At 41.5% G+C, this 72,089-nt stretch overlaps 1 pseudogene; it reads left to right on the top strand.

The window, feature by feature from the left end:
• Positions 1–24,386: 24,386 nt before the first annotated feature.
• LOC142046262 (uncharacterized) lies at positions 24,387–62,956 on the top strand (annotated as a pseudogene).
• Positions 62,957–72,089: the final 9,133 nt, after the last annotated feature.

The following is a 72,089-nucleotide window of genomic DNA, read 5'->3' as shown; positions in this document are numbered from 1 at the left end:
AGGACAATAATGCAGCTGCAGATAATTTTTATATCAACTGCAGACAATCCTTAATGAAGTCCCAAGAAAATATATTATCATCATCCTTGGCATCTATAATGTGCAGGTAGGAAAGGATAATAATACCTGAGCAAGCAAACTCGGGAAATTTGGTATCAGAAAGACGAACAGGAATGGACAGCTACTACTGAAATTTGCAACAGTCAATGACATAGTGATTGCTGATTCATTCTTCCATCAGCCGTAGATTCACAAGCAGCCCTGGTACAACACAGAATGTTTCATTAAATTTGTTATTGGATCATGTTCTCATTAACAATCATTGGCAATCAACAGTCATGGATGTACAAGTTTTCAGAGGTGCTGAAAACTACCATCAGCTTCTATTGACAGGTGCCTCACAATCTGACGATAACCAGTTAATGGGTCCAAATTAGTCCAATTCAACCAAAACCTCTTATTACAATCAATCTAGCCAACTACTTTTCTGTTCTTCAAACTTCAACGCTGGATCAGTGAGGAGATGCTGCATCCCACTCCCTCTTACAACTAGCTTATTATTAACCTACTTGAATAGGACACTGAGCAGATGGCAACAGTCAAATACTTGGTAAGTGTCATAGACAGTGCTGGATGACACTCAGAAGATGTGGACATTCATATAGCAGCAGTTACTGCCATGTTTCAAGCCTTTCAGAAACCTCTGTGGGGATGTTGTGACAACAGCCTTGCTATGAAGCTGCAGATCTATAAAACCACGGTTATAACAACACTGTTGTATGGCTGTGACATTATCCAGGATACAATCTGGACAATTGAACAGCTATGTCCTCTTGACTCTCCAATCTAGGGATGCCTTTTACACTGTTTCTTTGTGAGAACAATCTTTCTGGCCTGTTCATGCATAGTTTCTAGCATGCAAAACTACTCTCCATTGAATTATGTCTGTACTCTAGCAGTCACTCCTGAATTATATTGCAGAATGACACCACAAATGCTCAGTCCCAGATTTGTCCTCAGAAATGTGCATCTTATACCACCCAGCAGCCTTCTGGACAATACAAGCTATAGAAAGTCAGTAATTTCACTAATAGAAAATGATATGCACAAACCTGTTATCTCAAATGCAGATTCCCAAGTACTTTAACCTAACACACTGGTTTCGTTAAAACAATAAAACAAGTTTATTAGCTACAGAAAGATAGATTTTACATGATTACAAGAAATGAGATATAAAAGTCAAAATTGGTTACAAAAAAATAAAAGGTAAAATGCAAAATAACACCTAATTTTATAAGTGAATTTAAATCAAAAAAGGTTTTTCTCACCAAATGTTTACAGCAATCCGGCTTGACTTTACAATCTTAATAATGTTTTTATGTAATACATATATTTCTGTTCCTTGCTTGGATGAGTGCTAGTTTTAGAATCAGGTTTCTCATGATAATACATGTTTAAAATTTGCTTTGTGTGGATATGGCAGACACTCCCCTCATTCGCTGTGTCTGTGATCATTTTTGCCAGTATACACATTATCCTGAATATTCATTGAGAGCAAGTACAAGCAGAGAGATAGACAGAGATGAAGTTGATTCCTTAAACAGTCAAATGAATATTTGAAGAAATATTTTGCAGTATTCACTCATATCTAGTTGGTAAGAAATTGTGACTGACAGTCAAAAACCCAAGTCAGACCCTTGCACCATCTGCAGTGGTGATTCATTTCTGGGACTGGCCAGACCCCAGGGCTCCAATAAGTATTGAGGAGAGGAGTGTAGCTAGTTCCCATACTAGAGAGCAACTTCATATCTTGAGCCTATGCTGCTAGAAGTAGTAGCATGATTGGTATGAAAGGCAGGATAGGAGATACAGCACAGTTGCTTTTCAACCTAGTCAGTGGATACATACAAAGATATAGGTATAGGAAATATTGATGTAGCACTTGCCTGGTTTTGGTTATATTTTTTTCCTGTTTTATTAGAACTAACAAAGCATTGTTTTCCTGTATACCATGTTGAAACTCAAGACAACCTTGGTCCCCATTGCCAGGATCCAAAACAACCTGCATAAGTTCACATAACATGGATTATACTGTGTGCACCTGGAATATACATTTAACCTCTCAAAACCCAGTCACAGATCAGGGGGTCAGCCTGCAACTCTTTCAGAGCATTAGAAACCCTGTCATCTAGCATAGCCAAATGTTTCATCTGTGGGAGAGCCTGTTTCTTCAGCAACGATTTGAAGAAGATACATACTGCACATGCTTTGTATCTCACATACCCTGGGAAATGGAAGTTGTGGAGAACATGGAGGCCTGCAATGCTTTGGCTCTTGGTAATTTTTTTCTATCCTAATGTGGGCGTGAAGCAATTACATTTATGAATGATGTTAAAATTAGAGATTCCAGTGGAACAGGCTGTAATTGTTTGCTCAGCAGCTAAACGAACTACATTGTAATCAATAACTTTTTTTGCATGACATAATTTCAATACATGCTGATAAACAGGATTTCTGATGCTAGATATATTAGCACAATGTGATGATCCCCACAGATGTTAAAAGGCCAAGGTAAGCACTTAGTTAAGTTAATTCAAAATGACCTTGGTCAAACATGTCTTTGGCAATGGTCAATATGTTATTTTCATTTATTGTACATTGCCGTTAAAATGACAAATGGCATGCAAGCTAGGAAATAGCAAATCATGCTTGATTCTAATGGTAGAAAGTGACAAATTAACTTTTTCTTCTCAATCATTCATCAGTACATTTAGTCAAGTGTATGAATGAACTCAAACTTTGAGTCATGAATCTTTCAACGTTTATGGCTATCAAGTTTGTAAGTGTTGGAACTACAACATGGTTGAATAAGCACTATTTAAGGTAATCTGATTATCCTCATCCTGTGTGAGAAACTTTTCCTAATTATATGGAGTAAGTTTGGTGAAGATGCAAAGTCAGACTGTAATAAATAGTACCATTTACTTCAACAAAGGTTACTGTCATCACAGATGATAACATTTCTGATGCTAATTTCCATTCAAATGAATAAGGAACTTAAAGCACTCTGGAAAGCCTAGCAAGACAGTTTGTTTCCTTTGTGACCCTTTTAGAACCCCAAAAAGTCCTTCTCTTCCCATCTCTGTGGAGTGGCTTTTGCACCCAAAGTTGCAGCCCCACATAACAATCAATTTGCATACAGGCTGCTGGTGATCGAAGTGAAACTTTCTCTCAATTTCCAAGAGGCAGAATATTCTCATCCCCAGAGAACAGAAATTGAATGTTCTGTAACATCGCTATAAGGGGACCAGCCCATTCTATTCTAATGATTAGCTCCTCTATAGAGACAATTGCCTGCTTTTAAGCTCAGACTTTTCAATAACAAAACATGAAATTAGATCTTGCATGTGTTTCTTCTTCCTTAGCTTGCCTGTTTCAAAATAAGTGAGGTAAATTCTATTCTGTCTCACCAGTTTAAATATTAAATAATTACTTTGAATTAAAGAATAATATTCCAGCTTTACAGCTGTGTAAAGAAGAGCAGAAATTGGTCCATAGCATCTTCCACTGTAACTCAAAGTAACATAGTCACTAGCCAGCAGTGGCAGATCTCATATCCTCTTTTAGATGACATCCATACAGAACAGGGTTACATGTAGGAATACAAATTAGACCTCTGCTAAGCTTTGGACTTCTTTTATTCAAAGACGTGACAATATTTGACTTCTATTTTCTAGTTTTTCACTTTGAGCTATGAACTGTTTACCATATTAGCCCTCATACTGTTAAACAACAAATATAAAATAAGCTTGCAAAATATCATTCTCAATATTCAAAAACATCAATTGCCTAGTAGCTTATAGGCTGGCTCCCTCCTGCAGCAAGTTCAGGGGTAGCAGCAATGTCTTAGCATTGTGCTCAACGAATAGAACATCACAGGTGAACTAAATTCAAAGGCAGCGATTTTGAAAAAAAGGGGGAGGAAGAGTTAAGTTGAAATCAATGTAAGAGCTTAATATTCTCATTATGCTTGGTCTTTAACATATTTAGCATATAACGTGTGCATCTGTTGAACGCAGTGTATGTCTAAGGGCTACAACAGGGTGTGCCTGTGTGGATCCCATTTGCAGAATCTAATCCTATGTGACTTTTAAATGCCCCAACTGATTAATAGTTTATATAATTAAACTGATGGATTTACTTCTTTATGTATATACCTCTCCACATACACACAGCTCCATTAAAGATAGACATTTAACTCTTGATAAAGCTATTTCAACTACCCTTCTAAAATTGAAAGAGCTAATCATTTTTAGAAAATGTTTTACTGCTTTGTCATCCATCTCATTTCGAGGTATTCCAATATGTGCTGGAATCCATGCTGTTGTTACACAGATACCAGCTTGCACTATTTTCATAGTTAGGAACATTATTTCACTTATGTCATTTCTGCGTTCCAAAGTCCCTGTTCTGATCGTCATTATCCCTGACAAGGAATCAGATAAAATTACAGCTACAGCCACTCATACATCTCTAATCCAGGTTAATGTTAACATTATCCCCATTAGATCAGCTGTCAGAACAGTCATATAATTCAACAACCTCTTAGATTTCTGGAATCGAATACTAGGGACACAGAAGGCTGTTCCCCTATCTGCCCATGATGTCATCTTTTGATCCGTCTGTATAGATTTGATGAAGCTGTTCTCATTTTTCATAAATAAATTCAGAAATGTCATTGATCACAATGTGCATTTTTTTCCTGTAATTCAAAATCCACAAATGGGGCGACAACTGTCTAGCTGTTATTTGATTTCCCATGACTGTTAATTTTTCTTTTTCATCTATCTCCTTTGCCACTTTTTTGACTCTGATAATGTGAGGAAGTGTGTTGCAATGGTTGCCATGCTCCTAAGGGCAGCTAATCATCAATAGGAGCCCTTATTAATTGTCACTCTCTGTGGCCACAGCGGGTTTCAGTGGCTTGGGTTCTTAGCTAGTAACTGTTGGTACCTCCACTTGACTGTTTAGGGTAGTCAGGAACCTTACCTTACTTCTCTATGTGGTTTTGACTGTCCCCCTTTGACTGGTAATCATAAGAACCAACAATCAAGGTACACTTTATTTGTAAGGGGAAATACAGAGGAAGCATATAAAGGGAAGGGGAAGATTAATTTGGAGTGGGTATATCAGTAACACCATGTGGCCGACATGCCTAGAGTAGCCCACACTGAAAATGCCAAGGTCAGGGCATGCTGCAAAAAGGAGAGTAGATTCTACCCAAACTGGTGGTTAACACTGTAGTTAATTTCACCAACCAGTCACAAACTGTGCTGCTGATTCCCCACACTGGTTATCAATAAAATAAAAAAAAAAACTATACAGCTCCCGTTATTGCATCCCAGTCTTTGGCTTCCAATGAGCATATAGGCCCAGTAAAGTGAGAAGTTATTTAAATCTGTTTACTATACAAAATACTTCTGCTTGGGGTGCCATGTTCACATGGTGGAGAAGCTTGCGTATACTTAAAACCCTAAGAGCAATGCCTCTGGAGTCCTGGAGTCCTGTACTCCTAGTAGGGTCATCCATGGTGGTAAGGTCAAAGGTGAGGTACTAGACAAATTGAAGGTATGCCCACATCTTGAATACTGCATACAGATGTGGTCTCCTCATCTCCAAAAAGATATACTGGCATTAGAAAAGGTTCAGAGAAGGGCAACTAAAATGATTAGGGGGTTGGAATGGGTCCCATCTGAGGAGAGATTAAAGAGGCTAGGACTTTTCAGCTTGGAAAAGAGGAGACTAAGGGGGGATATGATAGAGGTATATAAAATCATGAGTGATGTGGAGAAAGAGAATAAGGAAAAGTTATTTACTTGTTCCCATAATATAAGAACTAGGGGCCACCAAATGAAATTAATGGGCAGCAGGTATAAATACAAATACAAGGAAGTTCTTCTCACAACAGCGCAACAGTCAACTTGTGGAACTCCTTGCCTGAGGAGTTTGTGAAGGGTTAGGACTATATAAACAGCATTTTATAAATGAAACTTGGATTAAATTTATGGTTGGTTAGTCCATTAATGATTATTAGTCCAGATGGCGTAAGACATGGTATCCCTAGCTCTGTTTGTCGAGGTGGGATGGATGGCATTGAGAGAGATCAACTTGATCATTACCTATGTTAGGTTCACTCCCTCTGGGGCACCTGGCATTGGCCACTGTTGGTAGACAGGATACTGGGCTAGACGGACCTTTGGACTCACCCAGTACAGTTGTTCTTATGTTCTTATGAAGGCTGCAAAGGAGGCGAAACACCCAGTCATCTTGGATCTCCTTGCTACTGAAAACAGGTACCTCTTCCGCCAAGTTTTGTGTGGCTGCTGGGGCGCAACAGCTCCCCCACATGAGACTACTCACATGCAGGTTTCTTTCACATGAAGAACTTTTCCCCCACCCCTACTCATAAGAGTCCTGCGACAATGGGCAAGTGATGATGGGGATAGGTGAAATAATCACCAGCAGTCCGTAGTCACAGACCCATATGCAGGTGGTGACCACAAGATGATCATCATGTTTCCATAGACCAGGATGAGGGGCATTTCAGCAGCAGCACTCACGACTGAGCAGGCCTTTTTAGGAACCCCTCTACTCAGCAAATACGGGGAAGGAACTAGAAAAGTGCCCCAAACATAAGCTATCCCACCATACCTGATTGGATGACTGTGTCCAGAGAAATCACTCCCAATGCGGTCGAAAAACCAAAATGTTTCTTGCATCTTGGAATGTCTGTATCCTACTAGACTAATCAAAAAGTGAAAGACACAAATACAGAACAGCAATTGTTGCCAGAGAACTCTCAAAGTACAAGATTGTCATTGCTGCTCTCAGCGAAACAAGACATGCAGATGAAGGCCACTTGAGGGAAAGGAAAACCAGCAAGCAATAGGTGAATACATAGTTTGGCTTTGCAATCAAAAACCTTCTAGTCAACTGCCTGACTGAGCTCCCTTTCAGCATCAACGAGTGCCTTATGACCCTCCATATCCAATTGGTCAATAAGACATTTGTCACTGTCATCAATGCATATGAACCAACTCTTGATGCTGAACAAGAACAGAAAGGATCCTTCTACACTGACCTTTATAAAATTTTGTCATCCATTCCAAAATCAGATAAAATAATACTCTTAGGGGACTTTAACGCAAGAGTTGGCCGAGATTCTAACATATGGAGTAGCACCACTGGGAAGGAAGGAGTGGGCAAGACCAATTCCAATGGCATCCTTCTACTCAGCAAATGTGCAGAGCGTGACCTTGTGATCACAAACACAATCTTCACCCAAAGCAACAAGTACAAAATAACTTGGTAACAGCCCCACTCAAAACAGTGGCACCTCCTCAACTATGGCATAGTAAGAACACAGGATCTAAGAGATGTCCAAATCACCCATGTCATGAGAGGATTCAATGATTGCTGGACTGACCATCACCCGGGGAGGTCAGTCATGTCCATGAGAATTACGCCGAAACATATAAAGTAATCCAAATTACACAGATGACAATACAATATCCACAGCCTTCACTCCTCAGTGCACCACAAGAACTTCCAAACACTCCTCAGTGAAAAACTGGCCGTATACACACCTGGAAATGATAACACAAGTGTTGAAGAAGACTAAAACATGATTGGTTTGACAATAACAATGAGATCACAGCCCTTTTGGATCAGAAGAGAAAAGCTTTCTGTGACTGGCAAAACTAACCACTATCCAGTCAGAAACAGAGTTCCTTCCATCAGCTCAAAGCTGAAGTTCAAACGAGGATCCAAGAAATCAAACACAAATGGTGGGAGGACAAAGTAAAACAAATCAAAACATTCACTGACAGACATGATATGTGGAGCTTTTATTGTGAGACAAAGACCCTGTACAGACCAAGCTCATGTGGCCTCACACCTCTGAGATCCAAAGATGGCAGTATCATTCTAAAAGATAATAAATCCGTCAAAGAGTGCTGGAAGTAACACTATCAAAAGCTTTTAAATCGAGAATCAACTGTGACTGACAACACCATCAACTGCGTCCCTCAAAACCCAATCTGGAAAACTCTTGTCAACCTACCAACACCTCAGGAGGTCTGCAATGCAATTAAACAAATGAAGAATAATAAAACACCAGGTCCTGATGGCATACCAGCTGAAATACTGAAAGTGGGTGGAGAAACACTGGCTAACAAGCTTCACTTCCTGCTCTTCAAAATCTGTTGCACCACAGAAATCCCTGCTGATTTATGTAATGCTAACTTTGTCACCATTTTCAAAAAGAGGGACTGGGCCAACAGTGGCAACTATCGAGGCATTGCCCTCATCTCCATCGTTTGGAAGATTCTTGCTAGAATCTTACTGAATCGCCTGCTCCCTCTTGAAGAGGAAGTACTTCCAGAGTCCCAGTGCAGCTTCAGACCATCACGAGGCACAACCAACATGATTTTCAGAGCCAGGCAGATCCAGGAAAAATGTCAAGAACAACACCAGGAGCTGTATATGGCCTTTATCAATCTGACCCTGACCAATGCCTTCAACTCTGTCAACTGTGAGGCTCTGCAGAAAATCATGAAAAAATTTGGCTGCCTAAGCAAATTTATCACCATTGTAAGACTCCTCCATGACCAGACGACTGCCTCCATCCTGTGAAGTGGCTCTACCTCTGTGCCCTTTGTCATCCAAAGTGGCGTAAAATAAGGTTGTGTACTGGCACCCACCCTTTTCTGCAATTTCATAGCAGATATGAAAATATTAACCCAAGACCATCTACCACAGGGCATTGGGATCCAATATCGGATTGACAGCAACCTCTTCAAACTTTCTCTTCTCCATGCCAGACCTAAAGTAATATCGGCAACAATCTTAGGCCAGAGGGCATATTTACCCAACACACCACGCTGTCAGCAATCCTTTAGTATCTAAAACTAAAGGTTTACTATAAAAGAAAGGAAAAGGAAGAGAGTTGTTAAATGGTCAAAGCAATCAAATACATGCACATGACTTCAGAGTCCATATATCAGATTCTTAGTAGCACTGGTGAGTTTGCTGGCTTTTAAAGTCCCTCTGGAACACATCTGCAGCTTGGATGGATCTATCAATCCTCTGTTCAAAGCTTCAGTTTGTAGAGAAGATACTCCAGAGGTGAGAAACAGTATTGAAGACAAAATGGAAAAGATGCAGCTGCCTTTTTATATCCTTTGCCATGTAGCTTGTACATCCTTTGTCCCAAACACAAGCTCACAGCACATGGGCATGGAAAAGCTCTTGGAGTCCCCTATCCACAGGCATGCACCTATATGTCCTGCTGACTCATAGGTGTAGCCCTTTTATGCTTTTGTTTGATATTGTCTATGTTACCTTTCCAAGTTAATTTATTATCCAACACTACTCTTAGGAAAATAAACTTGTGAAGTATCTGAATTTTTTCATCATAAAAAAATAAGTCCCACTCTTTCCTAATTTTCTTCCTGGTTAAAAGCATTCCCTTAATTTTTGCAAGTGAGAATTTAAATCCCCACTCATTTTCCCATGTGGCAAGTCTCTGGAGTGCCTCAATTGTCTTTTCCATAGCTACTTCAAAGTCTTTTATCCTTAGACCATATAGTACAGTCATCAAAGAAAAGGGAAATACCTATTCTCAGCTGCACACTTTCTCCAAGGTCATCTATCATAATAGAAAACAGTAGGGATAATAATACTCCCTTATGGAATTCCATTTGTTAGTTTGTAGTTTTTTGATAAAGTTGTTCCCACTTTGACTTTTATAGTTCTGTCACTTAAAAAGTCCCTCAGCCTTCTCCCTTTTATTCCAGTTTTGGCTAGTTTATATAGGAGGCCCTCCCTGCATAGCATGTCATATCCTTTTTCAATGTCCAGGAAGACTATTATCATAAAGTTCTGAGTCCTTATGCTTTTTTGGACCTCTGTTTCTAGTCTCACAATATAGTCAACTTTTCTAAAATCACTTTTTACCTCAATTACAATATTTTTCTCCAACTATTCCACTAGTCGTATATTTATCATTTTTCCATGATTTTCCTCACACCAGATGTGAGGACAACAGTAGGTTTGTGAGCATCAGGTCCCGTACATACCTTGCCTGATCTCCTAACTGGTATCACTAATGCTTGTTTCCATTCTATTGGCAACAGACAGTTTTCCCCATTATCATTATATAACTGAAATAGACTCTTTATACTCCCTTCTGACAAGTGTTGCAGCATTTTGTTACTTCTATTATCTTTACCTGGGCCTCTATTTGCCTTTCTTCTAATGGCTCCATTAAGCTCCTGCATACTAAAACTTTGGTTGGCACATTATCAGTATATTTTCTCTAGCCATTTAATACTTCACAGTTATCCTCAATAAATCTCCTATGTTTCCTCACAAAACTCATTGTTTTGATTCAAATCACTACTGACCTTTTGGAATTCTTTCATTTGTTGCCCAGTTCTTTAAGTGGTTACTGATTCTATGACTGATTTTCAATTAATTACTAATTTAAAGAGCAGGGGATTGCAGGGTTCTAGTCCCAGAATCAGGCACAATTGCATCATGGTTATCAAGATCAGTGTCTGGCTGGGAACCCCAATGTGCACAATGATGTCACTCGCACCAAGGACAAAGCAAAACTTTAAGAAATTTTGTTAGCACAATTAGTAAAGATACAAATGCTCCAAATCACACAAAAAATAGCAATAACATAAAATTAAATTGATATTTTGTACCATTCCTTACATAAACTCACACCCTTTCTTGCAGATCTGCTGGTAAGAGACAAGTGGTAATTTACTCCTTCCCTGGCATACCTAATAAGTATGATTCAGCTCTCACCCTTACATGGTGGTCAAGCCTATTATAGGGCCTGATAGTTGCCACGAATAGTCATACAAATGTCCATTCTTTTTTGTCCACATTTATTTTCCTCACCCTAATAATGTAAGGGTGTTCTTATAATATAGGTTAGTATAATAATGATTTTAACTTATCATTATGGACATCTATTTGTTGCCAAGCCAAGTTTTTGATTACCTGGTATTACTTTGCACAAACCTCCCTACCAGCACAATGTTCCCAGTTCCACATAGCTCTGTTTCATTGTTGGGTCGCTTACTTATGCTAAGGCTCATAGGTGTCAAAGCCTTATACTAACTGCTTAAGTTAAAGCCATACGGCAGTGGTTTTCAACCTTTTTTCATTTGTGCACCTCTAAAAAATTTCTAATGGAGATGCAGACCCCTTTGAAAATCTTAGACATAGTCAGCATACCCCTAGGGGTCCATGGATCACAGGATAGGCCTGTAGGTTTCTTGCCTTAGAATTACTTACTGAAATGTCTGCCTTCCTAAGTTGGAGAGCTAAATTTCATTGTTTGCAATAAGACCAGATACAGATTTACTTTTACTCTGAATTACATTCATTCTTTGAATTTGCTTATATATTTCTGAAAACTTTGAATTTTTGTTTAATTTCCCACAGAAGTTTCTCCCGCTTCCTTTTTGGTAATCCTTTATTCCACCATCCTACATCTTTTATAATTCATTAAACCTTTACTATTCATTGTCTGTTTTGCTGGTTTGTATGATTTCTTTCTTTCCTTGATTGCTAATTTACAATCCTCAATCCACAGGGAACCAGATTTCTAAGTCAAGGCAATTTGATGTTTTGTAGATGGCCAGATCAGTTGCTGCTGTAATTCCTTTTATTACATTATAGAATCTGTCGAGCTTGTCACTTGTACAGTAACTGCACAAATATTCATCACATTTAATCTTAAAAAGGCCCCAGGCAGCTTTCTGAAAATTCCAGCTAGAAACTCTTTTTGTGTTTTCGACAGTTCCTCATCTGTTGTACTGTATTGTGTTCCCATTTGATCTTCTTTATGAATTTCCCAGCTCCATTTACTAGCTATATTATTATTTTTTGCAATTCCTAGATCCAAAGCAGAAAAGAATCCATCCACTGAATTAAATCTAGAAAGTGCTTCTGTATTCAATATTACCAGGTTATGGCACATCAATAAATTGTTCTAAACATTTACTAATTTAGGTCAGTTTACTTACTTCCCCATAGCTCATTATGACTATTAAATTTGACTTTTATCCTGGTTTTGTTTTTCATTTGTATTCATTCCTTCTTCTTCAAATCCTGATATATCTAGTCCTTTTTTATTTCTCCTGATCTGAGACCATTCCTCATCCCGTTTCTTCTCCTTCGTAGTCCAAAGCAACTTTCTCTTCCCCTCCCCCAATCTATTGTCAGTTTCAACATTCAGCCTTCTTTCAACTGGGGACCAGTCACAGCCAGCCAGCCTGTTTCTACAGCCCACCTTCACTGTCTTCAGCCAGAAACCAGTACTCCAGTCTGGTCCAACCTCCAGCCAGCAACCTGCCAAACAACCTCTTGCCACTTCAATCCCAGCCTCCAGTCAAGCCCCTCTCCAGCCAGCCTCTTCAACTCTCTCAGCCAAACTCCCAGCCCAGCTTTCAGTTCCAGTTCTCCTATGTCAGAAGAGAGGCTCCCATTTGGCTAATTAAGAGGGCAGGGCAGCACCTGGGGGAGACAAAAGGCTGTGAAGAATCTGAAGGGAGGGATTCAGAGAGAGAGAGAGACCTGGTGAGTTAGCTCTGCCGCAGTCCAGAGACTGGAGGAGGTCTCTGAGGAAAGCTGCAGAGAGCAGAGAGCTCCCTGGAAAGAGGAGAGAATTATCAGGAAACCAGTGGAGGTGCTAGCCTATTTACTTTCAAAAGCCAAAGCCAGTGGCAGGAGGTTAGAAAGGACTGAGAGATAGGAAGGCGGGGGGGCAGCTAAGCCAGCTGTCCTTCCTGAGCCAGAGAGCCAAGGCCAAGGATGGCTGGAGAGGGTTAAAGGCTGAGGGCAGTGGAGTGACATGCCTGTTGACTTGCAGAGATGAAGAGATGAAGCCAAAGGGTCTGAGAGGGCTGTGCTGAAGATCAGAGGTTATAGTGAAGGATGCCAGGGTTGTGTTTGATGTATTGCCTGGATTCTGTGTTGAGACTTATGTGCAAGGGGGAGTGTGTTCTTTTGTAATAAATTAACCTCACACAGATCATTTGAGTTAAGCCATACTGCTTCGTCTGTTTCAGGGGACTCTGAAAGGGGAAACTAAAGCATATACACATGTCGTGCCAGAGTCAGAAGCTGGATTGTGTGCCAGGCAGTGCCACTGTATGACGATGACCAAATAGAGAACTTTAAATCTATTAAAGCTCTTGGGGAGGTGGTATTTTATGGTCTAGTCTGTCACTCTCTGAAGTCCATGACAAAATAATCATTGTGTTCAGTGATTCAGGATCTGGCCCTTAGAGTAAAGGTCATCATATTATAGCATGATAAAGGTTCTATATTTGTCTACCAATGACTTTCAGATCAAATTTCCTCCCTTTATAGGGAAAATGATTTTTTCTTACTATTAGCCTTGCAAACTGCATATTTTTCTCCACATGAAGTTCCATATGTATCTTTAATTTTAAGACCTTACATCTCTGATCTGGTCTTTTTGCATGCCTGCCTCCTCCTGCTCCTACAGACACTGGCTATAATATTTTTTTAAAATCCTCACTCACAGGCATTTTTGGGCTTTTTTTCATGCTGTCCTTTATACCCTTTTAACATCTTAGTCAATTCTTGGACACGCAATGCATGTAGATCACTTCTAAATACCCACATCTGCCATAAACCCTACAAAAAGTGTAAAATCTATTTACCGCCCCCCCCCCCAAAAACCCCTAAAACTTCATGGAATACTCATAAAAGCTATTTCTGTAACAAATGTTTTCTCCTCCTGATCCCAGAGTAGATCACAATCTCACTTATCTGTGAAAGATATCAATTTGATTATAAACTCCTGGGGGCAAGGACTTCTGCAGTTATGGTAAAATATCTAGTACATGTATGCACACTTTAATACATACATACAACACAGCTACACCACCACTCTAAAAATCAATACCATTTAAGAGAGGATAGGTTTCTTCTCTATCCTACGGTTTTTGGATGATTGTGTAGCATGCTGTAGTAGTGATGTAGATCTGCGTTAAGTTCTATAGGATCATTCAAAAAGCTTAGGGAAATGTTATTTTGGATCAAATTCTATAGAGCTTTTCCATAAAAAAGAAGCATTCGCCCTATCAATAGCTATCTGCAATAAGCTGCCACACTATACTCAGTTTAGATAAAGCTTGCAAGCTCACTTATTTCTTTAACATTTATTGCTAGGCTGCAATTTGTATAGGATTGTTATTTTAATCTTCATATAGCATTTTTGCAGTTGACTAACACATGATAAGGTGAAAGCAGACCCGACTTTCCAGTGCAGCAACAGATAGGATGGTTAATTAGAATCACCAAAGGTTTGAACCGCACTGGTGAATCTCATATTCTCATGGGGCCAGAAAGACGTGGCATTGTTTCACTTAATCTGACTTCCCTGTCTTCTCCAGAGAGATAGAAGAAGAAATTAAAGATCTGCCTTGTGCCACAGCAAAGGTGAATGTCAAGCAAATAAGGCCTCCTAGCAACAATTCTGCATTATCTCACAAGTGATCCAGATGCTTCAACGTAAACCATTACTTCTATTTCAAATGAAGAATTCAGCAACTTAATGTAGAATTGGGGCTGAAACAAGCATTGCATAGATCCAAACATCCCTGAAGACAATGAGATTGGAACTGAAATCCAGATCAGGATCTGAATTTTACACTGGCTTCTATCTGTGGTGAGCTGAAATCAAGCCCCTAGTTATGCTCACTCCTAAATGTGGGTGTGGGTGGGTTAAAGTAACAAGCCAGGTTTTATGGCCATGTTCCCATCTCTATTTCATAGCTAGAGCTGGGTGCATAATTGATTTTTCAGTTCACTAGCAGTTTAGAAAAATAAAATAAGAAGTTAGTTGCAGGTCATTTGAAAATGGCACTTTTTTGGAGATTTTTCAGTGAATCAAAAGTAAATGAAATAATTCAAATCAAAATGCAATGCTTTCATTTCCAGGCATTTTGACAAAAGTAAGCAAATGAGTCACAAACTGGCCAGAGGAAGTAGTGGTGGTGCTAGTGACTCCCTTATAAGCTTTACCCCAGTGGTTAGGCCACTCAGCTGGGATATGGAAGAACCATGTTCAATTCCCTTCTGTGCCTGATGTGGGGAAAATCTGAGCCTGGGTCTCCCTCAGTGCAGGAAAGCAGCCTAGCCACTAGCTAGCCCACTGAATATTTGTTGTCTTTATGAATTACCACTATTAATGACAATGAATAGTGATTGGTCCAGGGAAAGACAGAAAAATAGACTGGTAGTTGGGCAGTCCCCTAGGACAGTGGCCTCCAAAGTGGGGTGTGTGCACCCCAGGGGATGCACAAGGGAATTCTTTGGGGTGTGTGGCAGTTCTGGTGGCTTTTTCTTTTATTATTTTTATTTTTTTTTGCTTCAGCAGTTCGGGCAGCAGTCTGAGCACCTTTTTTTTTTTTTTTTTTTTGGCATGGGGCAGAAAAATGGTAGAGCTGGCCCTGCGGTGCAGCTGGGAGTGCGTGCTCAAAATTCTTTTACTGATGTGGGTGCACGATCAAAAAAGTTTGGAGACCACTGCCCTAGGATGTGAGATATTCATGTCCAAGTCATTGTTTCAAATATTATTTATAAAAAAGAGTAGAACATCTTCAGGAGGAGAAATTGAGAAAGCCCCCTACCAGAATAGCTCATTGGTTAGGGTACTTTCCTGCAACAGTAGAGAGCCAACTGTAAACCCTTTCTCCATATCACTCAGAGGGGGGAAGCAAACCTGGGTCTCCCATGTCAGTGCTCTAACCACCAGGATAAAACTTGTGAGGGAGGCACAGGCACCACCACCTCCTCTGGCCAGTCTTGTGCTTGATTTTATCAAAATGCTTTGAAGTCAAAATGAATTTTTGAGGAGACAAAACCTGAAATGTTTCATTTTGACACTATCAAAACATTTCTACATTTTTTGCTTGGTTAAAACTATTTTGCAGACCTGACCCACATTTCTAAATAGTTTCAGTTGTCTTGAAACTACATTTTGTCAGCAAATAAACTATGTCTCCCAGCTCTATTTATAGCATCATTTATTGGTGCTTGCATACAAAACTCCAAAGGTTGCCTAGTCTGAGTCAATAGGATGAAAAATGAACAGAAATAAATAGTTTAGGAAGGTTCTCCAGAGACAAGCATTACAGGGCTACCTTCTTTTCTGAACAATACAACTTAAAATGAACTAAATGTAATGTCTGCAATTTCTAATTCCTCCTCTTCTTTTAATACCACAGCTTAATACTACTTTTCAATAATATTAGGTGGCTAGAATATTTTTATATTCACTGATTCCCTTTCTTGTTCTAACTCATATCCCCAAGCTAATGCTTCCCCTTTGTTCTCCCAAATCTCTAAAATCAATCATAAAATATTCAACAGGTACTGAAATGGGAGCATCATCATTTTCATATCCTTTAAAATCATATCTTCATCTAACACATCTCACTGTCAGTACTTATTTGCACTATAGAAAAACTGAAGACTCCAACCTAAATTCGTTAGCTTTGTGTCTCCATAACTGAGTTTCTCACCCACTGTATATATAATTTCTTTGTTCATTTCTGTTTTAATTAATACATTTGAAAAGAGGAAATGCATTTTCAAAGATGCTACTGAACTACTTTCTTAAAGCATAAATAAATATATTAGGCAAAGTAACAAATTTAACTTAGATTCAATACTTAACCCTTGACCTGCATACATGTCTCTTTCATGCCACTTTTGCATATACACTTGAGATCACCCACTACAGATACTATGAGAAATGAGAGTGATTGAAGACTAGATTTTACCAATGTTTAAGGCTGGGACAGTGTGACATTACCAAGGATACAATCTGGACTATTGAACAGCTGTGTCCTGTCAATTCTCCAGCGTGGAGTGCCTCTTAAACTGCTTCACTGGGAAAACAACCACCCCTGGTCTGCTCACACACAACCTCCAGCATGTAAATCACTCCTGGCTATACTGCATGAGTGCTATGGCCAGCCATTCTTGAATTATACCACAGAGCATCATTCCCAGTCTCAGACTTTCCCCCGAAATGTGCATCTTGTACTGCCCCGCCCTCTCCTGGAAACACAAGTTCATAAAATTCTGTCATTTCATTAACAGAAAATGATATACACAAATCTTGTTATCTGAAATTGAGTTTCCCTAACTAAAGCACAAACCAAGCTGGATGGTTTAAATAAAACAAGTTATTACAGAAAGATAGATTTTAAATGATTACAAGTAATGAAGCATAAAAGTCAGGATTTGCTAACAAGAAAATAAAAGGTAAAACACAACTAATTTGTAACAAACTAAATAAATTGAAAGCTCTAAGTCGACCTAATATAGATCAACTTAAGTTTTTAGTGTAGACATGCTCTCAGTAAAGTCATACAGTAGAATCCTATTATTTTACATATAATATTGCCACTCATATTTTACCAGGACAATAATGATCAGCAAATTATGAGTTTCTAAATAATACTTCACAAGAAATACTTGGTACAAAATGTATCATAATCTTGTAAAAAAGGATGAACATAGTAGCATAGACTGTCACAAACAGTGGCTTCAGATAAACTAGGAAAATTCACAGCATTTGAAGCATCTGTACATAAGACTATAAAAGGTTGATTTTAAGAGTGGTATATGAGGATATCTAGGGAGCATGATAGCAGCTATACCAATAGATTCAACATCTCTGTAAAGTATTTTTAATGTGCATGGGAAAAGTTGGATTGACAACCCTGTCAACCTTTCTGTAGACTAGAGGCAAGTAAACCCCAAAAGAAACAAAAGATGGGTTTAATGAGCAGTTTGGATGCTTATCTTGACTTCTTTAGTCTAGAAGTCAGACTGGAATAATCCAAAGAACACATCTTTGTGCACCCTTTCCTAGTTTCAGACAGGGCAGAATAGCAATAAGGTATCCCCACAGCACTTCATTCAAAGAAATGAGAAAATACACAGATATGCTTTTTAGTATTATCAAGTTAACCACTTCTTTAATACAGGCAGACTTAGGTCTGGTTCAGTTCCAATTTGGGATAAAGAGATTACTAATTAATCTGAACTGATTTATTCATTCCTAGGGCATAAACTGAGTGGAGACCTCCAACATACTCCTCAGAAGTCACTAAAGGTTTAGATGGCAATGACATTCAGTTATATCAGTTTGGGACAAAGTAAAAAGCAGGGACGAATAAATAAATATTTCCATATCATACAGTTTCTTGAGTATGGGGATCTGAAATGCTTTTTTTGCCATATACACTTGCATACAACATCCTATTAAAATATTTGCTTTTCTCCCCACATTCTCATGTACTAGGAACTTACCTAAAATTGCAAACAGGTATTTTTAAAAATCCCACATACCCCTCACTCAAATTGTTTCCTGATTAACTGGATTTTATTCTGCAATGATCATGAGATCCATGATGGACATAAATGTGCTATATATACACACTATAACTACTATTAGACTTGGCAAGTTTGGGCTATCAGAATAAAAATTCACCCTTTAGGAGCAAAGCAGCCCCTTTTTAAGCACATACTGGGCATTCTGTGCCTCTTAAAGGTCTATAGGTCTATGATGAGGGATTGCTTCTCCAGGTGTTCTGGAGTAATGTTAAAATAAGCATAAATCTGAGTGATACTATTATCAGAACACTAAATTATACAATTCAAAATGAACAGCTTAAATCTTTCAAAGTATGTTACTGCAGAAACATTAGAGCTGTCCAATTTGTGAAGCTAGGCAATACTGTACAAGAAGCCTTGTATAAACTGATCTCACATGGTGACCCATTGAAAGGAGGAAGTCTGTTAATACAGCATCAGCTGGCAAGTGAAATAGCTTTTGCTGCTGTTATAAAGAAGGCACAGTGGAGAAATCTAGTCTTCATTTGTTAAGAGCTGGTCACTCCAGAGGCTAGCAATTTAAGATGCATTTTCTCCCCATTTTACATTCACCCTTATTTACTGCATGTTATTCAAACCCTGCTCTGAAGAAAAAAATATTTCTTCACAGGCTTTCCTATGGTGCTCATCACTATAGTATCTGAGTGCTGCACGAATACTCATGAATTTGTTTCCACTATACCACTGTTTGTATGTGTACAGTGAAAGGGAACTGCCTTACACCAGATATCATCCTCTCTCTTCCTGCAGTTTCCTGGTACATTCACTATACACCTTCCAACTTCTGCAATAAATAAAGCAGGAGTCCCAAAGACAACATTCTCCTTTACAGTACAAACCAGATTCACACCCAGAATAGGGCCATCCTATGCACCAGAGGAAACAGGGCCCAGTGAAAAAATGGTTTGTGATCATGTCGTTTAAGACTATCAGAACGTATATGAACAAGGGGGTGAATGAAAGTTGAAAAGGCAACCTTAATTTTGGCATTTCCTAACTTCTGGGTGCTTGACTTTACAATATTACTAGTGCTCTTTGAATGTGATCTGAAAAAAACCCAAATTCCATCATGGCACAGTCTTGTCATATTTAGGGGCCATGAGGGGATGAAGCATGCCCAGTTGCTCTATGGAGATGGCACATGTACAGTTTATCTAACCCTAGGAGCTGTAAAAAACTTAAGCATGTTCAGGGTGCATGAAATCTTCAGAAATTTTGACTGCTAAAATCCACTTAGCATGTGTTTGATGCAATTTTTCAATATGCTTATAACTTGGCCAAATTTGGGTCTTCCCTTGCTCCCCCCAGGAACAGCACAAGACACATTTCAGACACAAAGGCCACACCTCTGTCAAATTATAAGTCTCTGCTCCAAAGCATAGGAACACTATAGTTTTCCAAAGAAAGTGTCAACAGTTTTATTTGCAAAATAATGCATTTTTCCGTAGTCTTGTTCTCAGAAATAGCTGAACCATTTTAGCTAGAATTTTCCAAAATAATTACTTCAGACACTGGTCATGGAAAATTTCAGCCCAAACACTTAGGCCTGGTCTACACTATGCATTTAATCCGATTTTAGCAGCGTTAAACTGATTTAACGCTGTACCCATCCACACAATGAGGCCCTTTATATCGATATAAAGGGCTCTTTAAATCGGTTTCTGTACTCCTCCCCAAAGAGAGGAGTAGCGCTAAAATCAGTATTACCATATTGGATTAGGGTTAGTGTGGCCGCAAATTGATGGTATTGGCCTCTGGGCGGTATCCCACAGTGCACCATTGTGACTGCTCTGGACAGCAATCCAAACTCGGATGCACTGGCCAGATAAACAGGAAAAAGCCCCACGAACTTTTGAATTGCATTTCTGTTTGCCCAGTGTTGGGCTCTGATCAGCACGGGTGGCCATGCAGTCCAAATACAAAAAGAGCCCAGCGTGGACCGTACGGAGACACTGGATCTGATCGCTGTATGGGGAGACAAATCTGTTCTATCAGAGCTCCGTTACAGAAGACGAAATGCCAAAGCATTGAAAAAAAATCTCCAGGCCATGACACAGAGTCCCACAGCACAGTGCTGCGTGACAAGCAATAACGGAAAGCCAAAGAATCAAATGGACGCTCATGGAGGGAGGGGGTACTGAGGACTCAGCATATCCACAGTCCCCAGCAGTTTCCGAAAAGTATTGCATTCTTGGCTGAGCTCGAAGTGTCTGCAGCGTCAAACACATTGGTCCGGGGTGGCTCAGGGTATAGCTCGTCAATGTACCCCCTCCCCCTCCATGAAAGAAAAGGGAAAAAAATCATTTCTTGACTTTTTCAATGTCACCCTATGTCCACTGCATGCTGCTTGTAGAGGTGATGGTATGGCAGTGAAGAGCAGTATCTGCTCTCTTCCCCTCCCCGGTGGCAGATGGTACAATTTGACTGCTATCCGTCATCATAATCAGCCCGTGAGTGCCCTAGCTGGCCTCAGGTGAGGCTGGCCAGGCGCCTGGGTAAAATAGGAATTGATTTCCAGTCATTCCCAGTAGATGGTACAGAACGGCTTGGTAACCGTCCTTATCATAGCAACTGGGGGTGAGCTCCATCAGCCCCCTCCCTTTCATGTCTAAAGAAAAGATTCTGTACTTCCTGGACTATCACAGCAGCGGGATGCTGGGCTCCTCTCCCCCGCACCGCTTAATGTCCTGCCTGGACTATCATAGCAGCTGGAGGCTGCCTCCCTCCAATTTTATCTCAGTAACAAGTCAGTGTTTCTTATTCCTGCATTCTTTATTACTTCATCACACAAATGTGGGGGACACTGCCACGGTAGCCCAGGAAGGTTTGGGGAGGAGGGAAGCAACGGGTGAAGTTGCTGCAGGGAAGCCCCCCAGAATGCCATGCAGCTCATCATTTCTGCGGGATCTGACACGGAGCGGCTGTGCTCCCTGGTTCTCTGATATACTGGTTCTCTAGTACACTTGCCCCATATTCTAGGCAGGACTGACTCTATTTTTAGATATTATAAAGGAGGGAATGACCCAGGGGGTCATTCCCATTTTTGTGTTTGCGCCCCCGGCCGACCTCAGCCAGGGGCACCCATGACAGCAGCAGATGGTACAGAACGACAGATAACTGTCATCTCATTGTCAATTTACAATGGCGCAGCAGACAGTACAGAATGACTGATAACCATCTCTGCTGTCATGCAAAGACAAATGAATGCTGCTGTGTAGCGCTGCAGTATCGCCTTTGTCAGTGGCATCCAGTAGACAAACGGTGACAGTAAAAAAAAGCTGAATGGGCTCCATGGTTGCCGTGCTATGGCGTCTGCCAGTGCAATCCAGGGAAAAAAGGCAAGAAATGATTGTCTGTCGTTGCTTTCCCGCAGGAAGGAATGAGTGACGACATTTACCCAGAACCACCTGTGACAATGATTTTTGCCCCATCAGGCACTGGGATCTCAACCCAGAATTCTAAGGGGCGGGGGAGACTGTGGGAACTATGAGATAGCTACGGAATAGCTACCCACAGTGCAACGCTCCAGAAATCGACACTAGCCTCGGACCATGGACTCACACCGCCGAATTAATGTGCTCAGTGTGGCCGCATGCACTCGACTTTATACAATCTGTTTTACAAAACCGGTTTACGTAAAATCGGAATAATCCCATAGTGTAGACGTACCCTTAGTTTGGCATAGTTAAAAGGAACTCAGTAAAGGATCTTATAATGGGAAGTGTCAGAAAATCTTAATAATAGCAGTGTTACCAGGTTGAATTCCCACAGATCCATACTTAATCAGAATCCCTTCTTTGTGCACATGAGGAATCATCTGACATTTCTAACATTTCAGACAAAGGCAGCTCATCACACTTTATTTTTACACCAAGAATATTCTAACCCCAGGTTAAAGAAAAACATCATGCAGTGTATCTTAGTCTATTAAAATATACTCCACACAGTAAGACCATGAAAGAAGAGTATTTGATTACAATACTGTTTGAATCTTCATCTGGTTCCAGACATACTTCAGCAGCTTGGGGGAATATTTACAGAATATGAAGTTTTATGATATGCATCTTTCCTAATTCTAATATATATATATATATATATTGATAACAATGCTCCAATAATATTTGTTCCTTACATCCCCATCTGGTGAGTAGTCGAGCATTTTCAGCTCCCATTGACTTTTTCCCATTGCAGTCAAAGGGAGTTGAGGGTGCTCAGAATCTGGCAGAAAGCACAGGATCAGCCTCCTACATTCTAAATAGATACTTTCATAATAACAAAGATTTACGCTAATCAATTTCTTAACTCTGTTACAAGTGATAACTATTGCCACCCTATGGTGCTTGAGAGTTTCTCTTGTTGTATATGTTTGTAACTGAAGTAACATATGTTTTTTGTAAATGAGCATCCCTTGCATTTGCTTATAAAAGCTAAATCATTACTAACTTATTTTCCCTGCGAGACCACCAGGATATTTTGATGATGCATGCTATGATTAACTGCCAGTTCTACTGCACCTCCTTACTGCATTTACTCTACTGCTCCTTGTAGCGGGGTTGTCACCTGCTCCTGCCCGGAAGGGCTTAAAACAGCCCTCTAAGATCCTGCTACATGGGTTGATTTCAATATTGATGATGTAGCTTACTGGATAGATCGTAGAACAAATGACTGTCAGCACCACACTGGGCCATTTGAGAAATCATGTTGGAGTTTTACCAATGGCAAACAAACAAGATATCCAGAAAAAAATATATTTCAGCATGGTGAGACATACAATCAAGAATGGCTACTGTATTCACCATCAACAGGGCCTGTTTATTGTTTTCTTTGCAAACTTTTTGCATATAAACCTTCAACATCCCAGTTTGCTGCAGATGGATTTAGTGATGGTGGAATACTGTTTTAATTGAACAACATGAAAATAGCACTACTCACAGAGATTCAGTGTTGACATATTTAAATCGAAGACAGGGATTTGGATTGACACAAAAATTGGAAGAACAAATTTAAGGGGAGTGTGAATATTGGCAACATGTCTTGCAGCGTATTATAGGTGTTATTCAAACATTAGCTGAACATGATCTGCCTTTCCAGAATGGAAATTTCTTATGCTCAGTCTGACCCATTTTTAGCAGGTCATATATCAAAATATGGGAATGCTGGCAAAGGTAATCCATCATACTTATCCAAGACAATATATGATGAATTCATTGATCTAATAAGTGACAAAGTTCGTTCAGCTATTGTGGATGCAATAAGTACTGCTGGGCACTTAAGTTTACCTGTTGACTCTACCCCTGATCTTTCACATATTGATCAATTGAGTATTGTACTAAGATACGTGTCTCCCACAGATGGAAAACCAGTTGAATGATTTATAACATTCTTCAATTTGAAAAGTCACACTGGTGAAGAAATGGCAAATCAAGTACTGCATTATCTGTGCCAAGTTTGCAAAATAGATTTCTCAAAGCGCAGAGGTCACTCTTATGACAACGCTGCCGACATGTCAGGGCGTTAGCAAGGAATGCAGAAAAAGCTTTTTGAACAGAACAAATATGCCATATTCATACCATGCGCTGCACACTCTCTCAATCTTGTTAGCCGCAGTGCTGTTGATTGTTGTCTGGTGGCAGTAAGGTTTTTCTCAACAGTCCAGTTACTTTATACATTTTTTCTCTGCCTCAACACACAGATAGGCAGTTCTTAAAACATATTTGGGCAACGATTGTGTGTTGAAATCTTTCTAATACTCGCCGGGAGGCACATGCAGTGGCATCAGGTGCAATTCTGGAGTCCTACTCAAAGATTGTGGATGCATTAGAAAATATATTGGAAGACCAATCACAAAAGGGAGAAACTATATGAGAGGCAGAAAACACTGCAAACAAGATGCAAGAACTAGAGTTTGTATTCATGTTGACCACACAAGCCAAGCTCTCCAAGAAAAAGAACTGGATTTGAAAACATGTGCAGACATCTGTCAATCATTAGCAGACCACTTACACACTTTGAGGAATGATTCTGAAAGATCTGAAGGCATATCAAAAGATATCTTGCCTGATACTAACTACATAGAAGCCCAGTCCCACAGGTGAATCAGGAAAAAAAAAGCAAATGATAGCAGTGCAACAGAAACAGTATTGAATACTAGAGACAAATATTGCGTATCTACTTACTACACTATAATTGATACACTTGAAGCTCACATGAAGAGGAGAGGTGAAGTGTACAAAGTATCAAGTAGATTTTCTTTTCTAAATGATATGAACTTATCTGATGAACAATATTCACAAGGTTCCCAAAAGCTAATTGACTCATACCCTGTTGACTTGAACATGAATCTCTGTGAAGAAGTACGGCAGTTCCACTGTTACATGAGCGTGAAGTTTAATGAAACAGGAAAAATGAAATTCAGTCACATTGTTCTTCATGACACAATACTGAAAGACGGAATATATGTATTTCGAAATATAGAGATCACACTACATATTTTTCTAACATTGCTGATTATTAACGGCTCCGCAGAACACTCTTTTTCTCAGCTGAAAAGAATAAAAAACTCTCAGTGAACAACAATGTGTCAGGATAGACTTCACGCACTTTCCTTATTGTGTATGGAAGCAGACATGCTTCGTCGAGTCAGCTTCGATGAACTCATCCAGAATTTTGCAATCAGAAAATCTAGAAAGAAGCTATTTTAATTTCAGCATACAAGTAAGTTTTGTGTCATTTCAAAAAATAAAATTTTATTTTATGGTATAGAATTGTTTTTATTTTCAATTACATATGGGGGGACACCATAATCTTTTCATTGTGTAGGGCCTCTAAAGGTCTTAATCTGGCCCTGCTCTTTAGCTAATCTGTGAACTAAGCAAGTGTTGATTTAAGAATCTCCAGAATAATCCAAATGTTTTATTGCATGATCCAGTGCATGCCTATTTAATAAGCAAGACTTAATTATTCCTTAAAGGACATAAAGCGTGTTTGTAGGTATGGCCTCAATTTACCAATGCATACTGGTAATATGTATAGATCTAACTTACTAGGATTTAGGTGAAGAACATATTAAGTTCTTGCTGCAATGAGTCACAGAAAATAACACATTGTAGAGAACTAATCAGTGTAGTTTGACATTTTTAACATAGGTTTTAGTGTCTATGTTAGAACAGCCCAACTGTTAGAGTTTTATTTACTAAATTGCTGGGGTTTATGGTAAATAGCATATACATTAAGAAGCAATATGATTTTAAACAAAAAAGCAGTGTGCCTTTTGTCTGTTACAGCTGTCCCCCTGCTAGCATTCCTTTTTCCCTTCTCCTTTCTGTTTGTCCTGTGTGGCCACCCCTCCCGGCCATTGTGCTAACTAAAGTCACAGCCCTATTCAGGTCCTCAGAACAGTGATTTTGCTGTAACATCAAAAACCACTTTAGAGGAACATAGAGGACAAATCAAAAGTGAAGTTAACAAGAGTTTATGGAGGAGGACAAATCAAAAGTGAAGCTGAAGTTAACAAGACGGTGTTCGCGTAGCCTTCTGTTTGCCAGAAAGCTTGGGGAATTGTGGTGACAGGCGAATGGATCATCTGATGACTAACTGTTCTTTTCATTCCCTCTGGGGCACTTGGCCATTGGTTTTTTTTTTTTTCACTGTTGGGGTAAGAGGGTATTGGGCTAGATTGGACTTTGTTCTGACCCAGTAATGGTCACTCTTATGTTGCTAAGATGTGGGCAAGTAGCAACTAAAACAGGCAGCAGCTTAAAGAAAATGTTGCTATACACATTTTTTGGTCTTTTTCTGTCATTGCTTTTCCTGTCATCGTTGACACCTTGCACAGACTTTAGAAACACTTTTACCAGGGAACAACCTTGTGCCAGGAAAAACAAACCAGGACAACAGGATCTGGGACTCAAATGCAGGACAACAGCAACTCAGATAGCCATTAGGTTGGTAATCTTTAAAATGGGCAATTGCAGCTGGTAAAAAAATTGGATTGAAGGCATTGTGGTGTGACAAAGAGAGGAAGAGACGCTAGAGCATGACTTTTTGGCAAAGGAGGTTGGCTGGATGGGATAATGTTGTAAATGTTGGTTTGTGTATGTAGGAGATCATTATAGAATATAGTGGTCGAGAAACCATACGGGCCACAATTTTCTTGCTGTGCAGATACTGCACATCTTTCTGTGCCTATTTTCTTGTAAATGCGGCGGCGACAGCTCTGCATGTGTTCTATTGTTCAGCTGATCTTATCCGCAGTCGATATTTACCCTTTGCATTACATGCCGCAAGGTTTATTTTCTCCACTCGTTACCTTTTGTTTTTCAGCATAGCAATTGTTGAGTATAATTTTGGAATCAGATGCCCACAATGTATCTAGATGATATCATAGAAGGATGTCAGAATGAGGACGCCAATTATATTGCGTTACTGAACTGCGCAGAAATACAATAAAGTGTTGGGTATTGTAATTCAGCTAATGTGAAGTGCTATTTAAGTTTGCTTGCATCACTTGAATTCATTTAATTAATGAATCTTTGATTCCAGACATGCTGCATTTGGGTAAAGACCAAAGACGCCATGCCACCATTATTCTAGACATGTGATGAAAATACGACATTCTACTTTTAGTGAATAAAAGTAGCCATAGCAATTGAATGGGCTCAAAATCAAGGTGATCTGTAATCTCCGTGGCTGAAAAGTGTTGCAACGAATTCTATTCTGTTAATTTATAATAATTACGCCTTGTCCATTCTCTTCAATAGTCTTTCCATGATGGTGAAAAGTTTAGCTCAGAATTTGCGCCTAGTTGTACATGATTTTCCTTCGAAATGAATCATTTGAATTTAATTAAATTTAGGCTAGCCGTCACCAGAAAATAAAACTCGCTACTTAGGTGTCCTTTTCCAGTCTATAAAATCCCATGACTCTCCTGAGCTGCCTCAAAGTTGCAAGGCTGCTGCCAAAAACCTACTGTCAATGAGTGAGAAACTGATTAAATTGTTATCTCCTGGGCCCTTGCACTCTTGTTAATTTTGGTGTGGGGAACTTCTGCTTCACTGGCTGCCTTCCAATTCTTCCTGAATTCTCCTGTTAATAGGTGAGAATGAGATAATTCCTTCACTTCTTGTAATGACTAACTCTTCTTCCTACCAGCAATGACATTGCTGAAGAATCTGAGCTATTTCCTTCACTCCTTAATGTTATGACTCTTTTTTGGCAACATCACCTAGGTTCCATTGCAAATTTCACACATCTGAAACTTCCTTAGTCATCTACCTGATTAGATGGCTTTCCTTGGCAAGAGTCATAACTGAGTGTGAACTGTGTCTTTTAATTTGTCTACTCCAGTTTCAATCTGCTACTTTTTTTTAAAAAACATTAGTGTGACTTTATGGACACCATAGAAGTTGTAAGAATACTTATATAGAAGATTATTTAAAAAGGTATTCAGCGATTCTTACATGTTACTGAAAGGCTATTGCTGCTTTATAAAAATAATCAACTACAAGTGATTTACAGAATAAAATCAATGTTCATTTTAATTACCTACAGGCGCTATCTCTTCGCGACACTAGGATTTTATTTCGTATTAGACTACTTTTATTTAACATTAAGTATTTTTTGAAAACCAAAAAGCCAAATTTGTTTTTATTTTTAGTGACACAGTGACAGAGAACTGACTGAAGCGCTAATTCATTTAGGGGTTGCTCAATTTTTCTATCGTCTATGTCTGCCAGTTCTAGTGATTTTTAGGAAATCAGCCAATATTTTTTGCACTCCATAAGCCTTATCTGATCTTTTCAGGTGCCGAGTAAAATTCTGGACAATGTCTCATGAGAACAGAGTTTCTCTCCAAGATTCCTCCCCACGCTAATTTTCCAGTTCTAGACTACGTCAGAAATATAGACCAGCTTTGTTCTTCAAACCATAATAATCTTTAAATCATGATAGGGTGTTATATCGCGCTAAGAAGTCACAATAGACAATATAACTGTGTTAGAATTAAAAGACATAAAGATGTATTAATATCATTAGAATACTCACAGAGATGTGTGTCTCGTGTGATGTCTGATGGTTACGAAGCTGTCTGCCAAGCTGTTACGCGAGTTCAATTTTCCTTTTTCGCTTACCTTACTGCATAATGGGTACGTGTGATATGTGGCCAGCCCCTCACCGAAGACTCTTGTAGCTAAGTGAACGTCAGCAGACACAGAATGCCCTAGTTTAACAAGGATGCGCTTGTACATTAAGCGTTAAACTAGAGTAGTCCATTGCGCAGCCATAGACTGTGGAGATAGTGTGCAGTCGTGGCTCTGTTCTGTATGTTGTAAGTATCCATCTTGCTATGAGTAACTGTTACAGGAACTCCTACGCTGGTGCACGAGGAAGTGCTTGGGGGCCGAGTATTGGCCCTCCTAAGTGCACATAAGTACCTAGTACGTGTGGTAGAGCATCTCTCTCAAGGAAGTCGGCAGACGGCTTACGTGGAGTTGGCTCCCAGGGAGGACTAATAGACGCGTCGGACACGGCATAGCTCAAGGCATTGCCTATGCTAACCTGTGCAGTTATCTTATCCCTTGTATCCATACTCAGTACCCCGTGGTGTATCAACAAGAGAACAAGTCTTTCGTGGAAGTGAAGTTAAGCATGTTCGTTGTGACAAGTCTAGCCTATTATATCGTTTGTCACTCTGGAAAAACATACTGGGAACACAAATTACAGAAACATTTTCTGGTCACGACACATTCGGAGGTAAGGCGTCCTTGCATATTTAGAAGATTTGCAACACTTATGATGCTGCATTATCAAGCTAAGAGATCTTTATTAGCCAGCATAGAGCCTCTTCTTTCCGCTATACATTATGGTTAGCGAATCATTTCGACCTAACCACCCCATTCTTTAAACTCCCCTCACTCACTCTCCTTTCTCAACAAGAACTGTACAATACTGGAATTTATGTTGGCTTAGAGTATTTAGCCTGATGTATTGATGAACAAATCGTGTAAGGCTACGTTCTCCGATGTCATGCTCTGTGTTCCTGTTCGTGCTATGTGTTTGTGACTGTCTGAGGTGTGTTAAGGATTTGGGTATAAGCGCTATCTCTTCATTCGCCATGAGTGCAGACTCGCTGAAGCAAATTAGCGAAATCGCAGCGTCTCAGATGCACGCAACTCTACTACTAAGCGGCTGCGGTGCCCCACATCCCCCTCCCCGGTCCCCGCACACAGAGCATCCTCACACGTAGTGTGGCTTGTTTCCCAAGCAGACCAGATACCAACGCTTTACTACTTTAAGTTTTGGGGGTTGTAGGTTCAAATATGTATCCTTTTATAATCTGTTCTTGACTCCGCAAGGCCTTTGCTGGCCTAAAAAATTAAACTATAAGCTGTGCCGGCTGCTGTTGGTCTGACGTTCCTGGACTGTATGCCTGGTGTGATCACTCGCACAGAGCTTTGCAGCCCGCGCACTGCGTGCTAGAAGGTGGCCCAAGCTATTAGTAATCTGGTCTCTGCCTGAGGCTGGCACTATTAGAATATCAGGTACGAGCATAAGTTTGTAATTTCATTTTGGCCATAGCTGTGGTTCTACAGACGTGTCGGTCTCGAGATTGTTGATATATGGTGCTGGGTAAGGTGTAGGTTAGGACATGTATGAGGTTGCTCGTTCTGTTGAGGTCTAGTTGCCAGACTCTGGTGTAGTCTTGCCTGCTGTGAAGTTAGTCATTAGATAAGTTTGCTGTTCTGTATAATTGTGGTAGTCTGTCTTCCCACTGCCACCCCCCCACAGCTTCCCCAATTCACTCACTTGCAGTCTCTTGCTGCTGTTAAACTTGCAGTTGTTCTGCTCTCTGTGTCTCCTGGTTTAACTCCCTCTGCTCTCTGCTCACGTGTCCTCTTCCCCCATCCCCACCTCATTCCTCTAGCCCCTGCCTTTCTCTCGTGGGTCTCTTCTTATCCCTTTCCCCACTACTGTTCCACCTTGTCCTCTGCTGCCAACCTCAATTGTGATTCTGAGAGTCTAGCATAAACCCATTGGTTACTTTTTTTTCTCTCTAATAACTAATACATTTATACCACTTGACACATTTTACCTAGGTTGTTGGTTATTTAACAACATTTTGCCATATTGTTAGTTGGTCTATATGCTGCTGGGACCGCCTTTTACATAGAATTGTTGTACTGTACTTTATACTTCAGTGGTCATTGACCCACTGTATTACCCACTATTAAAACCCCCTGTACTATTTACTAAAAGAAACCCCTCCCCAATTGTCTACCTTAACAAACCCCATACCCCTCACTATTGAATTTTCCCTGTTTTTACATTTTCTTAATAAAGTTTATTTTGTACCCCACCAGTGCAGTAGTTGTCCCCCAAGATCCCCTACCTGCTGGCAGGGTCACCTTTATCGCTTTATATTCGTAGGAATTTATAACATATTCTAACAGAGTGACATCTGTATTTCCCTATAGATTTTGCATCACATGTCCTGATCCATTAGTTAAAATACACTACTTGAAGTCACTGCAAGCATATGAATGCCATATGTCATATCACACAACACATTAAAGCATCTCTTTAAAGCGCCATTAGTGCCTGTTAGAAATCTTTGAAAGATTTTATTCAGTGAAAAGTCTGCCAGGCACCACTTTTTATTACATTTGCATACAAATGGTATCTTCATTCTTTAAAAGGAATGTTTCTGCTGCTTATACTATCCTCTGTTATAGCACAGTTACTTCTTGTAAACATTTTGACGTCAAAAAGAACAGGAGGGTTTTTTTATGATTTCTATGACATCAAGGTCCCTTTAAGGGCTACTGACTGTTGTAGAGTCCTATAACTGAGCTTCATATCTAGCAAGTGTTTTGACAGTAGAGTTCTTATTTGTGTTTTACAAGATATGGTGGCAGATCACATACAGCCCTATACTCCCCTATGCCATGAGGCACACAGGGCATTCATGCTGAAAATGAGGATGAAATGTATGCTTGGAGTTGTGACAATACCATTTACATCTCCCATCAGGTAGTCATGAGCAGCCCCATTTTGGAAATAGGTCCTGATCCAAAGCTCGCTGAAGTCAATGGGAGTCTGGAATGTTAGATCAGGTTTATAATGCACTTTTGAGATTTCATCTGAATTTGTGGATTGTAGCTTAACAGATATGGAGAGGGACAGGGAGGGGAGCCATGGAGTATTTTTCCTGGATGGTATGTGCAACCGGTATGCACTGAATAAGGTTCGCCATTGTGGAGTCTTATGTAGTGAGTGAGGCAAAGGTCTATGGAAATGTATTTTTGGACACACATTTGGTTCACCCTTTCCTTCGAAATCTTACTTTGAATAGAGACCAGGCTTGGGAAATTTCATCCTGCTTGGTGAAACTTTCAGAAATGTATGATCAAATGGAAACAAGAGGTTATAATGGTCAATTGAAGTGTCCACAGGCATTCTCAGCTACCAGTGTAATAGACGTATGTGTGGTTAGGGTAGTTGGTTTACAAAATCACTTTTGCATCTATTAGATGCATTTACTACTCTTAATGTGATAGATTTTTGCTTTTAGTAACCTAATAATTTTGACTCCTATTTTAAGATCTTACTATGCTACAATCAGTAAATAATGCTGCAAACTGCAACTTTTTAATGTTGGAGTTTGTGTAAATAGCTGGGTGAGTGTTGATTGCTATATCACAGTAAAACATAATGATTGCTTCAAGAGTCATATACATTGAAAATGCAAACCTAATCCCAAAGCACTAATGTCCTAATATTTAGAGCTTGCCTTCATCGGTCTTATCCCCCTATGGCTTAAAAAAATGCAGACCTTTGAATTGCTTCCTTTCCCTCTACAATATAAACAGGCACTTCATTAATGGTTAATAAAATATTGTCTATTCTGCTGTTTAACAAAAGAATGATTAATTCTTGAATGGATATTATGTAAGAATGACTAAAAAGAGGCTTGTATTTGACACTGAATGCTGCACTTTAGGAACCATGGCAGGTGAAGTATAAAAGCATGCCATGTTCCTACCACCACCAAAGCAGAAATTCTAGCAGTTGATTAAGGCTGAGATTTTCAAAGGAGCCTAAGGGAGGTACGTGATGAAATCCTGTTGAAATTCAGTGGGAGCTGAATTATTTCCTTAGTCCCCTTTGAAAATCTCAGCCTAAGATTTGTTCAAGATGGCTTGTTGGCTCCAAATACCGCTGTCTCTTATTTCTGAGTACACTCCTCTGGCTTAGCTACTTGTGCTTGATTTCTAGAGGCCTGATCCAATTCCCATAAGAGTCAGCAGAAATATTTCCATTGATTTAAATGGGAGTTGGATTGGGCCATGGCAAAGTGAGAAGAATGAAAGCAAATGAAGATGACAGATCTGTGGTGTGAGTTGCTGCTCCTACAACACAGGTAGTGGATCCTTGGAAGCCATTGGTCTCAAGCATGGATGTTACCTCCAGGTCACAGCCCAGATATTGCTATTCCAGTGTTCCTGCCTCCGCCAGTGTATACAATAGAATTTCATTTTTGCTAGGCAACACTCACTAGTTACTCAAATGTAAATCCTACCATTTGTTTTGAAGAGAACCTTCCTAAAGGCCACAGATTAGCATTCCATCTGGGACCAAATCACATGGATCTAGCCTAAATTGCTGTGAGCACAACCACTAAGAAGTTTCATTTGATTGCCATGGGGAAAGTGAGTCTTTAGAAAAAATGAGAGCTAAATGATAATTAATCAAGAGTTCCAGGTAAAACTGGGCGTTTATTTCAAGTACCTGGATTCTTCTGATGGTTCTTTCCTTTGTATTTTAATAAGAAATTTTATAACCTAAAGTCAAAATGTGTTTGCAATTGGTAACTCTACTGAAAATAGTTACTTAACAAAAACCAACTATTTTTAAATTAGGTTTATTTTTTTATAAATGTCAAAAACCACTAGGCAATATTTTCATATTTGTTCCCATAGATTTAGATGCCCAACTTTGGGCAGCCAAGTTTGAAAATTGTAGCTTATTTTCCTTTTATTAGATTCAGCAATAGTGTAGATACATTAACATTTACAGAGCTACATTAATATTCTATGGCACAGAGAAAAATTATTGTACAACACATCTGTTGATTATAACTAGGAATCAGTGAAATAGGTTACATCAGTGTTGATCCAATCCTCAAAAGGCTATTGTAGGTTGGTTGCAAGATGGTATGGTATTGCCACCTTTACTTCTGAGCTGCTACTGGCAGTGACGCTGCCTTCAGAACTCTCTGGCTACCCAGCTCTGGCTACCCAGCACCTCCACCAGCAGCAACACAAAAGTAAGGGTGGCATAGTATGGTATTCTGGGGTGGGGTGTCATCAGAGTCTGAACTATTTTCAAAGAGGCTTCCAGTAAAAAGAAAAGAAAAGAAAAGAAAAGAAAAGAAGAACCCCTGGGTTAGATAATGCACATTTTTTCCAAAATACTTGAAAAAATAGTTCATTGGGAATTTTTGTTTTGTTTTGTTTTTTGTTGAGTGGCCATTGGAATGCTATGACACCAGGGCAGAGGAAAGTTTTCTGGCTACTGGGTGGCAAAGAGTCATCAGGTCTCTTCTGGATTTTGGTATGCAACAAGAACATACCCTCCCTATATTCTCCTTCTTTTTTTTCCCCATAGCCTACACTCACATTATGGCACCCTTCCCCCTGCTCTGTTTACTATCTTAAGCTCAGAACCCAGCACTGGAGAGGTGGGAAACATCAGGAGGTCAGGATGATGCACACCACCACACCATGTTATTTCAGATAATCTTTCTGAATGAGTAGGCAGTAAAATTTCAGGAGAAATTCTGTGTTAGCTGTGGTGCAGTTATTTTTAGAAGCAAATCACTACCCAAATCTCACTCCAACTGGAATAGTTTATTGGATGCAGAGTTCTTCCCAGAGGACATACCCACAAGAACAAAAGCATGTTGACATTTAAAGATGATAGGAAACAGCCTAAATGTTAGGGGCAGCTCTATGCAGAATTACAGAACTGGAGGCCTAGAAGAGGTAGATGGAGAAGTGCATTCTGGTAGCCTTTTGGAATTTCAGTCTTGCTGAAATAAAAGTAGGTGACATTATGTATTTAGATGACCTCACTTCAAATACAACAAATCATTCCAGAACACACATGCTGCAACATGGCCATGAAAGATATCACTTTGCTTTTAAAATGGATAAACCTGCAAAATCCACTGAAAATACTGTCACAGATTTAGCTCTCTCCTGTAGCTAACAGAGGCTAGAACTGGCATAATCTGCAGCAAAGGAAGTTAATAGTGAGTAAAGGAGAAGTAGTACTTTCTCCTTAATTTTTCCTACCAAACCTCACACCACTCCTTTTACAAATAAACGATTATTTCCCAAACATTACAAGCCCTGCAAGTGTGAGTTTACAGTACAGCTATTTACATCCAATGCCCACATTGGTTACCAGGGTAACCATCCCAAAAGATACTCATAAAAATAAACAGCAGAGAGCCGGAAGAAACCTAATAGAAATAGAAACCTTTCTCCTTGATGCTTTACCGCTGTTAAAATTGTAACAACTATAAAGAACCTTTCTTCTCCCAAAAATTTATATGGCACTTTAAACATTTCCTGTGTATTATAGAAGGGATTCTCAGTCAATTCTTCTGGTAAAGAATAAAAATGCTAAGAGGAACTTCACAGCCAGGGGCGGCTCTAGCATGGCAGGCAGGCTGCCTTTGGTGGCGTGCCTGCGGGAAGTCCACTGGTCCCGTGCCTTTGGCGGGACTGACAGACCTCCCACAGGCGCACCGCCAAAGGCAGCCTGACTGCTGCCTTCACAGCGACCAGCAGGCCACCCCTTGCGGCTTGCCGCCCCAGGCATGTGTTTGGAGCGCTAGTGCCTGGAGCTGCCATTGTTCACAGCTCACTAGAGTCTTCAACTTTCATCAGCAATATTCCTCACAATCATTTGTTAATTGGTGAAATTATAACGTTAACTGGTGCTGTGGGATTTTAAAATGTGAATTCTATAAAGGGCATGGCTTTCCTTCCCATCTTTGCTTTTGCATCTTAAGGAAGACTAAGATAAGGTGGTCTTTGGTTTTGTTTTCCGTTAGCTAAGACATGTGTAGGTAATTTACTTAATAGCAGGGCCCTATGTCATATGCAGAAGGGTCCATAGATGTATTCATCACTCTCTGCTGTCTCTTGACTCTCTCCTTACTGTCCTACAAGTAAAGTATCCTTTGAATTATTAATTTTTATACAATATTTTTATTTTACACTGCTCCCAAATCCTCAACGTGCCACAGAGTTTTTACCATATTGACAAGATAACTGCACTGTAAAAGTTGTCAGGGGAAAGCTGAGAGTTCTACCAGCTGCACAGAGACTATTTGCCTCATTTGGCAGCCACCAAGGCATGAGAAGCAATCGTGGCTTCTAATACTGATATCTATGTGTGTGTGAGTGTGAGAAAGAGAGAGAACACATGTACTATATAGTTAATAAAAATATGTTTTATAAGTATAAAGGAATCTCCTTACATACTACATTCCGTAATTACCAGGGGGGGAAATAGCTTGGAGTTAATATTGCTAAAATGCAATTTCTAGGAAGCATAATCAATAAAAATTAAATAAATAAGTCAATAGTTAATGCTATGTTAACATCCATAGCAATCTCAGTGTCCATGTCTTTTGTATCTAGGGCTGCCGATTAATCACAGTTAAACGCATGTGATTAACTCCAAAAAATTAATCATGAATAAAAAATTTATTCACAATTAATCACTCTGTTAAGCAATGGAATATCAAGTGATATTTATTAAATATTTTTGGATTTTTTTCTGCATTTTCAAATATATTGATTTCAATTACAACACAGAATACAAAGTGTACAGTGCTCACTTTATGTTATTATTTTGATTACTAATATTTGCCCTCAAAAATGATAAATAAAAGAAATTGTATTTTTCAGTTAACTTCATACAAGTACTGTAATGCAATCTCTTTACTGTGAAAGTGTAATTTACAAATGTATATTTTTTGTTACATAACTGCACTCAAAAACAGAACAGTGTAAAATTATAGAGCCTACAAGTCCATTCAAGTCCTACTTCTTTTTCAGCCAATCGCTCAGACAAACAACTTTGTTTGCATTTAAGGGACATAATGCTGTTCTCTTCTTATTTACAATGTCACCTGAAAATGAGAACAGGCGGTCACATGGCATTTTGTAGCCGGCATTACATGGTATTTACATGCCAGATATGCTAAACATTCAGATGCCCCTTCATGTTTTAGCCACCATTCCAGAGGACATGCTTCCATGCTGATGACGTCCATTAAAAAAACCAATTAATTAACTTTGTGACTGAACTCTTTGGGGGAGAATTGCATGTCTCCTGCTGTTTTACGCACATTCTGCCATATATTTCGTGTTATAGCACTCTCAGCTGATGACCTAGAACATGTTTAAGAACACTTACACTGCAGATATGACAAAACTCAAAGAAGGTATCAATGTAAGATTTCTAAAGATCGCTACGGCACTCAACCCAAATTTTAAGAATCTGAAGTGCCTTCGAAAATCTGAGAGGGACTAGGTGTGGAGCATGCTTTCAAAAGTCTTAAAACTACAGAACCCGAACAACCAAAAAAGAAAATCAGCCTGCCTCAGATGATGAAAATGAACACTTATCGGTCCACACTGCTTTGGATTGTTATGGAGCAGACCCTATTATCAGCTTAGACGCATGTCCTCTTGAATGGTGGTTGCAGCATGAAGGGACATATGAATCTTTAGGGCATTTGGCACGAAAATATCTTGTGACCTGGCTACAACAGTGCCATGTGAACGCCTGTTCTCACTTTCAGGTGATATTGTAAACAAGAAGCGGGCAGCATTATCTCTTGAACATGTAAACAAACTGGTTTGTCTCACTGATTGACTGAGCAAGAAGTAGGACTGAGTGGACTTGCAGGCTCCAAAGTTTTACATTGTTTTATTTTTGAATGCAGGTTTTTTTTATATAACTCTACATTCATAAGTTCAACTCAATTCACTAGAGTGCTTGTAATGGGGGAATTGAAAAATATTACTTCTTTCCTTTTTTTACAGTGCATATATTTGTAATAAAAATAAATATAAACTGAGCACTGTACACTTTATATTCTGTGTTGTAATTGAAATCAATATATATGAAAATGTAGAAAACATCTAAAAATATTTAAGTAAATGGTATTCTATTATTGTTTAACAGCATGATTAATCGTGATTAATTTTTTTAATCGCTTGACAGCCCTAATTGTAACACATGTACACTCACTGACTTCACCTCCACAACAGACTTCCTTCGCTTCCATCATACTGCCACCCACAAGTAACATATGAGTATCTCTAAATCACACTAAAACACTAACTTCATTACAGCCTCAGGGAGACTAACATAATTTACTAATAGACATACTTCTTAAAAATATCTGAGGTCATGGATCAGGAGCAGGGGTCACCTTTGGCAGCTCTTGGAACTATATGGGATTTGGAGATGGAATGCATAGGAGAAGAGGATCATCAAACCCACCATCTGAACAGAATAACTTAAGTAAAACTCTGTAAAGTTACCTGGGGAGTAGGGACAGTTTTTGGTTAACATCTATTTCTCTATCTAGCCATCTTGTTTTCCATTTGTTGTTGTTGTTGGGCATCCATGTTTGCTATGCTTCTCTACTAGTTTGGTGGACTTTTGAGAAAAGGCGTGAAAGGCTAGCCACACATCATTGGATAATCTGCCCATCAACAGGAGATTATAATAGCCCATCTCCCTGGTCACTCAGGGCTGTCCGCCTGAGACAGTGAATTCCTGTTTAGGATTAGGGTTGCTACCCTACTAGGTAGGTTAAGATCATAACAGCTCTGGTTTTATGGTTAGGGTTACTAATCTGCATGCAAGGGCAGCAGTCCACTGGCTGTCCTCAGTCTCTGGATCTTAGACACACAGAGGACGCTGCAGGGAAAAGACCAGTGAGGGAGAGAAATCAGTTACCTGGTCGCTGCCCCGTCTTCACGGAGAAGACCCGCCGGGGAAAGATCAGCATACCTGCCTGTGGTCCTGTCTTTGAGCCCCTTGCTGTCTCACATCTTCCACCATCCAGTGCTCCTGCCATCAAGACATGGTATAGTGACATCTCAGTAACTCTCACCATCTACCTGTATACTTAGGGTAGGTCTGAGCTTCAAGCTCTCTTTATATGTTAACTGCCTACTCTGTTTATATCTGGTCCTGTACATTTGGAGGTCCTACTCAATGTTAACTTATCTTATTTTAATAAATCATGTCAACTGTTTTGCACCTTACCCCATTGTATGTTTGCATTTGGGACTGTAACAACCCAATGATAGACGCGAGATTAGGGGGAACGAATCTTCTTGTCCTGGCCAAGCGAACAGTTGTGGTGACCGTGGCAAGATTCCCTATTTGTTTTGTCCCTCTTATTATTTGCTTGGCTAGTTAACTGCAACCCAGAGATTGTGCGGGCAGGTTGCTGTTCCGAGTGCGCAGGAACAGGGACCAGTGGGTGGGCCTTGCAAGACTCTGCTTGGAATACTGCTGAGAACTGCTGCAGATAGAGCTGTATGTTGGCTGTCTCCTGTGACCTGGAAGCCATAGACTCCCTGCCTGCCTCTAAGACCAGGAAGAGTCACCAGCTTTGTTTGCCACAGAAAAGCCCTTTCAGGGGCGAATTTAAGTGACAGCCTTCTGTGCCGGTGAGAGTAAGAGAGTGGTTCATTGGTGGACTGCCATTGTGGTACCCTTATGCCTTGGACAAGTGGCCCAGCCTGTGTGCTGTGAGATTTGTGCCTACCGCAGACTGATCCTACTGGCACGAAGCCAGCGGCGGTCTCAACCAATTGTGTCAGGAGGGCAAGCGGTGACCTGCAGCTACTACAGCCCAGTCCCTGGAAGGACTGTCTCTCCACCTAGTGTTGCATCAGGTGGCAGCCTAGATTTTGTGGAGCAAGTGTGGACACTGAGACCAGCTTGGTTCAAGCAGGATCTAACCCAGCCCCCCAGTAAAGTTGCAGATACTGGCACTGAGGGAGGCACATTCCTGTCTCAAGCACATGCCGGCCAGTGCTGGGTGTGTTCAACTGTTGTTGCCAAGCACGTAGGGCACTAGTAGTGGGCAGGGCCAGATTAAGGCAGGGGTTTTAGGGGCTGCAGCCCAGGGCCCCAGCTCAAGGGCCACACAAAAATAAATCACAGGCAGCGTCTCCGGGCTGCTAAAAGTCCCACGGCACAGCGGGGTGCTCAGACAGGCTGCCTACATGTCGTGGCCTCACACTACTCTCGGAAGTGGCCTGCTGCTAGCAGGTCTCTGTGGCCCCTGGTGGAAGGGGATGGGGGAGCAGCTCTGCTTACTGCCGCCACCCCCAGCACCATCCCTGCAGCTCCTGGCCAATGGGAGCTATGGGTGCGGCACTTGCGGGCATGGGCAGCACACAGAGACATGCTGTCCCCCTCTCTCCAGGGCCACAGAGACGTGCTAGCAGCTGGTTGCTTCTGGGACTGGTGTGGAGCTATGGCACGCAGCCTGCCTAAGCCCTGGTGTGCCACCTGTAACAAGTGCTGGGTACTGGGAGCCACCTGTAACAAGTGCCTCCTGGCTGCAGCCTGCACCTCGCACCCCCTCCTCCACCCCAACAGATCAGAATCCCCCTTCTCCACCCCAATCCCCTTCCCCAGCCTCCTCCTGCACCAAACTCCCTCCCAGGAAAAAGACTTGTATACAGCAGCCCCCCAAAATCTAATAGCCCTGGGCTGACAGGACAGTTAATCCAGCCCTGGTAGTGGGCAATACCGCCAAAGGTTCTGGCGGTTCCTGTCACACCAGCCGGCATGAGCGCGTGGACCTACAGAACCTCCCTGCTGGAGCAGATCACAAATTCCTTTGTGTTTGGTGTGCACTTGTTGTGAAAAGTGAAGAAACCCTGGGCAGAGGGACTGTTTCAGGGGAGGGACTCATTCGCCGCTCTGACCCAAAAGTGGGAGGCTTTCGTCCAGGGGAAACCAAAGCCTTCCAAGAAGGTTAAAAAGTGGGCTCTGATTTATGGCCTGTATTCAGTCTGTGTGGCGCTAAATAAGTATAGTGCCACACTGGCAGAAAATCAGTTTAAAGGCTTGTGATATAAAATTAGAAAAGACGGGCTGCAGAGTAGAGGGAATCGAGGCCCAGAATAGGACTTATGCAGCACAGATTGAGAGACTAGAGATGCAGGTATAGGACCTGAACAACCTCATAGCCAAGAGTCAGGGGAGGATTTTAGTGCCCTCCCTGGACACATTCAGGTTGTAGATATAGATTCCAATCTGCAGTTATATGAAGCCATTTTAAAATTTTATTATCTGCACAAGAACATTATTTGCCATTATTATTCTGAGTGCCAATGGGCCACTGAATGTCCAGAGAAATATTTAAACAGAAAAAAAACCATCCTCCATTGGCTAGCTGGAGCATCATTGTATAACACTCCCAAATTTTGAGAGGTGGTTTGGCATGGACTCACCTCAATACTCAAAGTGACCCTGGGAGCACTGGATCCCCAGATAATCACTCTGGGGGAGATGGAACATCACCAGAGAGTCATTTGAAAAACAATGAGAAGCTTTCCCATTGTCTGTCCACAGAAAACGAGTGTCTGTGGTAACTGAGAAGGAAAACAAGCAGTTCAGGAAAAGTCCTCAAGGAAGTCCCAGCTACTCCCAAAGCACTAAAAGACCAGCAGCATCTCACCAACATCAAGAAGGACAATCAAGCAGCCTGCACCGGCAGGAACAGAAAGCATTCCACAACCTGGTGTGGAAGCAGCTGCTGCATTCTGAAAACAAAGATGATATTGACAGGCTGCCCACTGAAGAGGTTCTGCAAAGGTTGGCTCTACATGAAAAGAGCCAACCAGAACAGCAGGCATCCACCTCTTCCACCTTATTGTGATGGCACCAGACTCCTCCTCATTCCCCAGAGAAGGCACCCATATTCCATGATAGCTGAGGAAGACACATAACAATGGTCACCATGGAGGGAGAGTTCGGGGGAACTAAGCCAACCTATGTAGTTAGACTCATGTGCCTCGGTTTCCCTTTTGTGTTCCATGGGAGAACCTAGAGTAGAACTGATTCCCATAGCAACATGAAGGATCCTTGAGGGATTTAATGGGGGTAGCAGCATGGTGGCCTTTACAAGACCGATTAAGTGCACTATACATACTGTGTCAACCTGAGCTTCCTTTGGCAACCAGGATTTGGGTAGTCAGGGCATTCTGGGAATCGACCTTTTGGCAAAGCGAAATTTGATCATGGACTTACCAAACAGACAGCTGATCAACTGCAAGAAAGCAAATCAGCATGTCATAAATATCAGCATCCCATTGGGTCACTGCCCTGAAGGCTCCAGAAAATATCATTATGCCTAAATGGGAAGCTGATGTAACTGAGGTGGCACAGAAATATCCAGGAATGTTTGCTACACACAAATTGCAACATGGCAAAATTGTAGCAGAGGTTGGGTGGATGGACCTGACCTAAGGCCTTTCAAGCAGTATAGGTACCCTGCTGCTGCTGTAGAGGGGCTAAAACCTATGATCCAGGCCCTAGTTCAGCAAGGGGTGCTCAGGGAAACAGAGAGCTCCTGCAACTCCCCTATTTGGCCAGTGCTTAAGGCAGACCGCAAAACCTAGTGCCTGACAATGGACCACCATGAGCTAAACCATGTAACACCTAGTCTTGCTCCGATAGTTTAGCTGAGTTACTGCACTGATGACCAGGAGATTGCTGAGCAATGTTCCGTGGTTAAGGTGACAGAAATTGTTGTGAATTCTCACTTAACAGAGTGGGCCCCGTAAAGGCTGCCATCTTCCACCCCGCTCCGGTAGTGGCCAAATATAATGAAATTATGGCAGCAACTACATCAGGGGCAAGATGCTTTATTGTGTTTGACTTGGCAAACACATTCTTTTCAATATCCCTCCATGCAGCCCCCCAACATAAGTTTGTGATTACCTATGAGGGACAATAATACACATTCAGCAGAATCCCACAAGGGCTGCAAAACACCCCCTCTATTTGTCATACGCATGTCTCTGGAATGTGGATGGACACAAGGAACAGAGAATATATCTTAAGTTATGTCGATGACATACTAATTTCCACCACCACCAGGCAGGCAAATTTAGAGACTCTGGATGCTGTACTGGGAAAGATCCACAGGACAGGGTTTATGAACAACCCTGAAAAAACCGAGATGGCTCTTACTGACATGACTTATCCTGGGATCAGACTGGGTCCAGAGGGCTGGCGCCCCTATGATCAAAGAGTCATCCTTATTTGCAAATTGCAAGCCCTGCAGGATATCTCTGCCTTGCACTCCTTCCTCAGTCTCATCAATTTTAGTGAGCTTGTGGAGACCTGTTTTGCAGATTCTGCCACACACTCTGGGTGTGAAGTCCTGCCTGTACAGCATTGTCCCTGTGCTATCTACATGCTTTTTAGTTCTTCGTGGATTCACAGGGTACCACAGGATTTAGCCTTTGTTAATTAAAGGAGGTTTACACTCTGTGTAGATTCCAAGGCACTCTGTTTTTTTGACCAGTCAAACCGATACAAAATTGCCAGCAGTTAGACAGCTATTAATAACTTTCACTGCAGCTACTGTGCCGGGCAAGCCCAACAGCAGCTGCTTCTGTTTTCAGATCTTTCACATATGAGGCTTATAATAACCCAGACTCACCTTTGATCCTGTCATTTGCAATTGATGTATCCCACCACCTAGGGTGAAACTTAAGCTTAATTAAAGCCTCAGACTGCACCAGTTATCTACGTTACCCATTATTTTCATAATCATGATATTTCCAAATACAGATAAAGCAAAGTGTCAGATCACGAATACAGATGTCAAGATCTAGGCACATCCCCACTAATGATCTTATTCACTAAACCATCAAATGCATATGGCCCCTCCAAATCCTTTAAATATCATTTTAAAAGTCTAGTAAGTTGTGAAAAGCAAATACTTCTAATTTTTTAGTCACAAACTTCTCAAGTAAAAATAAAATAGTTGTAAGAAAGTGTTGGATTGATAGTGCTTGTCCTTTCAAATAAATTAAAGTATATGATCCCAAGTGATCAGAGCGGGTTAACAAAATGCTATTAGTGATTAAAATAAAACTAAACTTTATAGTTAGGGAATGACAGACAAGACAATGTGAGGGAGAAAAGGTAAAGTATGAATCTTCCAAGATGAAAACAGAAGAAAATGAGAAACAATTGGAACCTCAATAAGTGTAAAAGTATATGCATACAGGGAAGCTGTCAGTGACTTATCTTTTAAAAAAAGGAACAGTAGTTAAATCCGTGTAATGTACACACGGCATCACAGATATAGTAGTACTTTATGCTAACCTACCTTGAATTAATATAAGCCATATTGATGGACTCGTTCCCATATATGTTTCCCATCCTTATACAATCTCTGATCATAATTCATTTAAAAACATCTTAGGAAAGGTGATATTTACATACGTGTTTCTCACTAGAATTTGTTCACAATATTATGGAAATAGAGCAAGAACTGACAGGGATTTGAAGGGGATTTCAGTGCAAACAGTCCCCTCTGTGAGCAAGAGTCAGGCTAGCTGTAACCCTAATAATGTGAGATTTGTAGAAGCAAGGATTGTGTGAGGTGAGTGGGAAAGAACTGTGTGAAAAGTGTTGCGACCTTGTGTTAGATAACTATGGAATGTAGACTACAGTCTAAATAGAAGTGAGAAAAATAAGACATCAGGATGACATAGGTATAAACAAAATGCAGCTGTTGCTCATTATTATATGTAACAAAAGGTAATAAATGCTTGCTGTAATTGTTTACCTATAGAAAGACCTGTTTAGCTCTCTCCCTTCACACAATTGCTAGAGATAATACAGTATCTGACTTGCTGCACCCAACCTGAGAGTGAGAACTCTGATTTTCTCCGACAATATATAGTAAAGTGTCCTGTAGCACCTTATAGACTAGCAGATGTATTGGAGCATAAGCTTTCATGGGTGAATACCCACTGCGTCAAATAAATGTAGTGGAAATTTCCAGAGGCAGATATAAATATGCAGGCAAGAATCAGTCTAGAGATAACGAGGTTAGTTCAATCAGGGAGGATGAGGCCCTCTTCTAGCAGTTGAGGTCTGAACACCAAGGGAAGAGAAACTACTTTTGTAGTTGGCTAGCCATTCACAGTCTTTGTTTAATCCTGAGCTGATGGTGTCAAATTTGAAAATGAACTGAAGCTCAGCAGTTTCTCTTTGAAGTCTGGTCCTGAAGTTTTTTTTTTGCTGTAGATGGCTACTTTAAATCTGCTATTGTGTGGCCAGGAGGTTGAAATTCATTCTCCTACAGGTTTTTGTATATTGCCATTCCTAATATTTGACTTGTGTCCATTTATCCTTTTACATAGGGATTGTCCAGTTTGGCCAATGTACATAGCAGAGGGGCATTGCTGGCACATAATGGCATATATTACATTGGTCAACGTGCAGGTGAATGAATCAATGATGTTGTGGCTGATCTGGTTAGGTCCTGTGATGGTGTCGCCAGTGTAAATATGTGGGCATAGTTGGCATCAAGGTTTGTTGCATGGATTGGTTTCTGAGTTACAGTTACTATGGTGCGGTGTGTGGTTGCTGGTGAGAATATGCTTAAGCTTGGCGGGTTGTCTGTGGGCGAGGACTGGCCTGCCTCCCAAGGCCTGTGAAAGCAAGTAATCATTGTCCAGGATGAGTTGTAGATCACTGATGGTGCATTGGAGAGGTTTTAGCTGAAGATCATAGGTGATGGCCAATGGAGTTCTGTTGGTTTCTTTCTTGGGCTTGTCTTGCAGCAGGAGGCTTCTGGGTACACATCTGGTTTAGTTGATTTGTTTCCTTATTTCTCATGCCGGCATCGTAGTTTTGAGAATGCTTGGTGAAGATCTTGTAGGCATTCGTCTCTGTCTGCGGGGCTGGAACAAATGTGGTTGTACCTCAGTGCTTGGCTGTAGATGATGGATCACGTGGTGTGTCCAGGATGGAAGCTACAGGCATGAAGGTAGGCACAGCGGTCAGTGGGTTTTCGGTATAGGGTGGTGAAATCAAAGTTAAGCACATGTGTAAGTGTTTGCAGATTGTAGCCTAAAGATGTTTACATTCATTGATTTGAATCTGTAGGATGCTTTACAGACATTACAGATTTGACTGGAATATGGTACAAAAAATAAAAAAAAATCTTTAAAAATTTAGCGGCAGGTAAAGGTTGCATAAACAATTTGATTAAAGTATGATTGCTTATATTTAAGGAGTTTCTTTTCCTTTTAATATGAAAGTATAAACACCATTGTCATTAATGGGAATTACAAAGATGTATGTAAGAGAGATAAGACCTTTCAGGGCTAATATATATTAAAAGTGTTTGCACACCTAGAAAGTACTGGAAAAGATTAAAAACAAAGAAACAAACAAACCTTACAGAGCCTCATGCTGCAGAAACCCAGACATCTTTATAAGGGAACCAATCTTTTAGGAACAGCAAGACCTGAATCAAAATAATGGGAAAGGACCAGAAAAGAACTGGATGAAAAGCAGATGAAAAAGTAACTCTAGGATATGAAGGATACATCATTTAATCCAACAGACTATACATACTTTAACATTTAATAGGAAAACACAAAATTTCAAGATTTCAGTTAAGTATTTGGGGTTCTTTAACATCTTAATATGATTATAATCACCTTAATGCAGTGCCAAATCCTAATGCAGTTCTACTCAGAACCTGGTTCTGAAGTCCTTGCTCTGACAAAACCTGACTGATTACAAATGAGACATGCAGTAAGAGAAGAAAATTGGGCAGTAGCTGTTTCTTACCAAAAGACAGCTGTAAAAGCACATTATACTAAGATTATAAAATGGTTTTCCATTTTTAACAGTTAATTTGCTCTCCTGAGATGAAGTCTTGGCCCTGCTGCAATCAGTGGGAGTTTTGCTATTAGCTTCAATTGGGGCCAGGATTTAAGCCCTGTAGTTACTACAAAACCATAAGTTGACTACAAGTCCTGATCTATTGTCACTGTACCTTTGTCATGCTCACAAAGGCTTAGACTAGAAGCTTTGTGCAGATTCTTTCCAGTTAGATGAATTTACCCTGAATTTGTTAACGTGTAATAAGATCACTTTGGAGCTTTCAGTTTTTGAATGGTTAGTAAACAGATAAAAAGTGTGGCAGGACCCTAAAACGATGATGTTGCCCAAACACCACGTATTGGATGGCTGCCCTTTATGATAATGATGACCGTTATTCACTCAAAGATCATGTTTGATGTTGCATAATGAAACAGGTATATGAAGTACTGAGGAGCTATCTATCCACCTATTGAAAAAACAAGAGTGTATCAGAGGGAAAATTACCTTGAGGAATATTTTGATTAGATCAGGCTAACTCACATAACGTAGGTTCAGAGCTTGACTTGGACTCAGGCATTATTGGGCTAATGTTCCACTAAAGTGACTTTGTGAAAGAATGTAGATGAGATGGGAGGAGAGAAGGCAGGGTAAAATACTAATAGAGGAAAACACTTACATTTAAAGCACAGCCCTCCCTCTCATTAACACTGTGTGGAGGTGCACTTCCCCACTGAGAGAGCTCCAGGAGGTACCCAGACAGCTCTACTGATTATTTTGTATGTGGGGAATAAGGTCATTGCTCTGCCACCACCTACCCAATTTACATAATCTAGCATCTAGCACACAGTGCAGCTGAGCACAAGCCTCATATTGTCTTCCCACCAGAGAGTGGAAAGACTAGCATTGCACTTGGCCCAAGTGCAGGTGCAAAGAGGGAGGTTCCTGGTGCTCTTTCCTCCCCTTTGCATACCCACACTGCTCTATGAACAATCTTACCTACAATATGAGATGAAAATCATATGAAGGACACCTACCCCATTGGACTGGCCTTTATTTGGGGAGTAATGTGCTATTTTATGCCTAACAGGTTTCCCTTTAACTGAAAAGGCTCTGGACTTTTTTTTTTTAACCAAAAAAAATGAATTACCACAGTAGGGGAAACAAAATTTAAATTACAGAAGGAGGAGAAGTTTTCAAAATCAAACAGGTTTGTGAGCTGCAAAAAAAAAATGTTTAAAAGATTCGTAAAATTTTGAACTTAGTGATATTACTTCTTCCCTCCTGAGACAATAGGATAAAAAGGTCCTTGATTCCTTCTTACTGGCCCAACTATAAACATGGAAATGGAAAACTATTTTGTTGTCCTGCCACTTTAAGCGTGAACAGTGGTTTTGATTGATTGCTGCCTTGCTCCAGTTTTATGCTGATGTGACTCTGATGAAGTCAATGTTGTTACACTGGTGTAAAATTGGGTGGATGTAATGCTGAACCAAGTCCAACATTCCTAACTACAGCTATAGTAAAGTTGGAACAAACTTGAACATGAAACTTGGTAAAGTGGGACTAAAATTTAATATCAAAGATTAAAAACCTGTGAGAAATATGTCATAAACAAACAGGAAGTCTAGAGTTCTAGATAAAATAGTCATTGATAGCTGATGTCCAGTGAACCTTCAATATTTCTATCTGTGTGTCTGTCAATTTAAATTTCTTTCTAGGGCATTTCAAACAGACATACTGAACTGATATGAGTAATTTCAACTTCAGGAATGCTTAGAGACTTGTTTGTAACTGATAGCTAATTCAGACAACTTGCCCATGTCCTCATCCGAAGGTCTTATGATAGATGCTTGGGGAGTGTTTTCTGTGCATCAGGAGTTACACACACAAATTGTAACAATAAGAAGGAGCTGTATTATTAAATTCCAATTCAGCATGATGAAAATTCTGCAGAATATCTTCAGTTCTTATAGGAGACTGTGTGTCATGGTGCTGCACTGACATTGACTAGACTTCTTCAGAGTCTTAATGTGGTTTTTGATATTAAGAAAATTGCCTTGTATTACTGTACATTTTTAAAATAGCTGCATCAAGCAATTTAGATCATACCATAAGACAGAATTTAAAAAAAAAAAATCAGTGAAGCATTCCATATTTGTATCTATTTTCTAAAGGGAGATCTGAGTGTGGGAGTATCTATTCCTGTCTAACTTAGTAACTAGAAAAAATATACAGATTCTGCCTGCTTATGATTGGCAAAGATCTTCAGTCTTCATAGGCATCCACAACCTTACGAAATGCAGGATCTCTTTCTGTCAAGTAACATTTTAAGTTCTTATTCAGAATGCTATCCTGTGCCATGCCTAAGTCTTCCTAGCTTTACTGTTTTCCAAATATCTTCTTCCTACTGAATATATCAGTCCTTTCGATTAGTTTAACACATATTTAGTAGATTGAGATTTGCAGGTTGAATGTCATCTTGTCCATATGAATAACCTTCTAAAATCCCCTTTTATTTTAGTCCTGCCTTCCCTAAATTGATCTTGATCTGACCATCACAATCCAGTGTAGCGCATGGACATTTTTTTCCATTCTTTTCCAAGCCCACATGCCTGCAGAGCTGCCTTTGCATGAGAATGGAGCATGGCTTGTGAAATGATGATGCAGTGTCAATGCTCCCTCTGACAGCCTGTGTCTTAGTATAAAAGACATCAGACATCTTGGAGTTTCTACTGAGAGCTTCACCTCTGGACTGCCACTTAGTGCTGGCAATGCCTGAAAGGCAGAATTGAACCCTAAACATTTATAATCTTATGAAAAGAATATATTGCATTAGAAAGATTGTATAGGTTCAGTGTCATGTAAAATCTAATGCTTATTTTAAAATTGTACTGTTTATTTAAACAGAAGAGACATGACATCAATGGAGTAAGACTAGATTCATTTCAGTATTAAGACTGGACTTGAATAAATGCTATGTAATGTAATGCAAAATGTGGCTCAGTCTCCAGCTGTTTGAAGAAGCTTATTGCATCCCTCTCTACATACTGTTTTGACTTGGTTTTGTAATGGTACAAGTATACGAGTAACCTTCAGTACATGAAAAATTCTTTCATTTAATCAAATGCATTTTTAAGAGGAGCATTTCTCTGTCAAGTTTTTCCATTGTGAAATACAATATGAAATTCACTATGCAGAATGAGAGTCTGTTTGAACTACTACTAAAGCAATCTTTGTATTTGTCCTTGAGAAGGCTATACACATTTTTCATACCTTGCAGCTTCGATGAAGAGTTTGATGTACTTCACGCTTCAGATTCTCATACTGAAGAGACCTAGATGTAATTCAGACGTCTTGCATGAATCCACCTTGGAACTTAAACACTAACCTGTTCTCATTCTCCACATTAAAATAAATCAATAAATTACAAAGTTTAGTTTACTAAATAAAAAAAATTGCCTAAAGAAATCCTTATTTTGTATAGCTCTAAATTCCTGAAGGGTAACGATGATAATTAAGTGGTCTGTTCTTTATAAACTGAGATCTTGCTAGTTAGGCGAAAGTAATATTTTTAAATGTTTTTGACAGTTACAGAGTTGGTAGAAGCAATATATTTGCATTTCAGCAAAGGGAGATTTCACAAGTGATATGGTCAGCAAATGTGGACCAATCCTCCCACCCAGTGTGTAAACAAAGAGCTGCAGCACTCAGGGAAGGAAACTGTGTGATCTTACCTGGGGTCTCCAAATTGCTAGCTGTAGTTTTTGTCTTCAGGAGCAATGTGCTTACTTGATATCACAGAGGCCACTGTAGCACCTATTGCTGGAATATCTAGCTGAGGGGAAAAAATGATGTAACTAAACAACTTGGTGTACCTCATTCTTCTTTTCCTCAGAAGGAATTACACACTTCCTATCCTAAACATCTTCAAATTTCACTACTGTTTCTGGGGGGAGTAAACATCAAATACATTTCAATTATTGGAAATTAAAATATATAATACCAACCACAAGTATCTGCACAATGGGTGGGGGGTGATCAGACCTGTCTAATCTCTGGATTTCAGACCACACCTCAGACTTCTCTGCTTGCTAATAGGGTCTGCCACTTTTCTTGGCTAACTGTGAGGGTGGGAGGACCTTGGTGGCTGAGGATTCTCCCCACATATAGTAGATTCCATTTATCAGCAACCTCTCAATTGCCAGCAAAAAGTTGCTATTATCCAGCAGTTGCAAATAAGTGAAAGGCAAGTTTGTGAGGCAGCAGCCACACAAGTAAGCACTGAGCCATGCCTTCTCTGGCTGCCCCACTGCAAAACTCCTTGCAGAGAGAGGGAAAGCACAGTCCAGATGCCCAGACTTTCTACAGGGAGCAGGGGTACTGAAGCCCACAGAGCTGCACAGTACCTCTCTCTGCACTCTCAGGGGGATGGGACTCATCACATCCCAGTGCTTCCTTCTTTGGATACAGTTCACCAGCAGGATGCAGCCCAAAGACTACAGGGAGAGGTACTCTAGATTAACAGGGAGTTAGCCTGACTCTAAGTTGCCCAAGGCCTGGTAGGTTACAGAAAGTCATGGTAAAACTGGCTGAGACTAGTTAGAACCTGTCAAAGGAGAGTGGGGGGGGGGGGGAGGAGGCGAATGAACCCAAAAAGATAGAGAAGGTTCCAGAAAACTATACAGAAAGTGCACAGATAATGTGTGGTTACCAAGACAACACAGCCTGTGTAGAAGAGTATAAAGGACAGACTGTGAGGAGAAGTTTGGGACTCAATGGGTTTGCTGAGGCTGTCTAGCTGCCGTCAAGATCCCTCAACGCAGACCCCAAGGACTCATTCTGGTGCCTGGCCAGCTCCATTCTGGGACTTCGCTACTAGGACTGCATAAGTTAGGGTCCTGTTAATGGTCAATAGTTGCTTGCTCAAGTACTCAATACATTTTGTTTAAACAGAGAGTGGAAGGCTCTTGTCTGATAACTGGTGTGGCCTGATTTACCCACAAAATTTGGTCAAAAGATTTGTCATGCCTCAGTGAGCATTGAAATCAGAGCCAAATAAAAGGGTTGTCACCTTTTTCTGTGGTAGAGTTGTGTGTACTCCATAGGCTTCCAAGGCTTTGGAGGGTTTTAGGACCTCCCCTAATAGAATTCAAAATGGCAGAAACTTCTTCAGAGTTAGAGCAATTCGTACTTCAAAAATGTCTCTCCTCAATCTGAGCACCAGAGGCATATAGGGGCCCAGATACTTATTTGCAACAGTGTGCACTGTGGAAGAGCTGAGTAGCATTGGGGAAAAAGTCAAAACTGAATAGAAAGACAAAGAAAAGGGCAGCATTGCAAGGATGATTATGGTGTGTAGAGAATTTAAAACCAGAGGAGGGATGCTTTGAGTACAATTCAGAAATTAGAAAGTGAAAAGGAGGAGTCACAAGGAAGTATGGAAAAATTGCAAGCTCAAATTAATGGGTTGCAAGGAGATTAGTTGAAAAGTGCCGTGGACATAACCTGGCTAGAAAATAAGCTCAATAATGAGAAAGTGAGAAATGATCAACTTAGCAAAGAGGTTGAGGGATGGAAAAAGAAAGCTCAGGAAACTCAAGAGAGCTATAAGGACTGTATTGAAAGAATCCCAGGGTAAGTCAGGCCCAGATCATTGGGAATGTCAGGTTCAAATAAGGGAACTGCAATTGAAATTGGGAGTGTTAAAAGGAATTGTAGCATCTATTCAGGAAGGAGGAAATGGGAGCAGGGGATGTAGTAAGTTGGGTCTGGGGATGATGGCACCCCTGATTTGTATCCACTTATTGATGAGTATGAAGATAACTGGTGGGAGCTGCTGTCCCTACCTGGTCATCCCTTATGCCCCTTTGTGCAGGAGTTAAAGGAGCTAGATGGCAATGGAGTGAATCCACCAATGTTTCTGATACCCAAACCCACAGAAAGGGAACCCAACCTGCCCAGGAAACCTGGATAAAAAGCAAAGCATTAATTCCTGAACAAGACAAGACAATAGGAAAGTCTTTAGATCGCCTAACTAAAGATATGGCCGTGAGTTGGCTAAGTAGGGCTCAAAGGCTTCCCAGAGGGAAGGGAGGCTACTCTGCAGGAGACTTAATTGATGTGATATGGGGGTATATGGATCTGAATGAATTTACTGCCCTTCCAGCTGACATTCAAGTGGGAAACTGTGAAGAAATTAGGGAGGAACAAATGCCTAGGGAAACATTATAATTCTTGATGTCAGATTTGTATCCATTTATTCTTTTGTATAGAGATTGTCTGGTTTGGCCAGTGTACATGGCAGAGGGGCATTGCTGGCACATGATGGCATATATCACATTGGTAGATGTGCAGGTGAACGAGCCCCTGATGGTGTGGCTGATGTGGTTAAATCCTATGATGGTGTCCCTTGAATAGATATGCACCAGGGTTTGTTGTTGGTGTTTTTGTTCGGTGGTATGTAGTTGCTGGTGAGTATTTGCTTCAGGCTGGGGGGTGTCTGTAAGCAAGGACTGGCCTGGACACAAATCTGACATCAAGAATTATAATATTCAAAAAACAGTAGGAGAATACTTCAGTCTCCCTGGACACTCAATAACAGACTTAAGTGGCAATTCTTCAACAAAAAAACTTCAAAAACAATCCAGTGAGAAACTGCAGAACTGGAATTAATTTGCAAACGGGACATGACTGGGAGTGGATGGGTCACTACAAAAAGTAATTTCCCCCTGCTGATACTCACACCTTCTTGTCAACTGTTTGAAATGGGCCACCTTGATTACATTGAGCTCATTAGCATTACAAAAGTGATTTTTCCTCCCGTCTTGTCAACTGTTGAGTATAGCCCACTTCCACCTTAATTGAATTAGCTTATCATCATAGATCTCCCACTTAGTAAGGCAACTCCTATTTTTTCATATGCTGTGTATTTATACCTCACTACTGTATTTTCTACTCTATGCATCTGATGAAGTGGGTTTTAGCCCACCAAAGCTTATGCCCAAATAAATCTGTTAGTCTCGGAGGTGCCACAAGGACTCCTCATTGTTTTTACTGATACAGACTAAGACAGCTACCACTCTGAAACCCATCCTCAGTATAAATCCCATTAAGGGGGGAATTTTTGCAATGAAGAAAGTGATCCAGTTACAGGGATTCAACTGAAAGGAAATTCGGGTACCATTTACAGCCACACTCAGGTAAAGCATTGAGTTAGTGACAGAAAAAGGCAAGTTTGGAAAAATGGAACTACGAGGACTGGGACTATTGGGGATAGACATGTTAAAATGTCTAAAGATCATTGTGGTTTTGGCTAACCATGCTCTGTTGTGTCATCCCTCTTGGGAAAAGCCCATTTGGGACATGCATGTTGTGCCAGCAAGGCACAGGGTGGCAGCGTTAAAAGCAAATGAGCAAGTAGCAATGCCATAATAGAAGCAGCCCATCCAAGACATAGTCCAGCAATATTCCCAAGTCTGGGCCAAGAACAAGCTAGAATGTGGAAAGACTTGATCCCCCAGCACAAAAGCAGTAGCAATACCCAGTAGAAGCGGAAGAGAGATTATAGGAAACTATAGTCACTTCTGGAATAAGGAGGTGTGATGGAACAGAAGAGTACCAACAACTCTCCCATTTGGCCTGCAAAGAAGTCAGATGGTAAGATCTGGAGACTAACTGGATTATAAGGCTCTAAATAAAGTGATTCCTATGACAGCCTCAATAGTTGTTAAATACCCAAAGATCATGGTGGCTATAGCTGGAGGATCTAAATGGTTTTCCATACTTGATTTATCTAATGCCTTTTTTTGCTATCCCGCTTCTTCCATGTTCCTGGTACAAGTTTGCTTTTACTTTCCAAGATAAATATTGTTTAGTGATAGTGAACAGTTTTACAAAATAGAGTGAAGCTAGACCAACTTAGAATAATACAGACAATACCACTGCCAATGTTTTAGTAGAGACAGGTGTTTTCCCTCTGGGGAGTACCTAAAGAAATAGATTCAGATCAGGGATTGCATTTTACAGAAGAAGTGACAAAGGGGGTTTATCAGGCCTTTGAAATAAAGCAGAGATTGCATCTTGCTGGACATCCCCAGAATTCAGGGCAAGTGAAAAGGATTAATAACACTTTAAAAACAGCTTTGAGAAAAGTGGTTAACCAACAAGAAAAATGTGGGGATGAATAGCTACCAATAGTCCTAGTGGCTTAAGAGGGACTATGGCCATACATTGGGTCACTACTTATAAGCCATGACTGGCTGAGAAATGAAATTGCTTGAACAATGGTGGCTAGGACAGAACCCTCCAGATGAGCTAACCCCAGAGTGCTCACTGACCAATGGATGCAGAATTTGTTGAGGTCGGTGTCTTCTACTCAATGACAAGTAGTTATTGTCTTAAAGGCCAATGTGCAAAAGATAGAGAAGCACTTAGGACTAATATTGCATCTCACTGAAAGGAACGTAAGAGATCAGGTGATGCACAGAGGTATAAAGGAGAAAAACCATGCCTCAGGATGCATATGGATGGGACCTGAGAGAATTGTGGATAAGGCTAATTCTACTGTATATCAACTAGAAATTCACCAAGGCAAAAAGAGGGTTCAAAAATGGTTCCACTCATCTCAGCTGAAGTCATGGAAAGGTAATTGATAAGTGGCCCTGAAAGGCATGTCATGTTTTGTATACTGAAGGCCTTAATATGGTTGAGCAGTGGATAATTTGGCAGGACTGGTGGTTGTTACCTACCAAACAATTATAGAGGGAAGGTATGGTGAGTAACTACATAATTAAAGTTCAGGTAAAGGAAAACTCCACTGTTAACATACTGTACTGGGTAAAAGAACATCTGAACAGCGCTATTGCAATAACCCAAAAGACAGCTCTGTAATATAGATGCTTAGAGAGAATGCGAGCTCAATGTAAGTTTTTGGACTAGAAAACAAAGTGGTATAGTTAGTTGTAAATAGCAGGGCACTAACCAGAAGGAGGATATATTCCTAAATTCTACTCTGCAAATAACTAAAGGAAATAATGGAATTAAGTGTGTGCTTTATGACATTAACAGGGATCATCATCTTAATCTGACTATTTGTATTAGTAAACAAAGTAATGTGGACAGTTGCATATGGCAAAATACCCTTTTCTTTAAGTATGTACAACCTAAGTGTCACTTTTTGTCCTGGCATGCACCCCATTGGACCAAAATAGGACAAACTGTGGTGTTAGAAATAAAATATTCCCAAGTAAATCCACTAATGCTACAACCTTGTAGGAGATTATTGTAAATATTACCGACTCATTGGAGATGTAACTAAAATAAGAGTGATTATGTGAAGGAGCACTGACTGTATTGAGCAAACCAAATGAATACCAACAGCCCGTGGTACAATAGGGAGGAAGAGATAAGTGGTAGATGTAGCACTCTTTCAATATCCTTCTATGTGTAGTATAAAGGAAGCATAAGTGCGCAAATGACCTTGAGCTTAAAGGTATAAGGGGAAGATACAAAGGCCTGAGGGATTTACTGAAAAATTCTTAATAATTCCTGCCCTTGCCTCTAAAGTTTCAAAAATAGAACCCCGTGTGGTAAAGTGTGATCATGTACAAGAACTGATAATCGGGCCAGTTCAGTCATTAAAAAAGCTGGTGCCATCCTTGCGTACTATTAACATATCTACTGTAAGATCTGAATGTATTCCATTTATAACTACACTACACATGGGATGGACTAGCGGATTAATAATTGGTTTTCACACACTAAACGATTTAAAAGAAATGTAGTTGATAAAACATTGGGAAGAGCAGGAACTGGATTAGGAGTACTTAATAGCATGGATGTAGATGTTTTGGCAAATAAGTTGGAAACTGTAATATTCAGGATGCAAGGCTTGTTGAAACCTCTAAACTCATCCTTGTCAGAACTGGGAATTGGTCAAAAGTTAATAGCAAATGTTTTGCCAGAATGGGAAAAGATGAATGAACAAGACCATCTATTAATTGTGAAGGCTCTTGGTGCTGAAAAGAGTTATGTTTATTTGCCTTAAAGTGCATATAAACCCAAGCCTGGGTAAGAAATGTCATAAATCTTCTTATGGAATGTATAATCAAGTTGCATATATGGAGTGCTGCGACTCAGAAGGAACAACAGATACAAGCCTGCGGAGATCAGTAAATTTTACTATGATGTTTGCTATTGTGAGTAGTTAGACAACAATTGAATTGATGCTGACACTACTGTTGAAAAGGTGTAGCCCCTTTATTACCCAAACGAGTTCTGTACTTTATCCAGTATACCATAGGGTATGGGCCATATGGGACAATGATAAATGGCAGTGAATAGATTTAGAAGCCTGTACTGTAGAAAAAGGACTAGGATTTATATGTGAAGACAATGCTTTTAAGATTAATGACACATTTTAATACCAATGAAGGAGTGTGCCATTTCGAAGTACATCTTGAAGAGACTGATAAGACTGAAGTGGTATACATTGGAAAAGGATATGTATGTTTTAGAACCATTTCTAAACAGGGCCATCCGGGGAGGAGGAGGAATGGAGTAATTTGCCCCAGGCCCTGAGCCCCGCAGGAGCCCCACAAGCTGCTCTGAGTTTTCGGCAGCACTTCAGCGGCAGGCTGTCGTAGATAGGTAAGGTAAGGGTTAATTTTCTTTTACTGTAAAGGGGTGAACAAAGGGAACCAAACACCTGACCAGAGGACCAATCAGGAAACTGGATTTTCAAAAGTCAGGGGTGGGAACCTCTTGTTTACTTTGTTCTGGGTCTTTTTGTTTTCCTCGGCTATGGAGTAAACAAGCTTTTCCTTCTAACTCCATCTTCTTTCAATATTCTCCTACAACAGTGTGAGTACAAAGGAAACAAAGGCAAATCGGCTGTGATATGCTTTGTGTTGTATTTACATGTGTGTTGTACTGTGCTGGACTGGTTTAATTGGGCTATCTTTTAAATCAGACTGTTTATTCATATTTTTTTATAAGCAAGAGCCTGTATTGAGTTTCTTAATGCAGTATTATTGTTCTGTATTTTCTTTCTTTTTATATAAAGTTTTCTTTTTAAAACCTGGTTGAATTTTTTGGTTTTTCTAGTGAGGCTACAGGAAAGGGGGTGGAAAATCTCTTTATATTAGCTTTACTAGATTGTTCCCAGGCAGAAATCGCCTCAGGGGAAAGAGAGAAAGATTTCAACTCTGTTCTCTTGTATTTCCAAGGTTTTTTCTTAAGTACTGCACGACCAAAGGGAGGGGCTGAATCTCTTGGTGGAGCTGGGACTAGCTTTGAATGCCTAGCCTCGGGGGAGGAGCAGCTCTCTTGGTTTTGCATTCAAGGAGAGTAGAGCAGGGGGCTCACCCAGGAAGGGGGAAGCTTCCCGTTGAGATAGGGAGACCCAGGGGTCTGGGTCTGGGGGGTCCTCCCAGGGAAAGTTGGGGAGGCCAGAGAGGGGGTCCCCCCAAGGAATTTGGGGAACCCAGGCTGATAAGAGCCTAAATCTTATCTGGTGGCAGCGAAGTAAGATCCAAGCTGGGTATAAGCTTGGGGGAGGTTCAGTAAACACTCAGATTTTGAACTCTAAGTCCAGATTGAGACAGACGTTTACCACATGGAGGCAGCGGTGGGATATGGGAAGTCGAATCCAGAAGCCAGTAGCTATATTAATTTTTTTTTTCCTGCTAGGGATTAGCAGTGAGAAAGGGGTTGGTTTTAAAGTGCTAGAGAGAGAAATTTTTTTTTCTGCCTGCTTTTAGCAGCTTGCATTTTAGCAGAGTCATTAAAGAGAACCATTACAGGTCTTTTGTTAAACAATTGGGACTTAAGTACCCAGCCAGCAAACGCACACAGGTGAATACAGTAGCTTTTGTTTGGTTCAATTGCCTATCAAACAGAGCTAGAGCAAGTCAAATCAGTTGCTAGGCAGATCTCAAGAGACAGAAAGCCAGCAATTCAGACAACAGACACCAGAGGGCACCACAACACAAGAAAACAGAAACCATGAGTTCCAAAGATGCCTAAAGCAGGAACGCGCGAGACTAGAGGCAGAGGAACAAACAAAAGAAGCCGATCACAAGCGAGACATGGAAAAAAGACTACAAGAGATGGAATGAAAGAAAGGGAGGAACAAGTCAAACTGGCAGCACACAAAAGAGAACAAGAAGCCAAAAAAGGCAGATCACGAAAGACAACAAACAAACGAGAGAGCAGGCGCCCAAATAAAACAACAAGAAGAAGAGGCAGCCTTACCAAAGAGAAGAAGAACAGGCAGCCAGAAGAAAAGAGCAAAAACAACGAGAAATGGAAACAGAAGGAAAGAGGAGGAAAAACAGAGAAAGCATGAACTGGAATAGAACAGGCTAAGCATCAGGGCCCAGCAAATCCTAACCCTCCGGCGCCAGTTGTTGTTCCACCGCACAGGAAATTTCCCAACTACAAGGCAGGTGATGACACAGAAACCTTCTTAGAAATTTTGAAAGGGCCTGTATTGGGTACAGATCCCTGAAGACCAGTACATGCTAGAGCTGAGGTCACACCTCAGTGGACCCTTGGCAGACGTGGCGGCTGAAATGCCCAGGGACCAAATGAACGAGTATAAACTGTTTCTAACCCATGGCCAGATCCAGAATGGGATAACCCCGGATCACGCCCGTCGGCGGTTCAGAAACCAAAAGTGGAAACCAGAGGGGTCATTTCCCAAACACGCCTACTACGTGGGGAAGCATTGTGACGCCTGGATAGCAGGATCCAGGCTCAAACCTTTGAACAACTGCGCCACCTCATGCAAATGGAGCAGTTCTTGGATGGTGTTCCTGAGGACATAACACGTACATCCTAGATGGAAAACCCAAAACTCTCACCGAGGCGGGGGAGATTGGAGCCAAATGGATGGCAGTGGCAGAGAGCAAGAAAGCTACTGTAAAGGGGAGTGAAAACCCCAGGGCCACACCGACAATAAACCCACACGAGCGACAATAAACCCTACAACCGAGGGCAACCCAAACCCCACCTACAAACCAAGGAAAGCCACAGACACCCTATCCTTCCACCTCACCAGTCTTCAGTAACTTACTTCAACCCAGTGACCCGTTATCTGGAAGATGCTATAAGTGTAATGAAACGGGACATATCAAAGCCAACTGCCCAAAGGCCAACTGCCCGAATAACCCCACCCGGGTGCAAGTCATTGCACCCCCAGCAACCAAAGATCCCAGGCCCAGATACCTCTCAAATCCCCTTGGAGCGAAGGGAAAATTTGAGAGTGGGCGGAAAGAAGTTACCGCGTGGAGAGACACGGGGGCACAAGTGTCAGCTATCCACCAATCCTTCGTCGATCCCAAACTCATCAACCCAAGGGCCAAAGTGACCATTTACCCCTTCATGTCACAAGCTGTGGACTTGCCTACAGCTGAACTGCCTGTCCAGTACAAAGGCTGGTCAGGAATGTGGACTTTTGCAGTCTATGACAATTATTCCATCCCCATGCTACTGGGGGAAGACTTGGCCAACCAAGTGAAGCAGTCCAAGAGAGAGGGAATGGTTACACAGCCAAACCAGGCAAGCTTCCAGACCCATTCCTATTCCTGAGCCGTCCACAGAGAACCTGTCTGTGTTACCAGAGACCCAGACTGAGGTAGTGGACCCGGATCCCATGTCAACGGCTGAAACAGCCACAACACCTCCAGTCCCAGACCCGGAACTGGAACAGCAACCAGCACCAGCACAAGCAAGTGCAACCACACCTTCAACCCAACGCCAGAAGGGACCAACGAGCCTGAACTGGCAGAAGCAACAGACAACCATACCGAAGAGGCTCAGGCAGAGCCTGAAATACCACCAGGTGCACCAGCGGACAGCGGTACACCAGCTACAGAAAACCCCATCATCTACATCACTTCCAGGGACCAAGCCCAAGTCCCCAGTCTGAGGAAGAACTGGTGTCCCCAGCTTCAAGGGAACAGTTCCAGACTGAGCAGGAAGCAGATGACAGCCTTCAGAAAGCTTGGGTGGCGGCACGGAGCACCCACCGCCTCTCAGCTCTTCTGACCGATCCCGGTTTGTTATAGACCAAGGACTTTTATACAAGGAAATTCTTTCTGGTGGACGCCAGGAAGAATGGCAGCCGCACAAACGGTTGGTGGTTCCAACTAAATACAGGGGGAAGCTCTTAAGCTTAGCCCATGATCATCCCAGTGGTCATGCTGGGGTGAACAGAACCAAAGACAGGTTGGGGAAGTCCTTCTACTGGGAGGGGATGGGCAAGGAAGTTGCCCAGTATGTCCAGTCTTGTGAGGTGTGCCAAAGAGTGGGAAAGCCTCAAGATCTGGTCAAGGCCCCTCTCCAGCCACTCCCCATAATTGAGGTCCCATTTCAGCGAGTAGCTGTGGATATTCTGGGTCTTTTCCGAGAAAGACACCCAGGGAAAGCAGTACGTACTGACTTTCGTGGACTTTGCTACCCGATGGCCAGAAGCAGTGGCTCTAGGTAACACCAGAGCTAAAGCGTGTGTGCCAGGCCCTAACAGACATTTTGCCAGGGTAGGTTGGCCCTCCGATATCCTTACCGATTCAGGATCTAATTTCCTGGCAGGCACCATGAAAGACCTGTGGGAAAATCATGGGGTGAATCACTTGGTTGCCACCCCGTACCACCATCAAACCAATGGCCTGGTGGAAAGGTTTAATGGAACTTTGGGGGCCATGATCCGTAAATTCGTAAATGAATACTCCAACGACTGGGACCTAGTGTTGCAGCAGTTGCTCTTTGCTTACAGGGCTGTACCACATCCCAGTTTAGGGTTTTCACCATTTGAACTGTGTATGGCCATGAGGTTAAGGGGCCATTACAGTTGGTGAAGCACAATGGGAGGGGTTTACACCCCTCTCCAGGAACTAACATTCTGGACTTTGTCAGCAACCTACAAAACACCCTCCGACATTCTTTAGCCCTTGCTAGAGAAAACCTAAAGGATACTCAGGAAGAGCAAAAAGGCCTGGTACGATAAACATACCAGACCGTTCCTTCAAGAGAGGAGACCAGGTATGGTCTTGAAGGCGCAACAGGCCCCATAAGATGGAGCATCATGGGATGGGGCCATTCACGGTCCAAGAGCGCCTGGGAGCTGTTAACTACCTCATAGCATTTCCAATTCCTCACTAAAACCCAAAGTGTACCATGTTAATTCTCTCAAGCCCTTTTATTCCAGAGACTTACAGGTTTGTCAGTTTACAGTCCAGGGAGCAGAGGACGCTGAGTGGCCTGATGGCATCTACTATGACGGAAAAAAAGGACGGGGGCGTGGAAGAGGTGAACCTCTCAACCACCCTGGAACGTCTGCAGCGGCAACAAATCCAGGAGCTGTGCACCAGCTTCGCACCATTGTTCTCAGCCACTCCAGGACTGACTGAACGGGCATACCACTCCATTGACACAGGTAATGCTCACCCAATTAGAACACCACCCTACCGGGTGTCCCCTCACGCACAAGCTGCTATTACAGCGGGAGATCCAGCCACATGCTACAGATGGGTACATCCGTCATCTATACAGTGCATGGGCATCTCCAGTAGTTCTGGTACCCAAACCAGATGGAGAAAATACGCTTTTGGCGTGGACTACCGTAAGCTAAATGCGGTAACTCGTCCAGACAACTATCCAATGCCACGCACCGATGAGCTATTGGAAAAGTTGGGACGTGCCCAGTTCATCTCTACAATAGATTTAACAAAGGGGTTCTGGACGTTTACCACACAGGCCCTTCACTCACTCCGGGTCTTCAGCGTCGGGCCCTTCAGTGCAGCCAAAGACTCGGAGTGAGTGAAGGACCTGCCGCTGAAGTGCTGCCGAATCCTCAGAGCGCCGCCCGGTGAGTACAAGCGCCGCAAGCGGAGAGGGGAAAAAAAGAAAAAAGCAGCCATGATCAGCGGCACTTAGGCTGCTCTACTGCCACCGCTTCATTCTTCGGCAGCAATTTGGCGGTGGGTCCTTCCCTCTGAGGGGAACCCACTGCTGAATTGCTGCCGAAGACCTGGCCCTGCCCCAGGTCCCCTGAATGCTCTGGGCAGCCCTATTTCTAAATATGTGATAACTAATGGAATGTATAATCAAGCTGTATATAATGATTTCAACATGTGTGCTTGTAATGTTATAAAAATGGAAGGTGGTGATTTTATGTATACTTTACCAGTGATTACATGTCAGTTGTTAATTGAAAATTTGAGTGTATATCATACCTCATGCCTTTTGGTGTGAATTTGTCACTAATGGCAGAACTTCTAGACCATCAGATCTACTGTTAACAATTGTTACATAAATTGTTAAAAAAGGCTCAAGAGGCTGCAAAGAGAGTTTTAATTACTGTACACCATAAAGGTGAAAACATAAAACAATACTAGAGACAGTAAAAAAGGTTGGAGAACATCAGTGGTGGGAAACATTGTTTTGATAATCTCCCCCCCGCACCCACCCTGCTAAAGGTGTTCCATATCCTTTTACATCCATTTTATAATGTTAATACAAGTTGTAATTTTAGTTGTGTTAATATGTATATATTGTTGGATAAAGCAGGTAAAGCAACAATTAGAGTGGGCAACCCAATAATATCTAATCATACATCGCCTCATGAGTAGATGAGGTTAGAACTGGATTGGGATATGAGCATTGCCACCAAGAACAAAAATGCTCCACTGGCGGCTGCAACCCACTAGGCGTTGAGGAGGTGGAAACTTGCCCCATTACGGGACCCATACTAATTTAGTGACAGCCTAATTGAAATCAACTGGCTGTTAAGGAGGGGATTGTTGTAGATTAAAAGGGGGTTAAGCCCTGACTAAAGTTGCCCAGGGCCTGCTAGGTTATAGAAGATCATGATAAAACTGTCTGAGACTAGTTAGAACCAGCCAAAGGTAAGCGGGGGAGAATGTAGCAAGCAAGGTAGAGAAAGTTCCAGAAAACTGGAAAGAACACATAACCATGCGGTTATCAAGACAACGCAGCCTGCACAGAAGAATATAAAGGACAGAATGAAGAGACATTTGAGACTCTGAGGGACCACCGAGACTCTTTCAGGACACCATCAAGATACATCAATCATGAGCAGCAAATGGGGGGCCATGGAGACATGGCCACCCAAAAACTGGATACACAGCAAAGTCTATGCTAGGCACCCATATTTCTCCCTTAGCCCTGCTTCCTCCCCGTGAAGGAACATTCAGAGTGTGGAGAGGTGTGGTGAGCAGTGAGCCAGGAGCTCTATGGCTGCTGGGCAGTTTCCCACACGTCGTTTGCATAAGGGAAGGGTGAGAGAGCAGCTCCAGTAGGTACAAAGTCTGGAGGTGCTGCTTGTCCCCCATCTCCGAGCCTCTAGGGGAGGGGTATGAAGTAACTTTGAGGTGCAAGCGGTGACACCAGCCAGGTGCTCTCCGCCAGCTGGTCAGTTTCCCCCTCATAGGATGTGTAAGGGGAGGGCAGCATCCCATTTCCGATGAGCAGAGCCAGGCAGCTGAGCTGCTTCCCAAGTGTCTGTGCAGTGTACTGCCCAGATGAGTGGGCTGGGGCTGGGTCAGACCTACCCGAAGGAACCTCTGTGGCTGTAGGAAATTCTACAGTCCCCCCACTTCCTGCCTAACCACTCTTCAGCTGTGGAAGAAGGGGTCACTGTATGGAGTGCTGCCCCCCATCCGCCCAATCCCCTCCCCACCAGTCCTCTCACATCTGACTCCTCAACGAACCTCAGCCCCTGCATCCAGAGCCCCCCAACGCCCTCACACCTAGATCTCCCGCTGAGCAACACCCCCCCACACTCCTTAACCCCCTCCCCCCAAATACAGAAGTCAAACTACACCTATGTCATCGACGCAGACCCCAAGGATGCATTCCAATGCCTGGCCAGCTCCATTGTGGGACTTTGCTACTAGGACGGTGTAAGCTAGGGTACTATTAGTGGTTAATTGTTGCTTGCTTAGGTGTTCAATAAACTTTGCTTAATCAGAGAGTGGAAGGCTCTTGTTTGATTCCTGCTGTGCCTCAATTCACCTACAAAATTCACTCAACAGAGGTGCCCTGTAGCTCCAGCATCTGGGTTGCAGACCATCTCCATGCTAGTGCTCTGCCCACGGACTCCTGTGTGGTCCCTGGGCACAGACATCTTTGCCAGGCTGACCAGCCCCAGAAGGGAGTGCCAGGATATGCTAAGCACAGGCCACAGGCAGGTTTGCAGGGCTACAACCAGAGAAGGTATATCCCAGTGCTCTTCCTTCCCTGGCTGCAGCCTCACAGACCTGCCTGTACATGTGGCATTTCTTCCAAAAATAGTTGCTAATAATTGGGATGCCATTGCCAATATCCAAATCCAATTAACATTGATAATGGAATGAGATTGGTTCCCAGCAAAATGTTGCCATTAACCAGAAGTTGCTAATACCAGGACTGCTATTAAGGAGAATCTACTGTGCACATATCCCTTTCCTCTGCCAGCCACTCTGCTCACTCCCTGCCCTCTAGTCTTACTTCCTTTTCCAAGGAGAGCCAATGGAAGCTGGAGTGACCATTGACTAGACTGAAGGGGAAGAAAGGAAGGGCATTAGCAGAGGAAGTAGTTTGGCCTGTGTGGGGGGGGTTCAGAAAAGGAACAAGTTGGGAGAGGATTGTTGATAGAGGGAAAGGGAAGTGAGGGACTGGAGGAAAGATATGAAATGATGAGGAAAGAATCGACCCACGTGGTTGAAGGTGGAATGTTAATGAAGTGGAGTGAGGTCCATCACCGATAAGTGAAAACTAACTGCTGGATTAATTGCGGTATGGCTGCAACATCAAGGAAGAACAGATGGTATTTGTGCAGATTAATTGATGGCATTTGGGGAATAGTTGGATTATGGGATCCACTCTGTGACATGAGGGAAAAAACATACACCACTTCCATAGGTCCTTTGCTGATCCAATGTAAGCAAGTCTAGGTGGCAGCCAAGAGGAGTGGTGTTTGTGACCTTCCTAAGCTCTTTTATGACTCTGTTCTATTACGTGCCAGGACTGCTGCAGACATGGCACCATGGAAAGTCCAGAGATTTTTGAAGACATGCCTGAGGGCCAGAAAAATCCTGCAAAAGCCCATGTCTCATACCTAAAGTCTAAATTTAGGCAGATATGGCTTCAGGAGAGTTAGAGAAAGAGAAAATGTGATATAAGGGCTGGTGGTAGAGGCAACACTCAGAATTCAGCCTCCCTCTTCCCATCACCAGGCAACATTAACTCCAGCCCTGAGGTTCCAGTGATGGAAAGAGAGATGAAGATCACCATGAGCATCTTTGAAAAGATGGTCTGCCCCTGCCCCTGCCCCTGCTTGCACAGAAGTCAACAGGAAGTTTGGCAATGACTTCATGGAAGTAGGCTCTATTTTAACAGGATGGCAGTCAAGGTTTGCATTTTACTCCTCATCTGTATATTTGTCTCTGGCTTGGATAATTATTTGCTAAATATATTATGACAATTTTCTTCAGTTTGTACCTTCAAGATATTTTTATGAGTTCGTCCCTCCCCCCTGAAATTTACAAGTTAATTGTGAGGGTAAAAACAGCCTGACAGAGTCTTTTATGATATAGAAACAAAGTTCCTTCCACCACAATTCTAATTATTAGAGAATGTCTCAGACACAAATTCCTGCTAGGGAAGTTAAGTTTTATCACTGACTTTTAATGGGAGCAGATTCAGGCCCACTATGGCCTTGTATGGTGATTCAATCTATTCATTATTTACTATTAATATAAAAGAAAATAGCATAGTGGGGCAGAAAACCAGAGATACAAATGGAGAAATTCAGATGAGTACGTGATTGATTTTACTATTTTCTAATAGATTGCTATTAAAAACAAAATGGCATGTGTAGCAGGGCAGTCACCCCGCTCCAGCCCTGAGGGGGTTAAAGGCCAGCCCTGGCAGAGGACTGGGGTGGAAAAGGCTAAGAGCCATCCAATCAGAGCCAGGCTGGGTCCTATAAAAAAGCATAAAAGAGCTGCAGGGGCAGAAGGCAGTCAATTTCTCTATCCAGCCTTGAAGGGAGAAGGACCTAGGTGCCTGGGAATAGAGGGTACTTGGCACAGAGCAGTGCTGGGGAAAGGCAAGAGGAGCTCGGGTGCTCCAGCCTGGAAATTCCCCAGGCTGAGGCCTTGTTTAAGGCTGAAAGAGGTACCAGGGCTGAAGAGATGTAGCCTGGGGATAGGCAGAGGCAGCTGGTCCTACCCCGTTGCCAATGATGAATGACCATTACAGACTGCAGTCTGACCCAGAGAATGGGGAGCTAGATGATGACTGGGAGTAGCCACTGAGGCAAGGTGGTTGTAGGGAATTGGGGGTTCCCCTGGAAGGAGAGACCCAGAGTGTGGGGGGTACTGCTGTGGACAGAACCCTAAGGAAAGGGGCATCGGGGTCTGGGAGAGACATGGGGCCTGAGGCAGGAGACACACCGGCCAGCAGGAAGCACTCCAAGTGCTGGAATGAGCTAGTTTCCGAACTGACCAGTAGGAGGCACTGTGCCAGTGAGTGCTTGATCTGCTACACATGTTTGTTAAGCCTAGATGCAGTCCCTTATCTTCACATATGCTGTACTTCTAAACTAATAGTTTACATCAAAACATCCTGTTTCAGACAATATAAAAATGATGCCATCTCATCATGATCTTTCCAGCAAATGCATCTAAATATGGTCTGGCATGCTGTCCGGAGTGGATTATGAGTGAGAATACCAACCTCAAGGCAGACTTAAGAAGCAGGGCACAAACCCCAAGCTGACTGTGAGTCCTATACTTGCATTTCACCAATCAAGTATAAGCTCCTCAGGCACTATAATGCCTTAATATGGAGTCAAAGTTAGATTGGAATGCCAAAGGGGACTATCTTTCCACCCAGGCAAGCTTGACTCTGTGATATATGGACACTTCACACCAAAGATCACAAAACATTCAGGTTATTCCCAGTCCCAAAAGACCAGTCACTTACTCCAGATCAATTTTCATCCCTAGATCTCATACCAAATACAACACTTGCAGCGAATTCTATGGTGAAGTAAATATTTATTAGCTATGAAAAAGAAATGTTATTTACAAGGTTAAAAGAGGCAGACATACATAGAAATGAGTTACTGTCTTAGGCTTCAAATATAGAGCTGGCATATTTCAGCAGCCCAAAATTTGAGAGATGCTAAGAGTGGATAAGAGAATGGAAACTGAAGGCATATTGTTTTCGTCCTATAGTCAGCTGAAGGGGAGAGAGGCACTTTTGTAGGGAAGGCTCTAATGGCATTAAAGATTGATTTATAGATTTAAAGTAGTGTCATCTTGCCTGCTCATTCAGATACCAAAATAGTTCAATGAGATATTCATCCGACAGTAAATGATATAATTGAATAGAAAAATACACTTAGTACCTTCTTATGGTCTCTAAAATTATTTGTTTTAAGAAAAAAACAAAACTTTAGATACTGCCAATACCCTAAGCCATCGTTCTGGGAATACATTGAGGCTTTTAAATATTATTTGTAACAATGGTAAAGGATAACAAAAACTGTCCACAACAGAATTTCTCAGTGTCCTATTTCTTTCTGTATAACTGGTTGGGAAATGGAGCGACTTGATTTGATTCAAGCTCTGTGCCTCTGACAATTCAACTGCACAATTCACAAGAACATTAATACTAATAGAGAGAAGTGTACTCTAAAAGATTAGTCTATATTGCATCTTTCTTTTGGCGGAATGTAGTGTTCATATGCGTCTAGCCCCACTGGCCTGGGTATAAATAGTTAGTGAGGCCATCTTAGGCGAGTAGAGTGAAGACAGGACTGAAGAATGTGGGTATGTATGTCAATACATGACCTATATAGATCTCAACTCATCCAACCCCCATCTTTCCACTTACACTGCTAGTTTTAACACTCAGCGTCTGGTTGCCTCCCCGTTACTGGCAGCTCCCCACTGATGGAACACTTCCCCCTACAAAGAAAGACTCTGGAAGAGGCGTTTCCTCACTGCTTCCCCTCTGCCAGAGCCTTTCCTCACTGCAGGGAAAGACTTTCGCAGTCAGAAGCTGCTGAAGCCTTTCCCTGCTGCGTAACTCGTTCACTGACCCATGCAGGTACACACAACCATATGAATTCAGTTTGCTTTTCACTGCAATGTGTAGCTATACATGCACACCACTGGCAGTGGTATATAGGGTAGTGTAGACATAGCCTAAAATAACAATGTTAACATTGCTTTGGTTGTACATTTAAGAAGTTCAGTACCAGGCAAATTGCTTGAAACTATAGTAAAGAATAGAATTAACATAGGTGAACACAATTTGTTGCGGAAGGGTCAACATGGTTTTTGTAAATGGAAATCATGCCTCACTAATCTATTAGAATTATTTGAGGGGGATCAACAAGCATGCAGACAACGGGGATCCACTGTATGTAGCATACTTAGATTTTCAGAAAGCCTTTGACAAGGTCCCTCACCAAAGGCTCTTAGGCAAAGTAAGTTGTCATGAGATAAGAAGGAAGGTCCTCTCAGGAATCAGTAACTGGTTAAAAGACAGAAAACAAAGGGTAAGAATAAATGGTCAGTTTTCAGAATGGAGAGAGGTAAATAGTGGTGTCACTCAGGGTCTGTACTGGGACCAGTCTTAGTCAACACATTCATAAATGATCTGAAAAAAGGGGTAAACAGCGAGGTGGCAAAATTGCAGATGATATAAACTTACTCAAGATAGTTAAGTCAAAGCAGATTGCAAAGAGTTACAAAGGGATCTGTGACGGGGCGCACTCATCCCACACCGGATGGGAAGAGGTTAACTCTGCATTGTGGGCTGAGGAAGCCACAGCCCTTTACTGTACTGGGCATGCTCCAGGTGCACCAGTATAAAAGAGAGCAGCTTGGCTCAGCTGAGAGTGACTGCTGTGGAGGAAGAATGTACTTCAGCCAAGGCTCAGCGGAAGCCCGGGACCGTAGGAGCTGGGGATGCTGCAGCCCAGGCAGATGCCAAGGAAACCTGGAGGCCTCACAAGGTTCAGAGGCCTGGAGAAAGGGCAGACCGGAGAGCCTAGAGGTAACAGGGATGCCCAGACCACAGTAGCAGAGACGACAGCAGAAAGCAGCCCAGGAGAATCAGGCAGCAGACCAGTGAGTGATCCAAAGCCTTGAGTCAGCATGTTTTGGTCGGAGCCTTCCTTGCTGACTCAGCGGCCCATACTATGACCACTAACAGGGCACTGGGCTGAGGTCCGGTGGAGTGAGAGGGGCTGGACCCACTTACTAGGGGTGCAACCCCTGCCCCTGTGCCCGGTAGCGGCTGCTAGATCATACTGTCCAGCTGACAAGGGCAAATGTATTGACTTGGACCACTAGTCCTTACTGCCCTGCAAGAAGAGGCAGACTTCCTGACTCTGGCCCTTGGGCCTTACTGCCCTGCTGATAAGGGTGAGCGTGTAGATTCTGGCTGGGAGGGACATAGAGGTAAGATACGTACGCCCCCCATCCCCATTTTTCCCTGTCACAGGACCTCATAAAACTGGGTGACTGGGCAACAAAATGACAGATTAAATTCAATGTTGATAAATACAAAGTTATGCATACTGGAAAAGATAATCTCAACAGTACATACGAAATGATGGGATCGAAATGAGCTGTTATGCTCAAGAAAGATCTTGTAGTTGTGGATAGTTCTCTGAAAACATCTGCTCAATGTTCAGTGGCAGTCAAAAAAATCTAATGGAATCTTAGGAACCATTAGAAAAGGGATAGATAATAAGACAGAAAACATCATATTGCATCTGTATAAATCCATGATATGCTTACATCTTGAATACTGTATTCAGTTCTAGTCGCCCCATCTCAAAAAAGATATATTGGAATTGGAAAAGTTACAGAGATGGGCAACAGAAATGATTAGAAATATGGAACAGCTTCCATATGAGGAGAGATTAAAAAGACTGGGACTTTTCAGCTCAAAAGAGATGACAAAGGAGGGATATGATACAGGTCTATACAATCATGACTGGTATGGAGAAAGTGAATAAGGAAATGTTATTTAGTCCTTCACATAACACAAGAACTAGGGGTCACCCAAAGAAAATAGGCAGCAAGTTTAAAACAAACAGAAGGCAGTACTTCTTCACACACTGCACAGTCAACCTGCGTAACTCCTTGCCAGGGGATGTTGTAAAGGCTCAAAATATATCAGGGTTCAACAAAGAACTAGATAAGTTCATGGAGGATAGGTCAATCAATGGCTATTAGCCAGGATGGGCAGGGATGCAATACTAGTCTATGAGTGTCTCCAGGCTCTGTTTTCCAGAAGCTGGAAGTGGACGATGGGATGTATCACTTGATGATTGCCTGTTCTGTTCATTCCCTCTGAAGCACCTGGGGCACAGTTGGAAGACAGTATACTAGGATAGATGGACCACTGGTCTGACCCAGTATGGTCGTTATTATGTTCTTAATTTCATAAATGACTCAAATCCTTATCTCACTGAAATCCATGACAAGAATCCTACTGATTTCCAAGGATGCAGCACTGGGCACATTGTTTTGGAATCAATCAGGAATAAAATCTGAAAAGTGGCTGGATTCTGTACACTCAGAAAGTAAGTCCCATTTACTTCAGTTAAAAGGAGAGGGAAACTATTTAATTTTGGCAATAAACAGAACTGCAGGCAGCTCTCTCCTACATGCTGAAACCTAGTTGAATAATCCCACTAAGTTCATGGATGTAAATCCAGGCCTTTGCTTACTTTTGCCTATTATTATTGCTATGTTAGGTGTCACCAGGTTGCACTGTTACACAACAAAAAATTTTTCTTAGCTGATAAGCAAATGTACAGTCTTGAGAAGACCATATTGTTTTGTTAGTTCTGGTAATGCCACAGTTCTGATACAGAGAGCTTCTGGAGAGAGAAATAAACTGTGCAAGAAGCGAGAAAGTTTTATTTCTCCCTGGGTCTCTGATTAGTGTCAATTGTTAAGGCAGAATTGATCCCTGGGATGTGGGCATTGGTGCCCTGTTTATTTTTACAAAAGAAGGAATTGCCGTGCATACTGTTTGACCATCTCTGTTCTAAGACTGGTGTATGCCTGTCAATGAAACAAGTTACATTTAGAATATACTCACACTTAACGTCACTGGTTTCTCCTCTCTTGAGAAGTCAGCTTTCAAATCCCCAAATATCTGATACTGCTGGGCAGAGGGGTGAGCTTAGTGTCAGAAGAAGCAACAACACATTTGTTTCTATTTTAATTCAATATTCCTATCTCACAACTATTTGCATATACTGCTAGGTTTTTTTCCTGAGTTCTTTAAGGAAGACAATTCTCCTCACTCCAAACTTCATTACCACCCCCACCTTGAAAACAAACAGACTGGGAAATATATGATAGGCCAAAGATGTATTACTAAAAATACTAAAGAAATTAAGCAAAGCAAATATAGGTGATTATAAAGAGTCTCACACTGTGACTGTGGGCTTGTCTACACAGTGCAGCAATGCACATTAGGGGTGTGTGATTTCAATAGTACTAAATTAATGTGCACTAGGAACTTTCAGTGTGACA

The sequence above is a fragment of the Chelonoidis abingdonii genome, chromosome 2 (assembly GCF_003597395.2).
Source record: "Chelonoidis abingdonii isolate Lonesome George chromosome 2, CheloAbing_2.0, whole genome shotgun sequence".
NCBI classification, from domain to species: Eukaryota; Metazoa; Chordata; order Testudines; family Testudinidae; genus Chelonoidis; species Chelonoidis abingdonii.
Note: the sequence above shows the minus strand (reverse complement) of the source record. Positions and strands in the feature narration are given on the sequence as shown.